At 38.6% G+C, this 57203-nt stretch overlaps 1 protein-coding gene across 1 annotated transcript; it reads right to left on the bottom strand.

The window, feature by feature from the left end:
- Window positions 1–864: 864 nt before the first annotated feature.
- Window positions 865–47453, bottom strand: MAP3K14 (mitogen-activated protein kinase kinase kinase 14). The gene is made up of 16 exons (XM_081343627.1): window positions 47371–47453; window positions 30857–31132; window positions 28988–29057; window positions 27494–27707; window positions 25443–26045; window positions 23418–23555; window positions 20492–20621; window positions 19229–19360; window positions 16134–16238; window positions 12475–12638; window positions 10213–10363; window positions 8746–9075; window positions 6594–6700; window positions 3391–3535; window positions 2304–2404; window positions 865–1807 (listed from the first exon to the last, which is right to left on the bottom strand). The coding sequence occupies exons 2-16, from the start codon at window positions 31110–31112 to the stop codon at window positions 1643–1645; spliced, it is 2811 nt and encodes a 936-aa protein (XP_081199753.1). The 5' UTR covers window positions 31113–31132; window positions 47371–47453; the 3' UTR covers window positions 865–1642.
- Between the last annotated feature and the right edge of the window lie 9750 nt (window positions 47454–57203).

Raw genomic sequence — 57203 nt, 5'->3', positions numbered from 1 at the left:
TGGATTGAAAAGATGCTGCCCTCCAGAATTTGCTTGGTGAAGAAGTATGCATGTTTGGAAAAAAGAAGTATGAAATCTTGAAAATTTAGTTGGAATTTAGTCACTGAAAATCAGGCTGGTCTATTGCTCTCAAACCCAAATGTTATTTTCTTTGAGAGAGAGGAATAAAAATCAGGCACGTTTTTAAATCCTCTCCACCCCATTTTTATTTGTGAATTGGACTTATCTTTTCTATATAACTTCAAAGTTCATTCAAAAGCAATTATGGGTGAACACACTTCAGATGTAATTCAGAACATGCCAGATGAGGTTTTGTGAATGAGGTATCTTTGCACCTATTCTTCTTACACCCCTAGTCCAATGATATTCATTTACGTGACCAGAGTTTTCTTCCCACAAAATCTACCACAGCATAATAAAATCAATCTGGTCAACTAAAAGCAAGACTAATAACACTACAAGGACTTGCCAAATCTATCTCAAGTTTAGATTTTTGCTTCAAACTATCGTTGCATAGATGGAATCTAATCTCTATGAGCATTTACACTGTAGTAAGCCTTGTTGCATTCAAAAGGGCTTATTTCTTATGTCATAAACAGTAATAGATTGATGTAATTCTCTCTCATTTACGATTATAAAAAAATTAAAAAATTAATGCCTTCTTGAAAAGTATGATTTGTTTAATCTTAAAAAACTATCTGTATTCAGACCGGTAGTTTAAAACTCCGATAAACATGTAATTCAGCTCTATAAAACAGATGTGTCCAATGTTTATTAATCTATCTAAGATATATATATATATATATATATATATATATATATATATATATATATATACACATAAACTTAGATACATTAACAGGAAGAAAATGAATTACTATATAGTTTCTATGTGAGTGATAAAATTATTGCTTCTGCAGAGATATGTTAGTTATTCACTCATCAAGGTAAAGGTAAAGGTTCCCCCGCACATGCGTGCTAGTTGCTTCCAACTCTAGGGGCCGGTGCTCATCTCAGTTTCAAAGCCGAAGAGCCAGCGCTTGTCCGAGGACGTCTCCGTGGTCATGTGGCCGGCATGACTAGACGCCAAAGGCACATGGAACACTGTTACCTTCCCAACATACGTGCTTTAGAACTGCTAGGTTGGCAAAAGCTGGGATGAGTAACAGGCGCTCACTCTGCTATGCGGCACTCGGGTTTCGACCCGCCAAACTGCCGACCTTCTGATCAACAAGCTCAGCGTCCTAACCCGAGCCACCACGTCCCTTATTCACTCATTACACACTGGCTATTATATTTGGAGGTCATACATTCCTCCGTGGAATTCAAAAGCTCAGACTGTAAAAAGGCAAGTTAAAAGATGACAAAAAAAATATCACTTTAATTAGGATAGTCCTTGATAGTGGGATAAAGGAATCACAGCAACTTATGTTCCTCCAAGCTTCTAAGGTTGATTTTGTTAAATGCAGCTCTACATAGAAGTTCATCTCACAACACCTTCCATAGGCACTGGATGAGGCAAACAAGCAAATAAGGAACCTATAATCTCCTTTAGCAGCCAGCTATCACCAACAACTTTCTGCTTTGATCCTTCTGCAAAGTCACATTTGTTGAATATAAGATGTGAGGAGGAAAAAAGGCCTTACAGCCGCTTCTCTAACTGACCATGTTTGACCCTCCACTTCCAGCCAGAACTGCAATCAGGAGCCAAAGTGCACTGAAGTTCAATGCCTGAATCAGGGACCTCCATATCACAAGGAACAGGATCACCTTCTTTTGTGAAGAAGCTGAATGCAGAGGCTGGTATCTAAGAAAACAAAACAAAATAAAAAAGCAAGTAAAGGAAACCCACTCTACTTACAGGTTCATATTATTGGCAATCCTAAATAATACCTGTATAAATCTGTCAAATCACTCTCTGAACCTACCAGCTCCTGTTTTGTGACCCTTGGCATGCCTCTGGACTTTTACAATACTTGGATTTAAGGATGAAATCATGTGCAGTGTTTAAATATAAGTGCATATCAAATAAAAAATATGAATAAATTGGCATTTAAAATCTTTCACAGTATTCTGCCCCTCCCCAAACTGGGCTAATTTTTCTAATTGGTGCAGGGCTATGGCATCCCAAAGCTTCAGACTGGATCAGAAACTGTAGTCCCACCCACTTCAATGATATCTAAGAGATAAAATTATTACTGCCATAGAAAAGTTGTTCACCTTGCAAAATTTAGATTTCTTTCACCGAAAGTTCTATTTTAATACATAGCCGAAAAAGACAGGCTCTCCAGCACAACACCTACCTGGCTGCTAATTCCAGTGGCAACATCTCCCACCTTAGTTCCACGGAATTCCCTGATGTGGAGGCTTTCCCCACTAAGTAAGCAGATCTCAATTTTCACCCCTGGAGAAAATAAAAGAGAGAAGAGAAAAAATAACTTTTTGTTCCAATTTTATTGCAAAGAACCTTATTCTGTAGAGATCAATAGCTCTCAATCTTCCTTCTACCCATCCCTGGACTAAACTTCCTTCATCAAACATATGATGCTCCTCAATATTCCAGATAATACTAGTGCAAAAATAGATCGTTAGGCTAATATTTCCAACACTGATGACTTTAAGGTATGTGGACTTCAACACACAGCATGCTGGCTGGGAAATCCTGAAACTTGAAGCCCAAACATGTTTAAAGTTGATAAGAGTGGGAAACATGGATTAAGACCATGGTTCTACAACCTTTTGGCTTCTCTGAGCTGCACTTAGCGAAGAGGAATTTTTAGGCCACACATACAAAATATATAATTTTATGTCAGACTTCCTTTATTTTTTTATTATCTTGTGGAGCTGCATTACTAGCTGTCCAGGGCCATATGCAGATCATGGTTTGGATACGCCTGATTCAGACCATCTAATCCAAACCCTGGTCAGTGTAAGAATCCAAATGAAAGCAACAGGATCTAAAGGAGCCCAAAACCACAAATATATTTTAAGCATCCAGCATTTCATTTTGTTGTTGCTGCCACTTTTTAAAAAAAATTCAGCTGAAGACACAGATTTTACAATCATTTTGAAAATAATGTAACATACACATAACTAGATTAATCTTTGAAATCTCACGGCACATTTAAGCTGTCTTTAATTCTTTAAAACAGCCAAAATCTTTACCATTTAGCTTCATCAAATAAACATTTTCCAGAACTTAGGTTAGATTGTTACTAGAAAAATCTAGTAAATAATGGGAAAGAATAGTTATTTTCCAGGGTGCTATATCCTATTGTTCTAGCTCATAATGCCATAATTCAAGTAGTAATACTGATTTTTAAAAAATCGTATTTGACAAACACCATCAAAAAAGTAATTTGTAGCTGTCATTCTATAACCATGTCTTACCGTTAACATAAGTGGGCATATCTGTATTCCTGCTACAATTCAGCCAGCCGTTCCAACTGGTGCTCTGTCCATCTGCTTGGCTGTTCCAGGAATGTACACCTGAACTCATGGTATCCTTCAGACTGTGGGACATTTTCAATGAGCCCTAAAGGATCAAAAAAGGAGGAACAATTGCATTTATTTATTTGGGGGGGGGCGCTTGGCTGTCATATGTATCTTTTTGTTACATTCTTTTTGCATTCTTTTCCTCAATCCGTATACCTGCCCCCCCTTTGCCGCGGCTCCTAAAACACAGAAACTACTCAAGAAATGCTAGAGTGTGCAAATCTGTACATGGCCTTGCATCTGACACCTAGTATATGGAGAAAAAGGTAAATATGAATATTTTCAAACATGAGAAGGAATGTATTTTGCATGCTAACATTGCTAAAGAAAAGCTATACATGAGAGACATAGAGACAAGCAGAGAGAGGAAGACAATTTTATTTTAGTATGCATGCGGTATAGAAATCTAATTATAAATAAATAAATAAATGTATGTTTTGGAATGGTTATGGATAATGGAACTTCTAACCAACTGTTTATGGAGTTGATAATATGTCCGAGTGCCATGAGGATGAAGGTTCGTTCTCCGAGCTTGTGGGTTGGTTTTTGAACATTTCGTTACCACGCTAGGTAACATCTTCAGCAGAATAATTTAGGTAACCTTCACCCTTATCCTACACCTGAGCTACAGATATTCGTCACTATTGAGTATACCAGGGGTAAGCAACCATGGCTCTTTTATGACTCGTGGACTTCAACTCCCAGAATTCTTGACCCAGCAGTGCACGGCTAGCTCAGAAATTCTGGGAGTTGAAGTTTATGAGTCATAAAAGAGCCAAGATTGTCTACCCCTGATCTATACCCTTTTATTATAGGATACTATTTATTATATTTTGTTATATTTAGATTCTGTTGGTTGTGACTCATGGAAGATCTTTACATTTTGGCTGAGAGTGAATAGCTGGCCAAAGTTCATCCAGTTGATTTCACAGTTGAATGAAGATTTGAATCTGATCTCCCTGTCCCTAGTCCAACAACATAAACACTACATTGTACTAATGTAACTAAACTGCAGCGAGTAGAAGTTATAGTTTTCCAGAAAAGCACAAAGCCCTGGGAATCATCTGAAGTGAATGGAAAAGAGATTGGAAAGAAATGCTGAAGACTTTTTCACCATACAGGTAGTCCTTGATTTATGATTATTCATTCATTCACTCATTTGAAGTTACAACACTGGAAAAAAATGACTTATGACTGTTCCCTGAAGTTATGGCCATTGCATTGTCCCATGGTCATGTGATCAAAATTTGGGTTCTTGGCAGCTTGCTCACACTTACAAACACAGGGGTACTTCAACTTACCCCACGTGCCTTTCTCTTGCCCATCTATCCTTTTGGCACAGCAGCATTCCTTGACAGTTGCGTCAAAGCTGGGGCTGAAGTAGCAGCCCAGGGCCTTCAGCAGTTGTAGCCAGCTGCTATTATCCACGAGGCCTTTTTTTTAGTCACAGAGCTGCAGCTGACACTCTTAGCTATCCAAAGACCACAGCACAAAGCACTAGTGGCCATCACTGACCTGCACCCTCCAGGCCCTGCTGCACCAGCTGACCTTTGCTATCTTCCTCCTGCTACTGACAAGACATGCCCGGCCTGACCCTTTACAAGACAGCTGCCGGCTGTACCGGGCCTTCTTCCTAAGGTCACTCATAACATTCTCCAAATAGTGTGCCTTGTGCTTGCAATGCTTCAGGAAGCCTTTGGAAATTTTCTAAGGTCTTCCAAAGCATTGCAAGAGACAGACGGATGGCTGCCTTTCTCCAACTAGGTACCCGTTTTCAAAGACCTTAGAAAAAGCTTTCTGAAGCATTGAGAGAACAGGATGCGCTATTTGGAGACTGGAATGCACAATTTAGAGACTGGAGCAATCAGCCTTGGAAAGAAGGCCTGCCACGGTCAGCAGCTTTCTTGTGAGGGCCCAAGGCAGTCATGCTTTGTCAGCAGCAGGAGCAAGAAATAAGTGAGGGTCAGCTAGGCTGATGAAGGGCAGGGCAGCAAGGGTGGCTGAGCTAGGGCTTTCTACTTTGCTGGCCAGGGCTTCCTGGGACCTCTGCCTTGTGCTGTGCTTGTAGCTGAGTGGGTTCTTACAGCCTCAGAGCCATGACATGCCAAGAAGACTGACCTGAACTGTATTATTTCTCTTTCCTCCTTCTTGTCACACTGTATTCTAGCACCCCCACGAACTTTTGTGCATCTGGTCTCCAGGGCTCAATCCCTCTGCCCTGCCCCCTACGTTCTTTCTTTCTTTCTTATTTATCAATATCACTCTCAAGAGTGACTCTGAGTTTACGGCTAAAAGCATGATAAGCACATAAAAACAGATCAGTAAAACGGGAGCCAAGTAAAAAGCAAAGATGAAATAAAAGTTAAAAGGTGGACGGAGAACACGCAAAGCAGTAACAATCCCCAGGGTTGTATGCCACTCTGATCCCACATGGGTTGGCATAGCCAGGTCTTCGTACCCTTCCAAAAGACCTGGAGAGTGGGGCTTGCCACCTCTTTATGAGGAGAAAATTCCAGAGGACTGAGGCAGTGGCAGAGAAGGCTCTCTTCTTAGACCCTGACAGGTGAAATGTCCTTCCTGTCTGACTGATGTGATGGGTGGGGAGGGGGGATGCTATGTATTTACTTGGGATTTTCTCCACTTTCTGCTATATTTGGAGTTATGATGGCCACCAGGACTGTCAGGATTGCCATTGCTAAGTAGTGCATTGCTTAGTGACAGAAATCTCGGTCCCAGTTGTGGGTTATAAGTCAAGGACTACTTGTTCCTTCTCTGACCCAGAAGATAGTGTGGGCAATTGAATATATTAGATCAATCACACATTTTATTATTTATTTCTTCTATTATTGGGTGTGCATTTCTCAATAGAATCTAGATTGGGATTCTATTCAAAAAACAGTTTTCCTTCATAGCATAAACAGGACACTTGAAGCAGAAACACACAGTAAAAGATACGAATGTACAAGGCATTCAGATATGCTCAAATTGTTCTTAATAGGAATTTAGGTACCTATTTAGATACAGTCCTTCTTGACTATTCTTACTTGGGCAATCTACTGCAATTGCAAAATAGCAACTGTTCATCCTCATGTAGTTACCTTTTCACTAGCATCCGATGGAAGGAAGCTATCCAAGCTGAAGCATGACAACATTTGTTCCTGTTCTTCCAGTGAAAAGGGTTGAGAGAGGCTGTTCAAAATCAGATCTGTGGAAAGGAGAATGGAATAAAATGAAGACACTGTCGGCATTAAAAGGTTCTACCTTCTGGGATTACTCTTAACTCAGACATGTCAAACACAAGGCCCGGGGGCCAGATCCGGGCCGCAAAATGGTTTCATGCGGCCCGCGAAGCCATCCTGGAAACAGTGAGGGAACGGCCCCCACTGCCTTGGCCCTGGCCAAGAGACCCTCCTCCTGCCAGAGACCCTCAGATCTGTCCCACTCCTGCCCAGGCCCCCGTAGGCACCCTTGATGCGAACGATGTAGAGCTGGCCACACCAACCCAGTAGGCCATATGCACTTTAGCCACGCCCACCCAGTAGACCACGCCCACCTGCCCCCCTAAGGGCAACCACAATGCTGATGCGGCCCTCAATGAAATTGAGTTTGACACCCCTGTCTTAACTGATCTGAACTATTTCTGGATTCATTATTAACACAAACAAGGACTCCATCATCTTTTCATTAACATTTCAATATATGATTATAGTTTTGATTTTGCTTCCAATAATAAATTAAATCAAGTTCCATGGATCTGTTCTTTTTATAAATGTGTATTGTATCTATACTAATTCATGTTTGCCAGCTATTATATTTAGTTTTAAACATATTACATGTATTTTTCATTTTAATTTCTTATATTAATTTCTCCTTCTCTAAAACACAGCTTTTTGCCTCAAAAGTTTAATCCAGTTAAAGCCTAAGCACTTTTACTATTTATTTTGTCTTTGGCATTTCCAAAATAATCTGCCAATGAAAGATTTTTTTAAAAAATTTATTTAGTTTATTTGTAAACAGAATATTTGTAACTCTGGAAAAAAAATGAACATGGATATAGCATTTTGCCCACTGGCATGTACTGAGGTAAAATCTGGTTCCTCTGAATCCTAAGAACAAGGTTCTTGAAGATGTTTGAAATAAGTATTTAGAACCTTAGGTGCTTCAAAATGATTTGGAAGAAGTGGTTTGGATTTCATGCAAGTATGAGAACAGCAGATTTCTATTTATTACAGCAACCACATTGAAACTTAAAAATACAAGACAATGTTTTAATGAAAAGTAAAAAGCAAAGTATGAAGTGCTTCTTCTAAATCATTTTTGAAACACTGAACTACCTTAATAATGAATCCCTTTCACAACTTAAATAAAGGAAGGGAAAATGGATTGCCAAGTTTATTGCCTCTAAAGACCTTTTTGTTTAAGCTAGTAACATTTTTTAACCAAGAATCTAACTCATGTTTTTCAAAGGATCCTTTCATTTCCTGATTCTTCTATTAAATTTGTATATTCCATATGCCTACTCTGTAAAATGCATACCATTAGAACAGGCATGTCAAACTGCCGGCCCACAGGCCGGATGTCTCACGCTGAAAACCGTGCCCACCCCATTGCCGGCAATGGGGAAAAAGTCCCAATACGTCGTGCGATGTCACGTGACATTGCGAGTTTGACATGCCTGCATTAGAATCTCCTTGCTATTTTCACACTCTAATATGCTCTGTTTCCTTCATGGATACCTGCTCCGTATTTGGCAGGTTCCTTTTATTCTGCTACTGTCATTACTATATAAATCTTATTAATGCTACGTTCAACATATCTTCCCTTTCCTTCCTTTAAACACACAAGTTTTATATGACTGGCCTCTTCAACTAAATTAAGTTAGGTAGAAATGCTATTTATAACATACAGTAGCATTCAGTAAAATCTTCTATGATGTTGACAACTCTACCAAAAGCTTGAAAAAAAAAGAGAGGTCAGGAAAATAGACTGGCAAACAAACAGCTTTAAATGATAAGAAAGCCAGTTTGGTCTACTCATTAAACATCCAGCTAGAAAACAGGAGACTGTGAGTTCTAGTCCCTTCTTAGCCATGAAAGCCAGCTTAGGCTGGTCACTCTCTCTCTCCTTCCTCCTCCTATTTTGGGAAAGTAGGAAGAGGAAGGAATATTTAGATATGTTTGCTACCTTGAGTTATTTATAAAAACAATAAAGGAATAATAAAGAAATCAATCAATCCTGATCCATGATTACCAAACTCCAGCTGCTGAAGGTCGTGGTCAATGCTGGGGGTCCCCCATTCTGTCATGTTGTATTTCCTAGTATTGATTGGAGCCAGGAAGGAGGATAGAAGGGAGTCACATGGTGGCAATAATTCCTTGCACAGGTCTGGGTGAATTAACTGCTTTCTCTCAATCAGATCATGACATGGCAGCGAAGGTCTAGGACTTCTAGACAACACTTTTTGGCTATCCGGGAGTTCAGGTATGGATAACAGTAGCTCTGGGAGAATAGCTTTCTGTGCCAACCGCAGGGATCTGGGTTCTCTGTATTCACCGTTCCAGGAACTCTTCACTCCTCCCACTACAAACCGAAAGCACAAATGGAAAAATCTCTAGTACAAACACCTCAGGAGAACTGGGACTCCTGTTCAACCACCAGTACGCATTTAACACAAGATAAGATGCCTTCAAAGTTTCAGATGATATATCTAGATCTTCTTAGTTATTCTAAGTTTCCATTACAAAGAGGGAAAATCTAAATACATTCTATAATAAATATATTCTATAAATATGTTCATAAAATGATGACTACTCTGGCATAGTTTTACTTTCTATGACAGAATAAAGTTTTATTATATTATAAATAAGCCAAAACCAGAAGGCAATAAATATTAAATTACTTTAGTTTTATTGTCAAAAGGCATAGCACACCCAGATGGAAATCAGGAGTGAGTTTAACTATTCATTTCAGTCCTGTATCACGAAGCTCAGAAAGACTCCTGGAGCTTACAATAATAAAAGCATACTGCTTTCTAAAATACCACCACAGCTGTTGCCCACAGGAACAACTGGGAAGGGTGTTCCACAAGGTGCAGACCACTATCATGAGCTAAAACCATTCAGAGCTTTTATAAGGTCAAGTGCAAGTCTTTGATTTGTAACTGGAAGCCTGCTGATAACCAGTCCTATGTTCACAGTACAGAAATTACTCAACTATGATGGTTCTTATTTGTCAGCTTGAAGGAAACTTTATCTTGACCTGCGTTATTAGCCAGCCATATATAAGGACTGCTTATTATAAGGACTGCTTTGAACCTTATCTAGCTCGAACCAGGTGCTAATTGTTAGTTGAGAAGATTCCTGTGCACAGTCTATTAGCAATAAAACAGTTAAATTGAACCTTCACATGTGAACCTGATTTTCATGCATGATACTAGTGAAGGCGGCCAAATTCACTTACAGACAATGCTTGCTCTGGGACATGCTGTGTACTTTTACTTCCTTCCAATTTACAGTACACAAGTTATTAACTAAAACCTGACTTCCATGTTTTCTCTTGTACAACTCAATGTGAAAATGATTCATGGAAGCGACATAAACAGAAATGTCAGGAAGAAATAAAAGAGCAAGACTTTGTCAGGGGATTGTGGGGACAAACGCAAGAAAGGAAGAAATCGCCGGTCCAGTGTGCGTGTTCAGACAGACAAAGCAATCTCACCTTGCTTAAGTGCTGCGCAGGTTTTCTTCCTTAGCTGTGCTGCAGAAGCCCGTTTTATAGGGTCTTTCTCAAGGCCAGAGGTAATGACCTGAACAGTATATGGGTGACAGGAGGGGGGGATTTCTCTCAGAGGGGGTGGTTCTTTGGCTATCTGCAATGCAAAGACATAGGAAAATGGATACTGATCCAAAGCAATCAGAAAACTACAGGCCTACAAGTAGCAATTATTTAACAATGACAACTACTACTGTAATATATGAAATAGAAATCAATTTCTCACTTTTTTGAAAACAAGGAATAGATAATACTATTTGACAGACAATTGCAATACAGGCCAAAACTCTCAATATTCTGGTACAAAAATATTAATGTGCACAGAAATTATACCAAGCACACACTGTAGACTGATAGGTTGCCTTGAAGGCAATATTCAAAAAGGACAAAATCGTGAAAGAATTTCAAATAGGGCCAGTGCCATCCAAAGATCATTTGATGTCTGAGATGGACAAAAATTTTGTTTCCTCACTGGACATTTGCACAGCTCTTAACTCATGGCCTACTATATTTCATCAGACTGAAGATAAAAATTAGAATCCTTTTAGCCCCCGAAGAAAAGATGAAATAATTATATTCTTTGAAAAAATGAAAGGTTTTACACTATATTATCAATTGTTTGAAATGATGTTCTTTTGCATTTAGAATAGCCAACTGTGACCTAAATAGTATTCTATACACCAGAATTTATGTAAGTAATAGAGACAACATACATCTAGCATCCACACCAAACTTCTCAAATAGAGGTCTTTGTGTAGGAGCTAATTCCTGAAACTATTCTATACTAAAGATTCAAAGAAAAATCTCTTGATTTGCATTTTCCTCATCATAGCCCTTCAGCTTCCAAACAATCATTTCTATATGCACTGAATACTGTGTTATGTTCCAGAACTTAATGAGCTGACTTTACGTTTGTGCTTTACCTTTCATTATATGGAAATCTATCACTGTTTTCATTAAAATTCAACTTCAGGTAAATGAGAATAGAACTGCAGTCTAAATGTCATCACCCATCCTTTCTTGCAGGTTCAGTGTAGACCTAAGTTGGCACATACTCATTTTCTAACAAATACCTTATTTACTTAAGAGAAAAATGACCTAAATTTAAAATGTTTCCCTCAGAATAAGGTACCCCATTTGCATATACCATTTTCTCTCACAAGTTCATCACAAAGAACTGTACACAAAAATATAAAATTAAATATGAGAATGAAAGGGAAAATAGAAAACAAGAAGAGAAGCAGATGGAGATGAGAGAAGGGAAGAGGTAACTAGATAGAAATAGAAGGAAAAGAAAAAAGTCCTATTTAAAAATCACAAGAAGCATTAAAATTTCCTCCAAACAACTTCTCTACAGAGTAATATAAAAATATTCAATATTCATTCAATTTATATAACATTTTAATCCTTTTCATTCCAACAGTTGTTTCTACTTACATGTAATTGACAGTAAAAATAGATCATGAAATAAATCAAAAAATTCAACACATCAATAAAACAGTTAGCAATTAAACTCTCACGCTGCAAAACCAAGTAACTAACATAGCATGACAATGTGTCACTCGGCATAGCTGGTACAACTTATGAATAATCCCAACCACCTATTCTCAAACATAATATGCTCATAGGTAGAATAATTTTGAAATCTTTACAAATTATTGAAGGTATTTGTTTGGATCTGAATAAGCTGTAGCCACAATCACATTACAATTCTTAACTGCTTTCTATCAGTAAACCTTCTGGAATATCAATCCTCCAGAATTATAGACAAAAATAATTTCAGAATGAATCAGAAACCCCTTTTTATACACTGTTGTTCATTCTGAACTTATCATTATGATAAGGACCTTACCATTTAACAAATATTGCTGAGTTTTTGGCTAAAAGGTGTGAGCAAATGGCTTTTGTTACCAAACTACTAGACAGAGACTGTATTTTTGGTGTAAACCACAAGTTCTGGAGATCTGAAAAATTGAAGTAATCCTGAGACGGGACCTATAACTTCTTAAAATCAATATAAAATAAGTGCATTGTTTTGAATGGTAAACTTTATGGATTTCAAGATATCCAACAAAAATATGTAATTACTAACAAAAGATATGTTTTTTAAATTGGTTGAGAACATTAAGCACTTCATGCCACAATCATCTGTTTTGTCTTTCAGATAAATGAACCAACATATTACCCATTTACTAATGTGTGACTTACTTTGAGGCACAGAGGATGATTATAATACTTGATCCAAGGATGATACCCATTCAGTAGGTGCAGCATCATACAGCAACTGCTCCAGATATCTATCTTGAAATCAAAGTGCTTCCCCATTACGATTTCAGGAGCCAAGTGGGTCTCAGTGCCTGGGACATAATCCCCTGGAAGTAGAATAGAGGAAATTAATTCTTTAGGGTCCTGCTGGGCCCTGTTCCACACAAGCCGCCATGCCAAGACCTTCTTAAATTAATAAAGGCTAGCCCAAGAGCCCTTCACTGTAGAAGACCAGACACCACACAAAAATATCAAACCAATTTGTATTGGAGTATTACAATAAAGAGGCAAGGCAAAGATACAGAAAACTTGAGTTCAGATTCATGCACTGGTAAAAAAAAAACTCTCTAGAGAGAAGTATCGCTTGGGAAATAGGAGTACCCAAAATGTTTTGAATTCACAAAGTTTCAAGTCTGAAAGAGATATTTTAAAGTCAAACAATCAGCAACTTCATTCTCAAAACATTTCTGGAACAGTTGGAAAAGCCTGCTCCAAACTTGAAATAGAGTATTTGTAACCTGAACAGCTTTATACTCCAAATCTGTTGCAAACTTCTCTTGGGAAAATTATACTGTAATCTCTAAAACTATCTTGCAATGTATAATAGCTTCAAACAAAGGAAGAGTGAAAAATGGTGATAAGATCAGGATATATTGTACTTATTTCATGCATTAACTTATCAATGAATAGTTTTCAACTCCCTTCACCAGAAAAACATAGCTACTTTAATAACTGTTGTTTTTTTTAAAAAACAAACAAACCATTCTCAGCCTTTTTTCCTAGTATTTTCCTGCAAGTGCAGGGTCTGCTTATTTTGAATCAACAGAGTGTTGATCCATTGGTTGCAACAGAAACAGACTAACTGGCTTGTTGTCCAAGCCTGACATTAGGGGCTGAGAGTGACTGGACTAAAATCATGCAACTGGCTTTTATGTCTAATCTGAGTCCCTCCCAGGCTCCTGGTTTCTAGCTTACTGTCTTAAACAGTAGACCCTTGTACTGTTAAATATATCAAATGGCTAATACTTTCTGCAATTCACCTCCTAAAAAAAGCATACAGATAATCCTCGACATAATGGAGCCTGCCATTACAGTGGAAGGTTGGGAGCCTCGCTTAACAAGTCCCCATCCCTGCTCTCCCCAACACATTTGTTAAATGTAGGTTGTTAAGTGGAGTATGGGGTACCTCAGTGGTGGGGAAAGACCCTAAAGGCCTAGTGCAGGCACAAGCCCACTTGCCTCCAGACTCTTAAGACGTCCCCCCACCCCTAGATACCCCATGCTCCACTTCCCATCCCTTGGAGTCCCCACAGCTCCTTGGGCCTCCTCCCCACCCTGCCCCTGTCACTGATTATTCATTTACATTTTCAAGATCTCCACAGTTCAAGGGGTTGAGGTAGGCTGCTCCATTGCTGGGCCACGTGGCAGAATTCCACAAGTGGTAGTCTTTTTGTGAGATGCTGGTGAAACTCTTGGCTTTCCTTTCCTTGCTAGCCCTAACCTTCCTTCCCCAGGTATTAGCATATGCTGCTAAAGTTGATGGGGGGTGGAGGGGGGAGAAAGCTAGGGCTTGAAAAATAATAGCATCTTTGCTTTTCTTTCCTCACTAGCCCTAGCCTTTCTTCCCAAGATATTACCAGCATCAGAGCAAAGAACATTTAATCTCCTAGGAAATATTGCCTAGGATTTTTGACATCATTTATATTTTAGTCTCCATTTTGAGGCATTTTTCTTTTTGGTCAAGTACCCGCAGTAGTTCAATTTGCATAATATACAGGTGAAACTCGAAAAATTAGAATATCATGCAAAAGTTCATTTATTTCAGTAATGCAACTTAAAAGGGGAAACTAATATATGAGATAGACTCATTACATGCAAGGCAAGATAGTTCAAGCCGTGATTTGTCATAATTGTGATGATTATGGCATACAGCTCATGAAAACCCCAAATCCACAATCTCAGAAAATTAGAATATTGTGAAAAGGTGCAATATTCTAGGCTCAAAGTGTCCCACTCTAATCAGCTAATTAAGCCATAACACCTGCAAAGGCTTCCTGAGCCTTTAAATGGTCTCTCAGTCTGGTTCAGTAGAAATCACAATCATGGGGAAGACTGCTGACCTGACAGTTGTGCAGAAAACCATCATTGACACCCTCCATAAGGAGGGAAAGCCTCAAAAGGTAATTGCAAAAGAAGTTGGATGTCCCAAAGTGCTGTATCAAGCACATTAATAGAAAGTTATGTGGAGGGGAAAAGTGTGGAAGAAAAAGGTGCACAAGCAGCCTGGAGAGGATTGTCAGAAAAAGGCCATTCAAAAGTGTTGGGGATTTTCACAAGGAGTGGACTGAGGCTGGAGTCAGTGCATCAAGAGCCACCACACAGAGACGGATCCTGGACATGGGCTTCAAATGTCGTATTCCTCGTCAGAAGCGTCTTACCTGGGCTAAAGAAAAACAGACCTGGTCTGTTGTTCAGTGGTCCAAAGACCTCTTTTCTGATGAGAGCAACTTTTGCATCTCATTTGGAAACCAAGGACCCGGAGTCTGGAGGAAGAATGGAGGCACACACTGCAAATGCTTGAAGTCTAGTGTGAAGTTTCCACAGTCTGTGTTGATTTGGGGAGCCATGTCATCTGCTGGTGTTGGTTCACTGTGCTTCATTAAGTCCAGGGTCAACGCAGCCGTCTACCAGGAGATTTTGGAGCACTTCATGCTTCCTTCCACAGACGAGCTTTATGGGGATGCTGACTTCATTTTCCAGCAGGACCTGGCACCTGCCCACACTGCCAAAAGCACCAAAACCTGGCTCAATGACTGTGGGATTACTGTGCTTGATTGGCCAGCAAACTCGCCTGACCTGAACCCCATAGAGAATCTATGGGGCATTGCCAAGAGAAAGATGAGAGACATGAGACCGAACAATGCAGAAGAGCTGAAGGCCGCTATTGAAGCATCCTGGTCTTCTGTAACACCTCAGCAGTGCCACAGGCTGATAGCTTCCATGCCACGCCGCATTGAGGCAGTAATTGCTGCAAAAGGGACCCAAACCAAGTACTGAGTACATATGCATACTTATACTTTTCAGAGGTTCGATATTGTTCTATGTACTCTCCTTGTTTTATTGATTGCATGTAATATTCTAATTTTCTGAGATTGTGGATTTGGGGTTTTCATGAGCTGTAAGCCATAATCATCACAATTATGACAAATCACGGCTTGAACTATCTTGCTTTGCAAGTAATGAGTCTATCTCATATATTAGTTTCCCCTTTTAAGTTGCATTACTGAAATAAATGAACTTTTGCACGATATTCCAATCTTTTGAGTTTCACCTGTATAAAATTGTCGGGTAGAGATTATGGACAGAGGTTAGCTTGTATGTTACCATGTAACTTTTTTAAAAATAGATAATGCCCTAAAAATTATGCCTAAAATATTGAGGCAGGGATAAAGATATATCTTCATGCCTGATGCTGGAAAATAGTGAGACAGACACCTCTAAGTTATTTATTTTCAGGGATGAGTCCAATATTTAGAACATAAAGGAAAGAGCAGTCCAATGCTCATACATGAATAGCCTCTTCAGAACCTGCCATAAATTACCTGTTCTTAAATATTTCCTTATGCCATCTGGATGGAGTTGAGCTGCATGACCAAAATCACAGAGAACAGCATGGCTTCTGTCACCAGATAAAAGGACATTGTCAGCTGCCAAAAGAAAAATTGCAAAGTTTTCAGGCCATCAGTATCTATATATAATATTGTAACAAGAGCACCTGGTTTTTCTCCTTAGGTGCTCACCTGACATTTTGACTTTATTACTGGAGACCAGAAGTGCAGATTTACTTGATTAAATATTCCTCCATAGAAATTCTAATACAAGAGAAATTTACCTCTCAGGCAGAAGCCTAAACAGGAGTCCCTTTCCCTCCTACTTAGTTTTTTATGTGAAAGGAGGCTGCCAGAACATTCACATAATCTTCTTTTTTTATATAGATATTTTATTGATTTTTAACTATAACAATTTCCAGTGTTGTCTTGGTTTATATTTTAACAAGAAAAAAGGACAGTAATAATTAACAGTCAATAATGATTAAATTTGATAATTCCATAATTAATATATTGATTAATAATAGATTTCTTTGATCTTCCCTTCTCCCATTTGTTTTTTCCTTCTTCAACCTTAGCCAAAATATAATTTTTAATATTTTCAATATATAAATGATTAGGTATAGGCATTTTTTATATTTATAGAAATAATAATAATCTCTCTATATAACATTTTTTCCCAGTTTATATTATTCTCATAACCATAATCTCATTAGTTCAGCATACATCCTATTTTTATAATTTTTGTTCGCTTAGATTCCCTTATATTCAATCCAATTCTTGTCAGTCATAATTTCTTCATATTAGTCATCTCACTGTCTAAGTTTTCCAATTTAGGTACATCATCCCAATATTTTATCTCATGCATTATAAAAATACTATAATTTTAATCTGTCTTATAGTATCCTTTTTAGTTTATATTTTACTTATATTTTAATAAAAGTTACATCAACCTACTATTTTAACATTTAATATATTATAAAACATACTATATTACTTAAATCTCATTATCCTTCTTGTTATAAAGCCCCTTTATGTTCAAACTTCTCTGTTCTTTTAGTCATATTCAAACAAATGTTTATTCACGTGATAGTCCATCTGGTAAGTCGAGTCAAATCTCTTGTATCTGTCTCTGATCTTCTTCTTTTGCCAAGTAATTTTCCAAGTTGATGTAATCTGCTTACCCAACAGTTCCTGTATTTTTACAGGAATACAAAAGATGAAGTAAGATAAATTCTTTCTGTCCCCCAAACTTTAATAGTTCTCCTAATAATTCCATTTTTCTTGTTGTATGCGTCAAATTGTATTTCTTTTCCTTTGTTATTTCATCAATTTGATCATACTCTTCTAGTTTGTAATCTGCTGTCTGATTTGTTTGTTCCTCTATTGTTATTTCCTGGGTATTTTTTAATTGTAGATTTAGATTGGAAATATGCTTATTTAAATCCTCAGAGTTGTTTCGAATTTTGTCATGGTTTGAATCTATTGTCATTTCTATTTATCCTAACATTACATATATCTCCTCCGGGAAAGTATTTATCTTGCCTTGAAGTATTGCTTCTGGAGGCCCTTGATTTTCCAGGCTAAGTCCTTCAGTAGAAAATATTGAATGTGGCATCCTGTAATTTTTTTGATACATATGTGATATCCATGTTGTCTCCCCCCTTCAAATAAACTTTCATCAATGTTTTAATTCAAGTCAATTTATCAGTCAAAATTACAAATTTCATATATTAAGCCACTTTACTGTAAATCCTGAAAATTCTCCTCTAAAAGATTAGCCCAAAAGTCAAAGTTTCCCGCCCCCCCATAAACAGTTCTTAAGTTTAAGCAACAGTCCAGGTGTTTTTCTTTTTTCCTTTCAAACACTTTTTAATCTTATAGCTGGCTCTTCCTTTGTTCCCAGCTGTCTTCAAGGTTATTTGCAATTCAAAGGAACTTATTCTTTGTTTCTGGGCATTCCGCCAATTTCTGAGTCCTTATTGTTAGTGTTCTATTCTTTGATTCTCCACTAGGTGTCAGTAACAGAGTAAGCGCCTGTTACTTGTCCCAGCTTCTGCCAACCTAGCAGTTCGAAAGCACATAAAAATGCAAGTAGAAAAATAGGGACCACTACGGTGGGAAGGTAACAGCGTTCCGTGCGCCTTTGGTGTCTAGTCATGCCGGCCACATGACCACGGAGACATCCTCGGACAAGCACTGGCTCTTCGGCTTTGAAACAGAGATGACCACCGGCCCCTAGAGTTGGAAACGACTAGCACGCATGTGCGGGGGAACCTTTACCTTTACCTTTAGATGTCAGCAGTTATTTCTTTTTTCAGTTTTTCCTTCCATCAAAAAGTTATTTTTGTTATATATTTTTATAATTCCATCAGAAATTTTTTATGGTATAATCTTGACAGTTTTTTAGTTCCTAGATTTGTCCAGACTGAAATATTTTAAATCAAATTTTAGTATATTTCTTTCAACCTTTTATGTTAATTCGCCGCTTCCATCTGTAAGGGAATGGGGATATAATCCCCTCCCTTCATTTTTGAAGGTTTTCTTGCTTTGGGGATCTTTCCAAGGATTTAAATAGTAGATAGAAGAAAGAAGATCAGTACTCTCACCAATTTCAAGCACGCTGTTCACCGATTTTTAAGTTTGTGCTCTGGGACTTCGGCTGCAAGCAGCTTGGGCTAGACACTGATTTCACGCTAGCCTTTCTCCTGTCAGGTTCGGACAGCTTTCCCCGGATCAAACAAAGCGATCGTCATCACTTTGTGATCGACAGGGCGCCCCTCCTTCACAGTCACCTCTCCGGGGCAACTTCGGACCCATCTAGGGTTCCCCAAGCAGGAAGAAACTAGCTGTGGGGAGCGGAGGGCCGATCTCACGCAGCCATGCACTGCAGATGCAAAAACCAGAAGCCCCACTCATAATCTTCTATTGAAAACTGAAGATAAAGACAAGTTGAATCATTCAATGGGAAGTACGTCAAGATATATCATCCCCACCACATCATCTCATATTTTCTGCAACTGCAGCAATTAATGCCATTTTGAGCAAATTCTCTGCTACTTGGGTTGGCTGTTTAATAATGATCTTACCTTTTACATCTCCATGGAGAACATTGTGGGCATGAAGGTATTCCAAGGCCTCCAGTGTTTGGCTGAGATAATCAAGAGCTCTGTCCTCAGGTAGGTATCCACACTGCTTAACTAGCTGGCCCAATGACCCACCTAGAAGGAAAAATTCCCATCTCTCACCAAGAAGTACATTAGCTGCTTCAGTCTACAGAAAAAATATCAAGCGGCATCATAGTCAAGAAATCTGCAATCATGGATCCTATAAAGGGTAACAATTTACAGAGAAGAAATGGCACCTACAATTTGGTAAGTCCAGGGCCACATGCAGCCCATGCACTGCAAGTTGGATACGTTAGCTTTTAGAGCTTCTCGATATGTAATCTAATACATATTTTTAGAATGGCTAAGCAGATGGCTATGGAGAAACAAGGAAAACTATGAAAACAAGAAATAAATATTCAGGATTTTTTTTCCTTCTGTTCAATTATGTCTGATTCTTGGAGACTACCTGAACAAGTCCTTGCAGTTTTCTTCGTAAGGATTTTCAGAAAGTGGTTTGCCAGTAACTTCCTGATGGGAGAAAGCAACTAGCCAAGGTCCGCCAGCTGGCTTTGTGCCAAAGAAAGAACTCCCGCTGTGAGTTCAACCACTGCATCAACAGGCTCTCACAAATATTCAGTTATCCTCTACTAAAAATAGAAAATACTTATCCCAAATTAAAAGAGACATTAACAGAAAAGTCAGGAAACAGTTGTGATCCTTGGCTTTTAGGAAATAAAATCTAATAGAGCACAAATCAACAGCTAGAGAAAAATAGACAATGTTTAAGGTCAGAAAAGGTATTCTGCTCCTCTGCTTAAAATTTTATAGCATTCTATATTCATGGAGTCATTAAAACCAAGGTGTTAAAATGTCATTATATTTTAAAGTGATGAACAAGTAAGGTCCAAATAATATTTAAAAAAGAAAAAAGGAAGCGTGTCTAACATTAGAGGAGGGTGGTGGTGGTCAGAAATAGGGTAGAAATAGGCTTTGAAGAAAAGTATTCTATCAAGTTTTAGTTCCATATCCCACAATGACCACATCAGGCAACATTTAATGGTTGCTTAAAGGTTGTAGAACCAATCCCAAAAGAACTTAAATTGATTAAATTAAAATCCTGCTTCACATCTAGTCACCCAATTTATTTTCAGATCAGGTTTTTGCCTCTGGAATAGTCTGTAATTCCTATTGTTTATGATTAGTAATATTGCTAGTATCTTTTTTCTGTTCTTGATCACTTACCTTCCATCAATTTCATGAAGATAGTAACCCACTGGCCTTCTTTCACTGCTCCATATAGTGGGAGGACTTTAGCATGTGTCACTTCAGCACATGTTGACACCTCTTCTGCACGAAAGTGTTCAACTTGTACCTAGAAAGAGAAGCATGAGGTAAAAAAGTTCAGACAATATTGGCCTTAAATAAAAAATAATGACTTTCACTACAATTAGAATAAACCAAAACCAACTAGTCCAGTATCTTGTTTCTTCAAATGAATTAAGGGTGAGCTGAATGAGGAAAAAAACTCAGAGCAAGGGAAGTTCAGGGCACATCTGAGATAGCAGAAGATGAGCAAGTTGGGTTATTTGGATTTCTTATCTATAAGGAAACTGAGAGGCAAACAGACCACTTGGTACCTATACCTACTTGACCTTTATTACAAAGGATCATGATTCTCACCTGCTTAAGTGAAGAACAGATGAGAATGATGGACAAAAAAAATTGAAATGGAAGAGACAGATCCTAACAAAATTTTATTAAAAAATGATGGTAACAAATAAATAGGATAGGTAAAAGAGAAGCTGGCAGAAAAAGAAGCAAAATCAAATTAACAATGAATTAAAAACAAATGTAATAGAGCATGGGAAAAGTTAATTATTGAAACAGGAGCTTGGTTTATACACACTGTTAAAGCAAATTTGTTTTTGCTATAATTTAGTGTAGCAAAGCAATCATGGTTTGTCTATCAAATTTCTCACTTAATTTCCCTCTATCTCTTCTTCCAGATTCTGAATATTTCAATTTTTTTTAGCAATAATAAGGAACTGGCACTGTTTCCTCATGTTATCAGATAACTTTCCATAAATTGTTTGCACAAAGAATAAGAATCCTCTCTGTGATCTCCCACAACTGTTAACACAAACTAAACAAGCTTACTTCTCTTCCTAGGGTAACCCTGTGCTGATTATTTTTTTTCCTTCCACTCAGTTGTAGAAAAAAGCAGTGTATTTAGAAGTCACTGCTGCAATGCCAACCACTTTTCTCTGGGTATTCCCATCCTTCTGAACTAGCGGCAGTAACAATACTTTTATATTACTAGCTGCGCTGCCTAAATGTTCTTCCCACCTGCTTATTCCCAGCGCTTGACAATTCTGTTGAGAAAATCCCTAATCCAAATGAAAAGACAAAGAGACAACCAGTATCAAGTTTAGTACATATATATTGCTCAGTTCATATTACACATGATAATACCCTATTTCATTGAATTTTATCAAAGAGACAAGCAGCAATTAGATACAGCAAATCAATATAGTAGTAAAATGACCGAGGATAGTTAACAGTTCCACACAGTATGCATTGTTTGTTCCAAGCTACTTTGTTGTCCTGATCTGCAGTAGAGAATGATGTGTCCACCACCAGTATTGAAGTAAAACTCATCGACATCTCCGTGAAAGGGAGCAATCTTACTCATCATCTTAGGCAACAAGATATATTTTATTGGTCCCACTGAAGCTGTGTTTTCAACATGGAAGTTACAGAAAGCAACACCAACAAAAAACAGAGATCCTGGCATAAGCAGAGGTCTTGATAAAGAAATGGATATATATATATATATATATATATATATATATATATATATATATATATATATCCAAGTGCCAAAAAGAGTAAGAAGGAGCTAAGGATGGGGAGAAAACAAGAACATACATCTCTGTGACCTGCTGAACAAATAAGACAAACAAGCAAGAATAAGCCAATATTGCTGTTTGATATAGTGACATGTTCTCATTGAAACAAGCTGGGATCTAAAAGCTAACGTCACATTGTGCCTTCAGTTCAAAATTAGGCTAAACATATCCTAGTAGATTTTTATATAAATGAAGCTATTCTTTTTCCAGCTTGTTTTTTCAACCTAGACATTAAAATACAGTCTGCCCAGATTTACAGATAAAAGCTAAAACAAGAGCTGATTATATAAAGACCGGTAAAACAAAAAATCTATAAAAGTGGATAACTGCTAAAGAGAAGGAAAATATTAGTCATTAACAGGCTAGTTGCTGCTAATTATTGGATCAGAGAATGAAACAAAGAACGAAAATTCAGAGCACAGAGGAAAAAAAGGAATTATAAATAACAGCCTCAAGACACATCAGAGAAGCTTCAGGCATCTGAGCTCCCCAACTTGTTAATTTAGCTTCCTCCCCCCCCCACCCTTAAACATAATACCAGCATTAAACATTAAGAGTGTGAAAGTGCATGACGTATTACAAGGAGGAAATCTAGACTGCTGCTGAAGATGCTACCAAACCACACTATGTCTCACAAAAAGGATTAGACATCTACAAATCAGCTCTAGCTAGTACCTTAAAGCTACAGCGTTAGTCTAATAAAACTACATAAAAGTTGAGACTTATGCTCTCCCACCATACTCTGTACTTAAATACAGAGATTGGTGGTATTTTTAAGACTAATATTTTAATTATATGGGCTGCTGTGGCTGGAGCCCACTTCACTGGATGAGGATGACTACATCTATATTGTAAAGGAAGGTAGCAAATCAAATTGCCAGGATTCAACGATCAAATTAAAGAAACTTCTATTATTAGCAATATCTGATCCTTTTACAAATTGTACAAATGATTTCTGCCATGCAAGAAAGCAGCTAAGATCGCCTCCACAGGCGATTTTGGCTGCTGCACAAGAGTGATCCTTCCCTGGCAGCCTGTTACACTCACAGCCAGCCAGATTCTGTGTTTGGTGTCACCATGGCGACGACCTCTGGCTTGACCTTGAGGATGTGACAAACAAGTTTCAGCAGAGTATCAGTGCTGCGACTGCTCCAGCCTTCAGCAGTTCCACTGAAAAGGGAAGCAACTTTCATTTCCTCTTCTTTGCTGCTGCTTTCCCTCCCCTGAAGGCAACAGATTTGCATAATGTGCTAATGTACCTTTTTGGCTGCGCACTGAAAGCCTGTCTGCTTGTCCTCCATTTTGTACACTTCTCCAAAAGTGCCTGTGCCAAGTAAACTTTGAGATTTGGTCCAGTGAACCTCTTCACGGTACTCATAATCGACTGCTTTGAGTTTCTGCAGATTAGCAACCAGGAAACAAAAGAGGAAAAGAGGCCTTGAAAAGAGGATGCCAAAATTATTGTCAAGAACAGGCGAAAAAAAAACATTTTGAGCTTGCCTTTTAAAGCCAAATTATCCTGCCATTAGTTCACATGTTTACTGATTCTTCTCTATCCTTGAGTCTTAGAAATTTACTATGAACAGAATTCCTTTTGTTTCATTTTTTGGAACTAACTACAACTCACATAATTATAGCTACTCTAGTTTAAATGCCCAAAATCTGCAGTGAGAAAGCCAGATGGTTACTTAATAATTTCTCCTGCCTCTAAAAAAGGAAAACAATAGCTATCTTTTGCTTCAAATTAAGTTTACATAATCCTAGAAAATAGCAAAATTTGGAAAAAGAATAAAGATGCATCACAAAATAAGATCCCTGGACAGGGAATGACAAAGTGACATGAATTCAGGAGTTACCCAGTTCTTTTAAAGGACAACAGGGGAGTGGATCTTCCACAGGAAGAAATACTCTCTATATCCCTTCCATCCTTGACTCTGTGAGAAACAGGATTTCTATGAGCAGATTGATGCAATAAAAAAATTATAATAAATGTTTGTCTTACATAGAAACATTTTTAATTATTCCAATTGTTTCTACAAATAATTTACTTTCAGAAAATAAAGTAAATAAAATAAAGCATTCATATGAAATGCTCTTTAAACATCATGACCATCAAAAATATACCAAGTTATGCCAGCATCATGTTCACAAAGTCTTAACAACACAGCAGAACAACAGTCTTCCTCATAGTATATACAATAGCAACCAGGATTCGAAGGTATTCTTACTGCCATGTTACTCACACATTATGGTTTCATGGGGTTATAGTTATGAATTTATGCAACGTTTTTCAACAGTACTGAAACTACTGATCACCTCCTTTTCTATTGGCAATAAATTTCATGAAAAAAAAATCACCACTGCTATGTCATCATATACCTCTTTCTGCATGTCCAGAATCTAGAACCAGTCTACCTATCCAAATTTCCAGCTTTATTATTGGGAGCCAAACATTAAGCTATAGTGTGTTGAATAAAAGTGCTCTAGTTCTCACATAAACCTTAAAAACAGCACTTGTATTTTAATACCAAAACCAAATGAAGCCATTGTGGCATGTTGTGTGAATCATCAGTGGCTGTGTTTAATACGGATTGTTCAGTAAGTCACAATAGGATGGATTTATATTTCCTAAGTGATAAACCAGGAGTTTATGAAAAACTGAAACTCTGTTTGCACATTATACTAAATCACAACCGAAAAACCAAGTTTAACATAAAATACAAACTCAGCAATTTCTTCTGGTATTGCTCAAATAAGTAGGATTGGAGGGATAGGATAAAATATTTTCATTTCAAAGGAGGATCCCACTACCTCATATGAATTCTTTCACTGAAAGTAACTTAAAATGCATTAAAATGAAATGCATTAAAATGAATTTTCACTCTAAGATCATAATAGCAATTCCTTTGTTATACAGCACAAGACATAAAAAATAGAGAACTGAATCTGTGCCCATTGTTTTTAAAAGCTCATTTTCTTTAGAAAGCTAGCCTATTGGAGAGGAAAACTGCAGTCTCACCTTTTCTTTCTATGCCAGATTTTTAGTAGTTTTCCCACTTATGGAAAATATAAAGATACAATGCCCCTGCTCCATGCGGGTTCAAATATTTTAATTCAAATGTTCTCTGTTGTTTAATACTTTTAAAGGCATGTTTTGTCTTTGACCAAGCTATTTATAGGAATATGGCTCCAGGTGATGATCCCTACCTTTACTTTGCAAAATACAGCACGACCTATGACCAAGTATGCAATTGGTACCTTGTTAACAGTTTTCAAAAGCTCACCTCTGTAAGCAACACTCCTTCATTTTCATTAATTTCCTGTAGGCACACTTTTGAACTTGATCCATCTTTCCAAGTCTTGGACAAAGAAGCTAGGTTTCTTGGTTCTCCAAGAATAACATTGCCCTTCAATGCATCTACTAGAAATTCATCCACAGAAAGATTATCTGAAGTGTTTTTTGCAGACTGATGACATTTGGAAAAGCTATGTGCCAGATTCAAGTCTGAAAGATAACATTCATCATCCACATTTGAAAGATCATCAAAAAGATAAGTCTTCAAAGGGCCATGTTTCAAAGCAGGAAGCAAATAGTTGCAGCCATACAAATAAGGAGGAAATTTGTTTGAAGGACAGGGATGCACAGTCTTCAATTGAGAGCCCAAATTATCTTGCGTATAGGATTTCCAAACATGACTCAAGCACTGAGCAGGGCTGATCAATTTGTGTAATTCTAGCTTTGCTTGGTTCTTTATCATGTGCAACTTGCTAGTAGATAAAACTTGGCTTGGTTTCTCAAAGGAACTGAAATCAGAACCGAAATCCTTACATAGTTCTGAATGCCATGAAGTGATATTGAAGAGGGTGCCCAAATGAGAGTCATCTTCCTGGAAGAAAAATGAACTAGTTAGCTACCCAGGAAAGCTACTAATAGGATTGCACTCTACACTCCACCAATACTTAAGGAAGCTATTTTCTCAATTTTCAGATTCCAATTAGTTAAAAGCAAAATAACTAAAAGCTGGGAACCACAGACATGAATTTCTAACATTTTGGAGGGATGGTTTTACATGAACTTTATTTATAAATAAATATGAACCAGTGATTTACAGGTAGCCCTGGACTCACTATTATTCATTTAACAGTTGTTCAATTTACAATAGCTTTGGAAAAAGTGACTTACGTCATTTGTATTTGCACTTATGACTGTGGGACTAATTGATCATAGTTTGGGCTCTTGGTTCTTTCTTTACCACTACTTGCAGTGTCCTACAGTGACACGATTTTGAGTGTTTTACCAATTTCTAGCAAAAATGCCCACAGGGGGAGCTAGATTAACTTAATGACCATGTGGTTCACTTAATGACTGCTGTAAAAATTATCATAAACTCACATCCAGCTCAACTTACAACTGCAACAACTTACAAGGGAAATTCCAGTGCCAACTGTGGTGATAAGTCAAGGACTATCTAGAATTTTAAATAAGTAATCCACTCTATTTTTGAATATTATTACAGAGAGTTCCACAATTTCTGGCTGGCTTTTATAATTATATACTGTTTGACCAACACTGGAACACTTTTTTGTAAGATGCCCTTCCTGCATTGGGTTTAGTCAATGCAGTATCACTATCAAAAAGCAACCAAGAGACATCTTTGAAACTCTTCTAAATCTGAAGAAAGGAAGGATGGTGGGAAATTGCTGGTTTGTCCCTAATTTGCTAAGACTCCCTAGGTGCTAAGAGGTAAGATGATTACTTGTCAGATGTACTAATAGGGTACAGAATGTGCTTCATGACAAGCAAATTTCTATAGTTAACAACTTATTGAATTAGGGAAAAGATGTCAGTGCTTTTGAAATAGAAGAGTGGAATAAAAGTTTCATAAATAAAAAATATTTATGTATTTATCCACTCTAGTGTGCTGGATGTCAATTCCAATAATGTCTGGGATTTATGGAAGTTAAAGTCCTAAATGTTTCAGAGATGGTAAATTATAAAAAAGTGGTCTAGAGTCATACTGCTAAGCAATCATTAGTGATCTCTGTCCTCTTTCGTACTGTCATTGTACACGTCATCTATTGTAGATAATAATTTTAAAAATTTTCCTTCCAAATTGTTCAGGATCTCATCTTATAAATACATTTTGCCACAGGATAGATATCATAAAGGTGAACAATGATATCTGAGCTGTTGCTCATTTGTGCATTGTTAATTCAATTACAAACACATATGTCTCTGAGAAAGAAAGCAGGCACTGCTGAGGTTAAGTTCCATTATAGCCATCATTAATACTATATTCAAGCATGATTTAAAGCAGTGTAGAATATATCCTACCTGCACAGGTATAGGTACACAGCTCTCCTGCTCCGGAGTCCTTGGCTTTCGAATTAGGGAGGCTGTTCTTTTTGATGTTTTAAGCGAGGACTTTCTTTTTCGCTGTTTCTTCCGGGATTTGCCACGATGTAAGGCCTTCCAGGAATCTGGAGCCATTTTTCCTTCAGTTGCATGAGCCACATTATTGGGGATTTGATCAAGGCTGCAAGACCGGCTGACAGAAAGTAGTATTGCAGATATATTTTAGCTTAACCCACAAAACCCACAATCATTTAGCAGGTCTGAAAGCCACACACTAAGATCCTGAGAACATTTGGAATAATCATAATAAATAAGTTCTCAAACTAAAGAATGAATACATTTGTGAAAAATGTATTCATTTAAAATTTAATTTTGTAATATCCTTCATCTTCAATTGCTAACAAAATACACCAATAAAGTTATACATCTACATAATTTTTAAATCATACATTGAAACACTATAAACATATTTTCTCAGATGTTTCCTCTTCAATAATATTTTAATATGAGAGTCAAAAGTAAGTCAAAGAGTTTTGCCTTATTAAAATGAAAGCAATGCCATGGCATACTAGACACCAGATTTATTTGCTCACAGCAATGTTGAAACATTCATGATATAAACTTTAGTGGTTTGACTTTCTGAATGATTGATATTTTGGAGTGATGAGGGAAAAAGGCAAACTTAAGACATAACACAAAAGAAAGGACTGTGAATAACAAGAAACAGAATATATGGGGACGGGGGCTGTCCAGGAAATATTTTATTCTGCTGGTATTATTGCTTCATGTCACAATCAAAATATTTAATTTTTTTCAAAATACAAAATCCAAGAAGGAGTTGAGCAATGGCTCCTTTTCATACATAATATTGATTCTTTCCCCATCTTTCCCTTCTTTTAAAACAACAATTCTAAACTTTTCACAATCACAAAAAAAATTACTTGAATGTTCCTTATAAAATTTAGCCTTGCTACTCCAGTTTTGCTGAAAATCTGCAAGACCACTCTGTAGTTATCCCATAGGAACTAAGACCTTATGCAAATTATGCTACATCTGCAATGGTATACAATGTGTCTTACCAGGAATTGCCAAGTCCTGACAATCTTCAAAGAACAATTTCAAAGATAGCATTTTAACAAATATTTTGTTACATAATGCAGAAAATTCTGAAGTATGAAATTTGGTAATTCTAGCACAATGGTTTGGATACCAGTCTAGGATAAAAAGTGGAATTAAGTGGAATATATGACCTCTGCTGAATGGGGGGCATGAATCAAAGCAAGACAGCAGTCATCAAAATATGATTGAAGAGCCCAGCCCTTGACTATTTTGTTGCCCCCCAGTGTGGATATGGATGGTAGAATACTCCTTCCAACATGGATTCAAAGGATTCTCCTCTTTTTATGCAAGTAAATTGGGGATAGGGAGCAGGTGAAGGTGTTGTGGTTTTGCATTTTATGAAGGAGAACTTACCTATATTGTTTTGTGTGAGCAATAAAAGGCCTCTCTGAATAGGTGGGACTGAACTCCTGGCTTATCTCACCTGAAGAAAGTTTTTAAAACAGAAGTCCAAACATGCCATAATGATGCAAGAAATATCAAAATCACAAACATTTATAGAACTTGGCTTCACTAAAGTGTGAGGCCATTTATTATTATTGTGTTCAATTTATACCCAGATTTCTGATCAAAGAATAGCAGTATTAGAGTTAAAATTTGATAAAATATCAAGAAAACATAAAGGAAGACTGCAAATGTATTTCAGAGAATTGAGAAGGGAAGGGAGTCAAATATTACATTAAAAGAGTCAAGCTAGAATCTAAAGAACAGCACAATTTGTTTCAAATACCCAATGGAAATCTAGACTTATATACCGTATATACTTGAGTATAAGCCGACTCGAGTATAAGCCGAGACCCCCAATTCCACCCCCAAAAACTGGAAAAAGTTATTGACTCGAGTATAAGCCGATCTGCCGTTCTGCAAGCCTCCGCCGCCGGCGGAGGCTGGATCCGCGCTCTGCAAGCCTCTGCCGCCAGCAGAGGCTCGATCCGCCATTTTGCAAGCCTGAATACACAGGAATACCCTGTGTGGCCGCGGCTCTCGGGGAAGCCCTGGCTGTCCGCTTCCTCGCTCCACGCTGCCATTCGGGGCCCGCGCGTTCCCCGGGCAAATCGCGGCGCCCAGCAGGCGAGGAAACACGCCCGCTCCAGTCGCCCCCCCCTTCCCTCAGGAGACGCGAAGCAAGTGACCGCCCGGAGCTTACCGAGGACTTGCTCGCGGCCGAGGCTTCGGTGCTTCCGGGATCGCGCGCACCTCTCCCAAGCCGCCGCCGTCCGGAGACCTGCCGAAGTTTGGGGAGGTTTGGGGAGGTGCACGCGGACCTCCCCAAACCTCCCCAAACTTCGGCAGGTCTCCGGACGGCGGTGGCTTGGGAGAGGTGCGCGCGATCCCGGAAGCACCAAAGCCTCGGCCGCGCACAAGTCCTTGGTAAGTTTTTTTGTTGACTGGAGTATAAGCCGAAGTGGAATTTTTCAGCCCAAAAAGTGGGCTGAAAAATTCGGCTTATACTCAAGTATATACGGTATACATATAATAGCACAGTCCTGGAGGAAATCTATTTGGTTTCTAGGAGTCAAAAACAAATTGATGGTAAATATCAATCAATTCAGACTACTTCTGAATTTAAGAGTGCTGATCAATTGAGAATAGGAGAACACATGGGTTTTTTTTAGATATGCCTAAATTATATTAAAATCCCAGTTTATCAGATCTTAATATAGTGGACTTCAGATGCAACACAATCTGTTCAGCATTGTACATGTAATGCCATGTTATGCATGCATTGAATTCCATTTGACATTAGTTGTTACAGAACAACTAAATTTGTATACAATGGTATAACACATGCATAAATTCCCTTTCAATATTTCATGAACATTCAGATATAGCAGATGCTCCTGTCCCCAGTGGTCTTTTAAGTCAAGGGTTTATTGTAATTCTATTCTAAGTATTTACTCTAAATCACTTACACTTTCAAAGTTAGAGGTTTCTACTAGAATTCAGACTCAGAATTACAGAGAGAGATGAAAATGCCAGGAGAAATGGAAAAGTGAATTAAGAGCAATTAATATTCAGAAAGCATTTCTCCCTTAATCATCATGGTATCCAACTGAATGTCCTTATTAAGACTAAAAATCTATTAGAAGGCTACCAATTGATCTTTCCAGAAGATAGTTATACTTACATAAACATTAACATTCTCTCTCTCTAACACACACATACACACTCACACCTTCAGCTCCTCCTCCTCCTTTCATTAATATATTATTTTCCACTTACATTCTGCCTGGGCAATGATGGAGATTGAGGCTAAGCTCCTTTCTCCGCTGTCTTCCTTGGCAGTTCCTTTAGCAATCACATCATTAAGGATCTTCCATGATCCATGAAACATCTTTTTATCTGGCTCCTCTATTTTGCAAACATTGCTTTTCTTTTCACTCACTACTTCTTCTGGCCCTTTGCCCATTAGGAGATCCTTTGGAGATCCAGTAGCTGGCTCTGTTTGGTCCTGGCAAGCTATTTCCATTACTGCCATCTCTTATTTTTGGTATGTTACTAAAAGACAAATCCCAGGAAAAGAAGCATTAAATGTTAATTTTTAAGAAGTTGTTCTGATAGAGCTTATGAATATTGATGATTACCTCTTTCTATACTGGACAATGAAAAGTATTTTTTCTTGAAGGAAGCATATTACCTTGTAGCAGAAAACAAATCACAATACCTAAGTAGCTACGTGGCTACTTAGGAATCCCAAATCATCTTTTAAAAACACCTTTCAAAATTCAAAGGAATTAAGAAGTTACATATTCTAAATGCCAACAGCAAACATTTTAGCAAATATCCTGCAATTATCACAAATGTTTTCTTTTCTTTTTAAAATAAGGGACCTTTTTATTTTATAAACTATACTTAAAAGTGTTAAACTACTTTGAGAATAAAATTTCCTTTAAAGACACAGCCTTACATACACCCATATTTTGCATCTCTATTGAAAATGTATTTATAATGCTTGTTCTTATCATTTATAATTCTAAAGCTGTCCAATTTCTCAGAGATAGACAATATACAAGCTGAAAACCGCAGAAAGAACAATTATCGGGCAATGGGAAGGTTTATTCAAATGCAGCAGACATAAGAACATCTCACAAAGGGAGATCATAAGCTGCCCTAACCCCAAACTTGGTGAAATAGTTAAGCCGTATTTAAAGAAAAGCAGGTTTGCAACTGGGTTAATCAAAGCATATGGGACTATGAGAAGAGCTTCCCAATCCAGGAAGAGATGCAATTGGTGTACAAGACAAATTTGTGAGAAGGCCTTCCTGGCTACAGCTATCACATGTTCTTTGACTAGGAATTTTGAGCAGGAGTGCAAGAAGAACTTCAAATTGTACATCAGTTTCATGTGGGGAGTGTAACCTTATTTAGAATTAGAGATACAAACTTCCCAGAACTGGAAGTTCATACCCACATCAGTATTTACTTTGTCTTGCTACGGTTGAGCTTAAATGCATTGCCCTACAATCTCCGAGCACTGATTCAAGTACTTTATGGTATGAGTTGGTTGTCCATACTCAAGATGCACATGATACTGAGCTATATAATCAGCATGCCAATTACACCTGACCCATACAACGGATAACCTCACACAGGAGCTTCATATATAGTAAATGTTAATTAGAAGGAATAAGAGCAGGGGTATCAAATTCAACGTCACTGAGGGCCGCATCAAAGGTTGTGGTTGATCTCGGGGTGTGTGGCTGGGATGGGCATGGCCAGCTCGATGTAGCTCATGTTGGGGGGGGAACCTATGGTGGCCCAGGTGGGGCTGAAGCGGATCCACTGTCTCCAACAGAGGAAGGTGAGACCATGGCGAGCACCATATCCTTGTCCACCAGAGGAGCCTTGTCATCCCTCTCAGGCCCCACAGAGGATCCCTGGCAGTACAGGGAGCCCTGGGCAGTGGAAGGCAAGTGCCCAGCCCAGCCTTCCCCAAGGGGGTGCCCGGCTGTGCTTACCTCCTCAAGGCTTCTGCTGCTTGGCTTGCTCTCTTTGGCCAGGTTGCTCATGGTGTGTGCAAAAAGGCAAAGGCTTCAGAATGGCCCACCCCCTCTCCATGTGAGGAGTCCCGGCTTTGTAACCAAAGCATCCTCAGCGATAGGATGGGAAACCACCAGGAGAGGTCAAGAGGAGGGGACAAGGGGATGGTGAAAGGGCAGCAGGGCTGCTCGTGGCCAAGTGCTAAGGCAGGACTTCCCTCAAATCCTCCCAATCTCTCATTATAATTTCCTTCCTACCTACCTACCTTCTTTTCTTCCTTCCTTTTCCCCTTTTCTTTTTCCTTCCCTCTTCGTTATCCTTTCCTTTTTCTTCCTTTCCTTCTTCCTTCCTTGCTCTCTTCCCCTTTCCTTTTTTTATTTCCTCTTTCCCTTTCTCCTTTCCTGTCCCTTCTTGAATGCTCAATTGCAAAAGGGAAACATTTCTCGAAGCCTTCTCAGAGCTCCTCTGTTTTTTTATATTGGTTTTCTTTACATAATCTTTAAAAGGGCTCTTCTGTGGGGATCCTGCCATGGTCTAATAATTCATACTGGAAATATAGCAAAAGAAAATGTTTTTCCCCACTCTGCTTTGTCCTGTTTTTCCCCCCACTGGAAATGGCTGTTTGCAACACACAAGGAAGGGATACTTTCCTAAGAGCTCACAATTCAAGAATACCAATGTTAACTTGAATTGCCAACAAAATCCTGTCTGTGACAAAACAGAACACAAAACTGCTTTCTCCTTTGAGCCCAAGTCTCAATGGATCCAGAATTGAAGAATTAGGTTTGCAGTGGAATGGAATTGGCTCTTAAGCAGTTGCTGTAGTCAGAAATGGCTCAGTCTTGGCTGGTCTTCCACAAACTCTCCTTTTTAGAGAAAGCAGCTTGCGCTGACATAGTGATACATTACAAGATTTTCTATTCTGCCCCTACCAAAATGGAAGCATCATTCTTATATTGACTGTGCTGGTTTTTCTTTTTCCTTATGTTTGCCCCCCCCCCTCAAAAAAGGGAAAAGCATTTCACAAAAATCTCTTATTTCTCTTTTTTACTGTTTTACCCATTTTATATTCAAACAAATCAGTTGTACATAAAATATATGTGTATAGTAGTTTTTGTCAGGACCCACCGCAAACCACGTCTTAGGAAGACAAAATTCTTGGAGTCAAATCTATTCCAAAAAGAATCTTTACTATGACATGCTTGGTTGTAGGAATACGAGACAGGACTTAATATTATTCCACAAAGTAGACCCTTATAAAGAGTTCCCGGTTTAACCCCCCTTAACCCCATTTGGTCAGTCCCCCATCCTTTATCTCGTATCATCCCTCTTGTGGGAAAAAGGAACTTAGGACCTTTCATGTTTATTGCTCTCTTCCGTGACACAAGCCAGATGCTAGCCCCCCCTTTTGTTTCCCCAGTTCAAAAGGCTTCTCCTTTCCTTTGAAATGCCTAATACCGGTTCAATACACATCCATTCCCTTCTCTTCGGGAGATGGCAGAATCCATGGAATAATGTTTGAAACATTCCATTTATGAATATGATATAAATGGATTCTGACAGTTTTACTGTGTAACATGAAGTGTAAGTTTACCTGACAATAGGTTATGAAATTAGGCATCTAAATTGGAACATACAATCTAAATTTCTGCAGAGTCCACTAATTAGAATTCCCTGCTATATAAATGCTTATATAATTATTACTTTTTGGAGTATTAAATAATTTGCATCCAAGTTGTTGCCAAGAACAAAGTATTCAGGGCCAAATAAATTTGTCTTTACATTTTTGCAGAGATGTGTTAAGTCAAAATAAAGAGAGCAACTTTTCAGAAAGATCACGCCCATTACAGAATCTCTTTCAAAAGATATTAAAAGTAACTGGGAACGACATTAAATGTCATGTATACATTTTTATACTATTTGATATTCACAAACACAAACATTTGAGTTTCAATTTTCTTTTTTTTGGTAGAATTTTCTTTTTTGAACTAATTAGGAAATCCTTGTGATAATTAAAAAGAAACATTAAAAACTGTTTTAATATAAAGAATTCAATCTTTTTTTTTTACTTAGACATATTATAAAATAATTAACTGGGAGGGCATGGCTTTTTAAGATGCAACTACAGCTAAATAGGCCTGCCTTAGTGCTCAGGCTCCAGTATCTTTCTATGGCCAGGATCCTCTTTCTGTTTTGCAAGGCTAGAAGTCAAGAAAGGAACTTTGCTTCTCTTTTGATCATGGCATCTTGAAATTTTCTGGAAGACAGAAATCTTGGACTTTAAACTCTGCTGGGGTAAGGCATGCAAGGTAAGGCCACCCAGGTGAGGTAGATGAGAAATTGTTTCCTGTACTTGAAGGAAGCAGATATCTCCAGAAATATTGGCTGGCTAGGAAGGGTGGGGTTGCATTTGAAACTCATTTAAGGGATTATAGGCCTAGCATATATACTTCATCCCCCTTTGGCTTTTCTCTATGAGAGAGAGACACCCGCCTCCCCCCCCACACACACAAAAACGTCTTCTATTTGTTTTAGGCTATTTTCCTCTAAAGCTGTTTTGTTTTTTAACTAGATGTTACACACCACATATAAATCTTGAGTCTTTTCCAAGCACTCCCATATTTTATGTGGCCCTCCTTCTGTCAATACAGCTGCCCACGCAGAGGGAAGGGCCTATCATTAAAAGATATGATAACCACAGTCTCAATTGTTTATTATTGGTCTGAGAATCACAGGCAATGAGCACATATACCATTTGCAGAAGAAAATATTGCTGAACTGATATAAGCATATGAGAAGAATCAACCTGGTGTAATAATTAAAGGCACCAAGCTAGAAATTGGGACTGTGAATTCTAGTCCTGCCTTAGGCGTGACTAAGGTGAATTTCTGGGAGAATTTGGGCCAATCATTCTTTTCAGCCCTAGAAAGAAAGCAATGGCAAACCACTAACCCTTACTCATCAGTACAAGCTGGGAATCCCTATATAACCCAGATTTCGTTGAGGAGCTTATAACTCTTACCTTCCTCTAGTCTCTGGAACTAAACAAGTCCTTTCTAATTAAGATCCCATCTTATCTTTTCTAACTAGGAACTTTTTATATTTTGATAGGACTCCTTCTCTAAAGTTACCTTTTTTTTAAAATTGGTCAAAATGGCTTGTTACCCAATACAGTACAAAACACAGCAGCAGGTAAAGCAAATATTCAGCTAGCTCACTTCAGACCCAGATTACAGAAGATCCTTGCCAAAAAGTACCTCCTCATCTTTATCCTAGAGCAAAAAGCCACCAAAGGAAAAATAAAATGGGTCTTGCTAGAAAAGGAACTTATGTGCCTTCCTATCTTTGCCACCACCCTGACTTTGTTAAACTTATTATTTCATGGATGCTACTCTTAAGTCTCCTTTTTTGCATTTGCTTGAGGTGGTTTGATTTTACATACAGTAGTTGCACTCTTGGCTTAGGGCTTGGTTTTGCTTGTTTCAGCAGCCAACCCTTTTCTTGTAAAGAACGCCCACGTTCTGGATCCCACACAAACAATGCTCTCTCAGTAGATTAAGTGACTTTTGTCTTCCCCAGCTTCAGGTGGCTGCTCAGAAAGCCTTTTCTAACATTTCAGAAGCCACAATTTTCAGTCACATCTTGCAGACACCTTTCCTTCTTAAAGAACAAGAGGATGTTGCATCTCAAAAAAGCAAAACCAATATGCGATATTGCCCCCAGTTAGGCTCATGGTCTCAAGGGATTTGTTTCAATTAGGTAACATATCAATGCTATTTTCATGAAGCAAAACAGGAAGGAGAAAATAATTTTTAACTGAATTCGTTTATGAAAGAACCATAAATGATGGGCTGTCTTGATTTCCATAAACCCAAAGTTGGTATCTGCAGCTTCCAGGCCTTCCTGGTTTTATCAATCATTTGAACATTCTGAAGTTCTCTATAAGCACGATCTGCGTTCACTGAGGGAAACATATGCTCCACATTTGCTTAGCATTACTATAATTCAAATCACGGACATGCTCCAAAAGTATAATGCCTTTCTAATTAGCCCAAACTGAAGGCAGAACATTTGCCTGTGTCAGGAATAAGCAACCCTGCTGGTCTATTCTGTTTCTGATATAGCTCAAAGGTCTCCCATAAGAGTGTTTTTAGATCAGTCCAAATGTAGTCCATGACAGTGTCACATTCTCTTTGTTGCATCATACTACATGCATTCTTCTCTAAAGTATTATGCATTTAATTCTTAAACTACTTTAAGATTAGCTTTAAAAATATTTCTCCAATATGCATTTTTGTTCACTTTTCCAAAAGGCATTATTTTATTTTTGTACTATTTTTTTGAGATGAAAAAAATAAACACAACCAGGTTGTTAATGCCTTTTTAACATAAAAAAAACCTAGCAGATCATTCCATTATCATCTTAAAAATAACAAATGGCAGGTATAGTACCTTTCACTTCTTAAGTATTGATCTAAAATAATTAGGAATCAGGATATGTATACTTAGAATTAAAGAATAAAATGTCTTTCAGCAATGTCAAAAATAACAGCAAATAGTTTACAATTTTACACACCTAATCTTTCATATGAAAATACAACCACAATTTACATTCTAAGCCTCCTTCCATGCTTACGTTTTAGGAATTCTACTTACAGTTGCTAATTTGATTGTGATGATATTTTGTATTTTCAAATATTGTTTTGAACTATACACATTAGTTATATGGAAACCAATGACTGGACAATAAAGGTAAAGGTTCCCCCGCACATGCGTGCTAGTTGTTTCCAACTCTAGGGGCCGGTGCTCATCTCCGCTTCAAAGCTGAAGAGCCAGCGCTTGTCCAAAGACATCTCCGTGGTCATGTGGCCGGCATGACTAGATGCCAAAGGCGCGCGGAACACTGTTACCTTCCCACCGTAGTGGTCCCTATTTTTCTACTTGCATTTTTACGTGCTTTCGAACAGCTAGGTTGGCAATACCAATGGATTATTTATGCCATTTTTATAGTATTGGTAATAGATAAATCCTTCAATACTAGAAATATAAATTTATGAACCCATTTATTCACTGTTGCCTGCATCACACACAAGTAACCCAAACCACTCATAAATAGTCTCAAGCAGAAACATAGCGTTAGTCATCTATAATAGGGGTCCCCAACCCGCAATATGTGGACTTGTACCGGGCTGTGGCATGCCAGCAACCAGTCAGCACAAACAAGCAAAGCCCCATCCGCGAGATGCAATCAGCATACAAAACTGCACCCCCTCCAATCAGCAGAAAAACGTCTCTCCACGTAACCGTCTCTGGTGCCCCAAAGGTTGGGGACCTTTGATCTCTAATACAAATACTCCATCAGACTGCCTTTCCCTAGGGAAAGGTCAGATAGGCTTCAAGGATTCTGGGGAAGGTCAGGGCTGTGTTATTTCCTGCAATGCAAGGATTCTAAGCGCGGCCTCCCTCTTAACTCCTCCCTCTAGCTAGAGATTCCACCATATCTGTGACTTATGAAAAAACTACTTATAGACATGGAAAATGTATGGACAATTACAATGAAATATGCTTGTCCTTTACTGATATTTATTGAGTTCACCCATCACCATGGGTTGAGGTATCTACATATGCAGTAACCCTGAGAGCCAAGTGATGGTGTGACTGCCCTCTTGCAGTGCCTAGAGACTGTGGGGCCTGGATGGGGCACAACAGGCTTCAGCTAAACCCTGGCAATACCAAGTGACTTTGAATGCATGGACCCCCAAAATCCGAGACTTTGATGTATTTAGTGCTGGATGGAGTGTCACTACTCCAGTCCACAACCTGGAGATTCTTCTTGACTTCTGACTCCTGCTCAAAGAGCAAGTGGCAATCACAGCAAGAGAACCTTTGGACAATTTCATGTTGTACATAAATTGTGGCCACTTCTGCGTTAGGAGTTCTTGTGCTCACTCATTCAAGCCTAGTCATCTCATGGTTGACTACTGCAATGCACTCTACATAGAGCAACCCTTGAAGAGTCTTTGAAAACTACACCTGGTGCAAAGTGCAGCAGCATGGGCAGTTATTGAGGTCCCAAAGCGCCCCATGTAACACCACTACTCCCTGAGTTGCACTGGCTGCCAATTTACTTCGGGATGCAACAAGGTGTAGATAATCACCTTTAAAGGCAGAGAAAGCATGCTGCAGGCCAAGGTGTTCCAGCTGGAATGGTCCAGGAGAAGAACCTTTTCTATTGTTGCTACTGTTTGGAATCTCATGTCCCCTGGAGTGAGGTTGGCTTCAACCCTCCTGATTTTCTGTTATTTTTGATATTGCTCAAAAACATTCTATCCCTTAATTCTAAGCATCTTCCTCTATTCTGATGATGACACCCAGCTTTTCATCTCCACCCCAAACCACCCTAGTGATGCCCTCGATGTGATGTCCCGTTGCCTGGAGGCGGTTCGGGTCTGGATGGGGAGGAACAGGCTTCGGCTCAATCCCGACAAGACTGAGTGGTTGTGCGTGCCGGCATCTCGGGAAATTCAGATTATTCCATCTCTAACTATGGGGGGGTGAGCTATTACCCCCCCCCCCGTAGATAGGGCTTGCAACTTGGGTATCCTCCTAGATTCACAGCTCTCCTTAGAAGATCATATAGGAGCTGTGACTAGGGGGGCCTTTGCCCAGGTTCGCCTGGTGCGCCAGTTGCGGCCCTATCTGGACCAGGATGCCTTGCGTACAGTCACTCATGTGCTCGTGACCTCTCGTTTAGATTACTGCAATGCTCTCTACATGGGGCTGCCCTTGAGGACCACTCGGAGGCTTCAGCTGGTGCAGAATGCGGCCGCGCGAGTGGTGTTGGGGGTTTCCCGATACTCCCATGTAACACCTCTACTCTGTGAGCTGCATTGGCTTCCGGTTGCCCTCCGGGTGAGATTCAAGGTGCTGGTGATGACCTATAAAGCCCTAAATGGCATGGGTCCGGATTACTTATGGGAGCACCTGCTGCCAGCATCAACTTCCCTTCGTCCAGTGCGCTCCCACAGAGAGGGCCTCCTCAGGTTGCTGTCGGTCAGAGAGTGTCGGCTGGCGACCCCCAGGGGGAGGGCATTCTCTGTGGGTGCGCCAGACCTATGTAACCGTTTACCGGTTGAGCTCCGGATGGCTCCTGACCTTCGCTCCTTCCGCCGTGACCTAAAAACTTATTTATTTGAACAAGCCGGCCTGGTCTGATGGGTTTGGGTTATTTTAATATTATTTTTTATTAATTTTTATTGTATTGGGCTTTAATATTTAATTCTATCTTAACTTTTGTACACTGTATTTTTACTGTATTTATTGCCCTGTACACCGCCCTGAGTCCTTCGGGAGAAGGGTGGTATAGAAATTAAATTATTATTATTATTATTATTATTATTATTATTATTATTATTATTATTATTATTATTATTATTAGCATAGCGGATTCCTAACTATTTTGTATGAGCCTTAAATTATCTGCAGAATTGCAAAAAATCAATATGACATTCTATTAAGTCTATGCTTATGTAAACAACCATGTTAACAAACCAGATTTAAAACAAAATCTTCCAGAAATCTTTTAAAGCAAATTCTGCCCAATGCAGTAAATTGATAATCTAGTTAACACAAAAGCTAAATACTTCAGAAAGCGTTTCAAGACCAGTCAAAGAATTTTCCTTTCGAATTCAGTTTTGAAATAGGTGAGGAAAATGTGTTTAAAAAGAACTATTTAAAAAATGCTCATGCTATTGACAGGATTCTTTGATCATATTAATGAGAAAGTACGTTATGTGCCTTGAACAATATTGGGGAGGCCCAGGCCATTCAAGAAACTACTGCAGAGAAGCCAGCACAGCTTAAGAGGTACCCAAGGAAGTTAATCCTCAGCTAAATGTATCCTATGACTCTACAGTTGCAAATATGCTCTAAAGGAACTTGGCAAGCCATAGAGCCAGACAGGATGAATCACCAGAGATAATTAGATATGTGAACTTTAAAATGCAGCCTGCACAGCCTTGCAGCAAATGCTACAGGCCAGTTCTCAACAAAGTTTAGTGCTTTCTCTGCACCCACGCTTTCATACACAGCCTTCTGCAACTCCTGCTGCTATTTAAATGTAACTTGAAAGAAAAAAAAAGTGAGCCACTAATGACTCATCCTACACCCAAAGCATCTACTACTACCCTGCTGTTAAGTCAAGGACTGGGAATGACTGTTGAACCTTATAAATGGGAAAATAGCCTTTTAATTTTTATAAACAAAATTAAAATCTCCAAAACAAAACCCAGGCCAAGTTTTACTGCAGATTTATTGCAAATACTGCGATAGAAGTACAATACTGGAAATGCTTTCAATACAAAATTGTCTTTTTAAAAAGAAACGTCAGCTGGAGCAGTATTGATTCAACTTGTGACACTAAGTGGATTTAACGTATATTCTTTTGCTCTGACATTGGATACTTTTTTCATTTTTAGATTTTACATTTAAATATACTTATGCAGAGTTCTGTAAAAGCCAGAAATTCACAGGGCAGAGCTGTCAGATACATAGACAATACATTTTGTTGAAACATCTAGGGAGAAAAGACAAGGGCTTTGCATTGCCCTGGGTAAGAGGAAATTTGCAACCCTAACAAAGACAAAAGCAATCAACTTTGTACGTCTTTATTGCCTTGGTATGTAATAAAGATACTTCTTTATGTGGGCGGAATGTCTGAGAACTTCTAAGCAAGATGAAAATCAAACTGAGGCTTTATCAAGGAGCTTAATACTAAGCTGCAGAAATTGTGAATTGGCATGAGACCATTTACTTTATGAACCATTACATTTTTTATGAACTTGCCTAAGCTTTATAATGAGCCCAAAGACTAATCTTTCTACTAGTCCACTAGTCACTGATCACATTAGAACCCATTAATCATAAATGGCTGATCCCATGTTGATGGAATTCAAATTAAATAACTGTGAAACTTTATCTCATCTAATATTATGTTGCTGGCTACTCTATGCTTCAGGATCTCATCAATTCCAAGCCAGCCCAATTTTCTCATTCCTCAAATCTATCCATTCTTCACATATTAGTTTTCAATTCAATATATAATTTATTTTTCAAATATTTGTTTTTGTAATATTTGTTCTTATTACAAATATCTATTTGTTCCTTCTTCCTCTTTTATAACATACTTCATAACTCAATCTTGGCACATTTAATTAAATTTTTTGTTTCTTCAGAGATACATACATCATTTGATATTGCTATGGTGACAATAGGAGGAAAAAGAAGTATCATCTATGTTCACTTAGAGTTATTTATAAAAATAATAACAGCTAGATAACAAAATTAATTAAATAATAATCATAATTCTCAGTTCACCTCTTATTTGGCAAAAGTGAGAAATTAATACTACACAAAATTATGGATGCTTTAGGACAGTGTATTCAATACTTCTGTTAGTAGACATTGTTTTTTCCTAAAATCTTAAAATTTTTCCTAAAATTAAGATGAAAATGTGTCCTTCTAATACCTCATATCTATTGATCTTCATAAAATAAAACAAACTACTGTCTTCATTTAAATCTTTCTCTTGTATTTCTATTACCAATGAAGCTTTTGATTCACGATTAAGTAAAAAGGCATATTTAATTCCTTTCTGAAGGATAGATTCTGAATCAATTGGAAGATCCAATCATGTTCAAAAAGAGCTGCACTAGATTACTTGTTCCCAGGATGTCACACCATGTGGGTGTGGCATCTGAGAACCTCTGGTTTGTTTACTTCTTCAAGAATACCAGTTTCATTCACAATATATAGTCTGAAAATTAGTATTTATATAAAAATCAGTTTTTTAGTATAGGATGAGGCTAGATTCAAGAGATCATGCTCTTTCCCTTCCGATTTTGCCATATTGCCTACAGATATGCACGTCACTCTTAACTATTCCTGATTTCTACTTCAAGGAACCTGCCTCCTTTAGTGTTATCCTTTTAGCCAGGAGTGCAACTTGTCTACCAAAGTTAGGCAGTTGCAAACGTAACTTCAGGTTCAACATTCTGATCTTGAATGTCTCTGATATTATTTAATAAACAAATTATTCTTCTGGCTGAGAACTATATTTACGAACAATGCCTGATGGAAGTCAGAAAAGGTACTGAAGATGTCCTGGAGGCTTTTGCTGTAAACTCTGCAACAGATACAGTTATAAAAGGCACAAATAGAGGAGTATCTGAATAATTATGCAGGATAATACAGATAGTTCTCAACTTACGACCATAACTGAGCCCAATATTTCTGTGACTAAGCAAGAGTTGTTAACTGAATTTTGTCCCATTTTACAACCTTGTTTTGTCACAGTTGCTATGTGAATCAGTGCAGTTGTTAAGTTAGCAACACAGATGTTAAGTGAATCTGGCTTCCCCATTGACTTTGCTTCTCATAAGATGATCACATAACCCTGGGTCACTGCAACTGTCATAAATATGAGTCATTTGCTAAGTGTCTGAATTTTGACCATGTAACCATGGGGATGCTGCAATGGTTATAGATGTGAAAAATGGTCTTAAGTCACTTTTTAGTGCCATTGTAACTTTGAATAGTTACTAAATGAACTGTTGTAAGTAGAGGACAACCTGTGCTACAACAACTAGACAGAAAAAATGTTTAATAAAAGCTAGTCTTACTTCAGTATAATTGAAGAACCATAAAACCAGAACTTCTATTGTTAATAAATAATATATACAGGATAAGGCCGCTACACTACAGCATACAGGAAAGGTGGATCTTTGATTAAACTGAGGAAAAGGTCAATTACCACAAAGGAAGAGGGGGATGTAATAGATGTCTCTTCTAGTCATAAGTGGTTTAATGCAACAAGTTTAAAATATTTTGAACCTCTAACATCAGCTCTTAGATGTGTACTGAATTCCAAGTCTAACTGAGCAGTGGGAAATCCCTCTGTTTTATTTAACATATAGAAAACATAAAGGTAAAGGTTTCCCCGCACATGCGTGCTAGTCGTTTCCAACTCTAGGGGCTGGTGCTCATCTCCGTTTCAAAGCCGAAGAGCCAGCGCTTGTCCGAGGATGTCTCCGTGGTCATGTGGCCGGCATGACTAGATGCCAAAGGCACACGGAACGCTGTTATCTTCCCACCGTAGTGCTCCCTATTTTTCTACTTGCATTTTTACATGCTTTCAAACTGCTAGGTTGGCAGAAGCTGGGAAAAGTAATAGGCGCTCACTCTGTTACGCGGCACTCGGGATTCGACCCGCCAAACTGCCAACCTTCTGATCGACAAGCTCAGTGTCCTAACCCACTGAGCCACCATGTCCCTATATAGAAAACCATATAAAATATAAAAAAGAAAACTGAATGGGCAACTAGAACCATACTAATAGTAGCCAAAAAATTGGTAGAAACTCCACAGACATCCTGACCATAAACTCTGGGTGGCTCACAAAAACAGTAATGCCAGTAACTATAAAATAATCTAACAAAAAAAAACAAAACAAACCCTGAGCCTTAATCATCCTATGAGGATGCCTGCATCAGGCTCGAATTAGGTAAAGGTAAAGGTTCCCCCGCACATGCGTGCTAGTCGTTTCCGACTCTAGGGGCCGGTGCTCATCTCCGTTTCAAAGCCGAAGAGCCAGCGCTTGTTACGCGGCACTTGGGATTCGACCCGCCAAACTGCCGACCTTCTGATCGACAAGCTCAGTGTCCTAACCCACTGAGCCACCGCATCCCTTCAGGCTCGAATTAGCTTCATTCTATTTCTTCTACTTTAGACTATCTTCCCAAAGGCTAAAAGGGTAGAGGTCACACCAAACTGCTGGAAGGAGAGTATTCCATAAGTTCTTAAAGAGGTTTATGGAAAATTTGAAGGGAGGAAGCTCTAGTTATCCTGGGAGAAAAAGTATGCTATTCAGGCTTATTTGGCTCTAACGTCTGTTAATTACGGTATATACACACACTTCCTTTTACACAACCCTAATGTTGTCTTCCAGCTATCTGGGCTGATTGTTTTATGTTTTTTTTCTTCCTTTCTATATTATACAACTTCCTTGAGATGGAATGAGAGTGAGTGGTCTTGGAAACATGGAAAGAGAAACAAGGTGTGCAAGCAATTAAAGTTTCTGTCCCTGACCACAGAACTTTGGTCTGTCCCTTTGTGGTTTTTGAGTGTTTACCACACATTTTCCATAACAGCATTACTTTCAACAATTATCTGGTTTTACAAAATTTTGTAAACAAACAGGTCACTGTATCTAACAAGAAATTTTTATATGCTTTCAAACTTTTTCTTCAAAATTAGCAAAACAAAATATCTGCATTTCTTTAAAAAAAAGTTATAAAGAAGTGGTAAAGGCAGAAAGGCAGGAAAGCATCATTCTGAACTCTACAAATGACAGTTCACCTATTCTTGGTTTTGTGGGATCTATTTCAAGATTAAATTTGCACGAGTGAATAGAAGAATGTATGGTTAAGAGGGTTAGAAAATTTCGTTCAGCAATTATAAATTAAACAAATGAACTCATTTTTTCTACAAATTAGATATTTTATTTTAGAATGATAAAAAAAATCTTTCAAACAATCATATCTCTGCAAGAGGAATAAATTCTGATTGATGAAAAAAGAGAAAGTAGAACAAGACATATTTATATAATAGTTCAATATTCAATAGTAATGTTTTTGTAAAGATGATGTATGGTTAAAACATAAGAAACTGCAGGACTGTGAGTTTTAGTCCTGCCTTAGATACAAAGCTAGTTGGATGATCCTGGGTCAACCCTCAACCCTAGGAAGAAGGTGGCAATGGCAAACACATCCTCATTATTGCCAAGGAAAGTACAGGGAATTGACTGTTAATGGGATATGAAGAAACACTGCTATTGTGGAGTCAGTATCACCAACTATAATCAACTTTGTAATCATTAACAGCCAATTTTTCTTTTTGTCATCAGGATCCTTTACCAGCCTGTAGATAACAGTTGGCTTTGGATAATAGCTAAGAACTAAGGTATTATGGCTGCATTTATTTTGTACTAAACCATTGCTTACTGAAGAAGCCACAAGTGGTTGAATTTTGGCAACACACTAATCAAATGATTATTATAGTTTGTCACGCTATGTGAACTAGGCCTGAATGTCCATGTGATGCCAATCAAAATATTATTTTTCTCTTCCAGAAAAATCAATTCTGAAGCTGAGAAAAAGAGAACAAGATTCTGTCATGGCTGCCTTCTGCAAGGCAGCCAGACTCAGCTTTCCTCTTTAAATATGAACCTACAGAAATTATCTCTTTTATACATAAAAGATATGTGAGCCTTGGTGGAGCAGTGGGCTAATGCCTCCTTAAGTAACACCAGCTGCCTGCAATTAGTGTAGGTTCGCATCCCACCAGGCTCAAGGTTGACTCAGCCTTCCATCCTTCCGAGGTAGGTAAAATGAGGACCCACATTGTTGGGGGCAATTAAGCTGACTTTGTAATAATGCCGCTTGGGGTGTGTGTGTGAAGGCCCTAATAAGCAGGCATATACATAGAATGAAGAATGATTTTCTAAGCTTGTAAGCCGCCCTGAGTCTTCGGAGAAGGGCGGGATATAAATGGAATAAAAATAAAAATAAAAATAAAAATAAAAATAAAGGAACCTGGGAATGTACCGTAAATGCAGTAAATAAATATGATGCCTCTGAAGTTTCAAGAGAATTGAAAGTTTCTACCATTGAATAGAAGTGTGTGTGTGTGTGTGTGTGTTTGCGCACAAACGCATATGAATGCACACAAATGTTTGGGGAAAGTTAGCCTAATGCACACTGGAGCAGAAAGACACATATTAGTAATTAGTTGTGCAGGTTTTGTTGCCACAGCTTGTTCTTTTACTCTTCTAGATGACACAGTAGAAAGACTACTTTTATAGTAAGTTTACAACTTTAGCCCTATGAGCATTATCCTTATAGTTTTTCAGATATTTGTACTCTTTGTACTCAAATGTATTCCCCATCCCGGCCTTTACTATAATGCATTCTTTTAACACATACAATGCACAGGCTCAGAGATTGCAAGATTCAAGAGCCTGACCCCAGACTAAGAGTAGGTGAGAATCTGAATCCTCTGGTTCCGCCAAAATGAGGCAGAGAACCTTCAGGGAGACATTTTTCTAGTTCGTAGTGCGACCACCAAAAGGCCACTACGCACATATGATTTTCCTGTATAAAACTGACAGAGAATGGGAAAATGAAAATGTTACGAATGAAATACTTTTAGAACTCCCATACAGTATAATCATGAATAGGTTTTTGTTTTGCGGGAAGGATCTTGCTAACTTAGATCAGATACAACTCAGTACAGAAAACTTGCGGGGGTGGAGGGCAGGCTACGGCATCGGGTTGCAGCAATTGCAACGTCTGGGGATTTAGGGAAAAAGGACCAAGCAAACAGCAAAACCTCTCGAAAGAAGCAGAAAGCAGGCTGATTCTCAGATGCTGTTAACTTCCCTTCGAATTTTAACTCCTCCTCCCGGGGCGCTCAGAAGCGCGGGATTCCGGACCGAAGTTAAACGGGACAGTGGAAAAGAAACTCTAGGGACAGTTCAGTGAAGTAGAAGACCAACCAAGAGACCGAAAAAGAAAGAATTGTTTGAAAAAGCCGTGTCGCTCCTCTCTGTCCAACTCAAGAGTCATTTCTGACAGCAGAAACAGGGATCCGCCAAAATCAGCCCTTTAAAAGGCGAATGGTGGCGCAGAGCAGAAACCCACCTGTCGGGGGAAGAAGAAAGAGAACCCACACGACCACCTGCAGCCTCCTCCGCAGTTCAGCTGAGACTGTGAAGAAAGTGAATGCCACGGAGAAGGGAAGAGGACAGCCGGTTACGCCCCCGCCTCGCCCGTCGCGCAATCACATCCTCTCATTGGCGTGAAAGCCCGCCTCTTACAGCTGCTCCCGCGCGGGGGAAGCTGAAGAAGAAAAGCATAAAAAACCAATCCCCAAATCTTCACAAGGAAGCCGGTCGGCCATTCGCTTCTAAGAGCAGTTACGTCATTCACATCTAATCTCTTGCGTGGTCTGTCCCTCAAAGTCCTTCTAATCCCGCCTCTTTTCAGTCTGGTTGCTGGAACTGTTCGTGATTTCTTTTAAATCGTTCGGGCTATAGAGAAATGCTAGCCTGTCTCCTGACTTTCTGATTTGGACGTTTTGGTCTTCTTCCTCCCTAAGCGGAAGTGAAAACTGACTGTACATAGAGAATATTAAAATGGCATGATGGGTCTATAACTTCCATGTTAGAAACATGCACGCAATGATTTTCTGTGTCACAGGCCCTGAAGGAGAAAACTAGAAGAGACAAAATAAGAGTATTGACATTTTGGAAATTTAATGTTGGAGAAAACTAAAAATGCCAAGGATAAATAAATAGATCCTGTAACCAAACAATTTTAGACTTCTTACTTGAAGCAGAAATAATCAGGCCCAAATTATATTTTGGACACATTACATTATGCTGAGAACAAAGGAAAGAAAAAGAATAAGACAATCAGAAGCAAAAGTCAATTACAGTAGCGATGCATGTGCTATTATAAAGTCTGAAGGGGCAAATTAGGGGTGGATCATCCAGGATATCTACCTGTGGGGTTGTTAAAAGTCAATAGGAAATAATCAAGAGCTTTGCCTAGTTGTGATCTATCATTAAATATCTATGCTCCTATTACAAATTATCATATAAAGAAAATCATTCTTTTCCACATTAGTAACGTGTGAAAAACAACCAATCATAGAGCTGCAGCAGGAATGGAGCAATTCTGTCTGCAAGATTCAAATCTATCATCACTTATTTGCTTTCTAAGCCCCAATGTGTCATAATGTATGAAGACTTCCCCCCCCCCCCAAGATACTGTAATGAAGGTATCTGCCAGTGAATTTCATGTACCCATGGACTGCATTAACTTATTTTGGCTATCTCCCTTTTTTTCTCCCCCCTCCCACCATAGGTTAAGGTTAGATTAGGGTTAGGTTATTGATTGATGGTTGATAGTTACCTCTGCAAATTTATGTACCCACAAGTTTTCCAGCTCATAGAACATAGAAAATAATAGAGTTGGAAAGGAACTTGGAGGTCTTCTAGTCCAACCGTCTGCTTGAGCAGGAAACCTTATATATCATTTTAGATAAATGGCTGTCCAGTCTCTTTTTGAAAACCTCCAGTGATGGAGCGCCCACAACTTCTGAAGCAAATTGTTCAATTGGCTGATTGCTTTCACCATTAGGAAATTTCTCCTTAGTTCTAGGTTGTTTCTTTGCTAGGTTAGTTTCCCTCCACTGTTTCTTGCCTTTGGGTACTTTGGAAAATAATTTAACCCCCACATATTGGAACATTGGTATCCCCTAGTCCTTCTTTTCATTAGACTTGCTTAGGTCCCAAACACGGGACAAATCTTATTTCCTGTTTCAGCCTAACCCAAGGCCATCTACAGGCAGTAGCCACAGCAGTGGCAGCTCATATTTGTGTAAATTCTTTTTTGGCTTGCTAACCTAAGCAAGTGCATTCTAAATACTTAACAAACATTTAACACATATCTCCCTTGCTTCTTGGCTAACAAAGAGAGAGAGAGAGCCTGTGGCCTAGGGGTTAAAACAACTGCTTAAGATGCAGTCGGCCCAGGTTTGAACCTCAGAAGGGTATGGCTGACTGATGAGAACAAATAAGATTGAAATGATCATATCTGTCTCCCTTTATTCTTTGTTAGCAAGCCAAAAAAATTTACACACACACACACACACACACACACACACACACACATGTTAAATGTTTGTTAAGCATTCAGAATACACTTGCTTAGTCCCAGACACGGGACAAATCTTATTTCCTGTTTCAGCCTAGCCCAAGGCCATCAACAGGCAGTAGCCACAGCAGTGGCAGCTCATATTTGTGTAAATTTTTTTTGGCTTGCTAACAAAGAATAAAGGGAGACCAATATGATTATTTCAAACAACAAACAAGCATATAAAACCCAAAGGTCTACTTAAACATCTTACTGCCCTGTAATCCCCATTCAAGGTACCTTTGAGAAACATTAGAATGGATTCTCTCCTATAAGATACATCTAAAGGGAGGCAGCTATTGGAAACTACATCTGAGAAGAAAATATCAATCCAATTCTGTGTGTGTCTCCCAGAGTTTATCAGGATTTCTGGAGGAATGCCACCAAAGTTCAGTGCTTTATCACATTTCACACTACCAGTGGCAGTGTCAATTTCTTTTATATAGAAGAGACAAGATTACTCAGAAAGCATTTAGTCTGATCACTGAAAAGTTGAAAGCACTTTCTTGATGAGAGTGGAGTGTCTTTTCATCCTTGGAGCTTTAGAGAGAGATATAACTCAAGAGGGTATTTGGCAGGAGTTATATTAGGTGTTTGTCATGCGGGTTATCTAGCTCCACCCAATTTCCTTAATAGGTTCCTAGCTTTTCTGCTAGATTTGCTGAAATTTAGTGATTCTATATATTGTTCCCACTTTTTATGTCGAACTGCATTCAAGCTGTGTAAGAATATCGGCGATCTCCAGATCACCACTGTAGTAAGGTCTGGTAGAGTCCTTCAGTTTCGTCATTCCATCCTGAGATATACTCTTTTCTAAATCCTCAAGGTATATGTCTTTTCACCTAGGCAATTATTGCTTTTGTGAATCTATGATAGTGCTGTTTTATCAAGATTTTTGGCAAATTCGGGCCAATTGGCTTTTTGAAAGTTCCATCTGGGTCTAGCAGTAGAGTGAATTAGGGGACATTGGAGTCCAATTTTTAGCAAGATAGGACAGTGTTGACTGTGTGGGAATATATCTGTAAGGTCCCAGTCCCTTACTTAAACTTGAGATACCATATCAATCTAATCAGCTAACCCAAGCGGAGATTTTTTGATCAAGCAGCACTTGATTTGATCAAATTAAGCAAATGGGTGACCAACAATTTGGACTCTGGCAGAGTTATGTCCAGAGGTGCCACGCCTTAAAAAGTTGGTAGCATTGCTTTATAAACTTTGTTAGCCAATAAAAATCAGACAGCAGAGCCATTACATCATAAAGAAGACATCAATCATTCCTGTACACTCCCTTACTCCCTCCTTCAGTATATCCCATCCATGTACATGTTTCCCACTCTGGTGCAAAAGCTGATTACAAAAAGCAAGAAAGCAACAGTTAGACTAAGCAATTTTCCTTTGTTCCAGAACCTTTCATATCCATTACTTTCCTTTTTATGGGGACTGGCTGCAAGTTTGGGCCTTCTGTGATGAAGCACAAGTCTGGATTGTTTTTAATTTCATACCACCAATTTAATTGTGCCTTTGTCTTTAGCACTGAAAATAAGCTAGACTTTGTTTGCTGCAGTTTGGGCCTTCTGGTTGTGGATAATAGTTCACCATGGTCATCAGTAGAGCAGTATTTCCAATTAACATGATGGCTATTGAAGTTCTCACATAGATTGTTGGATGTGGCCCATGTTCAGAACATGCTGTGGCCATGCTGTCAGAGGTAGTTTATAAATGTTCACTATTGTTAGATCACCTAGTTTTTGAAACTACTTCATGTATGTTGTTTGTAGAGGCTGACACCTAGCAGGCATTCTCTATATTCCTTTTAATATATGTAGCCACACCATAGCTGTGGTGGTAGGTGGCTCCCAACAGGTCATAGCCATGAATCTTGCATTTGCTGAGTTGCTGTTCTTTGTTTTCTATGTGCCTTTCTTGGAAGATAGCCATATGTTACTGTCCAGTAACAGTTTGGAAACATATTGACTCTTCGATCTGCTGAGCCTTTTGACGTTGATTTGGCAACTTCAAATATTCCCAGTCTCTCTTGTCATTCGGGCCCGAAAAGGTCCATTTTTTGTACTCATTTTCATTGCCAGGTATTTTGAGAGCCAGGAAAGTCTACAGAGTAGTCTGGCTGCCAACAGACGATCAGCACAGGTTTATCTAGTTCCTTAAGAGACAATTACAGAATGAAGGGGGACAAAACTGAAAAAAAAGTGGAAGAATATGTCCACCTCTCCCAGAAGTGGCCAATAAGCACCAGAATTTCCTAAAGGATATGGAGAAGTATAAGAGATTTATTCGCCATGACTGTGATTAGATGTTGTTGATTTGAAACAGAAAAAATACTTTAAAATCAGTACCGCTAGGGACAACCTAAGGCTGTTTCAGTGAAGATCTACAGATGCGATTAAAACTATACAAGATGTGGAAACATCATCAGAAAAAAAAGATGCTGCTAGGGCTTAGATGCAGTGTGGCAATTTAATGACTAGTTCACAGGCTGATAAAGAATCAGATTGCAGGGTAAACAGACAGCTGCAAAATTTTCCATTCTGGTATCTGCAAAAAAGGTGTACCTCCATCTTAATTCACCGAGAAGTCATTAAGTACCTTTCTGCCCTAAGATATTTTAGAGAATAAATTAGTTCTGCATGAGTAATAAATCAATTGCTAAAATTCCTGTAAACCTATTGCTTCCTGCTCAATAAATCATGCTCTATAAGAAACTTAATAATAATAATAATAATAATAATAATAATAATAATAATAATAATAATAATAATAATAATAATAAGTTGGAAGGGACCTTGTAGGTCATCTAGTCCAACCCCCTGCTCACGCAGGAAACCTTATACCATTCAGGCAAATGAGTGTCCAGTCTCTTCTTAAAAACCTCCAGTGTTGGAGCATTCACCACCTCTGGAGGCAGGTTGTTCCACTGGTTAATTGTTCTAACTGTCAGGAAGTTTCTCCTAGGTTGCTTCTCTCCTTGACTCGTTTCCATCCGTTGCTTCTTGTCCTGCTTTCAGGTGCTTTGGAGAATAGCTTGACTCCCTCTTCTTTGTGGTAGCCCCTGAGATATTGGAACACTGCTATCATGTCACCCCTCACTCTTCTCTTTGTTAAACTACACATACCCAATTCCAGCAACCATTCCCAATATGTTTTAGCCTCCAGCCCCCTAATCATCTTTGTTGCTCTTCTCTGTACCCTTTCTAGAGTCTCGACATCTTTTTTACATCGTGGTGATCAAAACTGGATGGAGTATTCCAGGTGTGGCCTTACCAAAGCATTGTAAAGTGGTATTAGTTGTCTTCCGGGTGAGGTTCAAGGTCTTGGTCATGATCTTTAAGTCCTTACATGGTATGGGTCCGGGTTACCTCAGGGACCACCTGCTGCCGGCGTCAACTTCCCTCCGCCCAGTACGTGCCCACAGAGAGGGCCTCCTCAGGGTGCCTCCGGTCAGGGAATGCCGACTGGTGGCCCCCAGGGGGAGGGCCTTCTCTGTGGGCGCTCCGGCATTATGGAACCAACTGCCGGTTGAGCTCCGGATGGCATCAGACCTCCGAACCTTCCGCCGCGGGCTGAAGACCCACTTATTTGAATTAGCTGGTCTGGCCTGATGGGGGATTATGGGTTTTTAAATTGGTGTTTTTTACTATTTTATTATTGTTTTTTAACTGGGCACTGGTTTAATTTCCTTTTAACTTTTGTATCGTTATTTATATATGCCCTGTGAACCGCCCTGAGTCCCTAGGGAGAAGGGCGGTATAGAAATCAAATAAAACTAAACTAAACTAAACTTGATCTTGATTCTATCCCTCTGTTAATGCAGCATAGCACTGTGTTGGCTTTTTTTGGCCGCTGCAGCACACTGCTGGCTCATATTGAGGAGATTGTCTACTAGGACTCCGAGATCCCTCTCACAGTTACTACTATTGAGCAAGGTACCACCTATACTATACCTGTGCATTTGATTTTTCCTGCCTAAATGTAGAACCTTACTTTTTTCACCATTGAATTTCATTTTGTTAGATAGTGCCCAGTGTTCGAGTCTGTCCAGATCCTTCTGTATCTTAAGCCTATCTTCTGGAGTATTGGCTATTCCTGCCAGCTTGGTGCCGTCTGCAAATTTGATGAGTTCCCCATCTATCCCCTCATCCAAATCGTTAATGAAGATATTGAAGAGCACTGGGCCCAGAACAGAGCCCTGGGGCACCCCACTACACACTTCCTTCCATGTAGATGCGGTTCCATTGAGGACCACACACTGAGTACGGCCTGTCAGCCAGCTACGAATCCATCTGGTGGTGATGCTATCTAACCCACATTTTTCTATCTTATCAACTAGTAGGTTGTGATCTACTTTATCAAATGCCTTACTGAAGTCCAAGTAAATTTATTTATTTATTTATTTATTTATTTATGGGACTTATATGCCGCCCTATCTCCCGAAGGACTCAGGGCGGCTAACAACAATAAAAAAACAACAATACAAAAATTAAAAAAGAATTAAATAACAGCTCCAAAATAAATTGATTACACAGTTAAAAATTAAAACATATTTAAAAACCCCATCATCAATCCAGGTCAGCCTGATGGAAGAAAAAAGTTTTGAGGTCACAGCGAAAGGACCGGAGGTCCGGGGCCATCCAAAGCTCAAGGAGGAGTTGGTTCCAAAGGGCTGGTGCTCCCACAGAGAAGGCCCTCCCCCTGGGGGTCGCCAGCCAACATTGTCTGGCCGACGGCACCCTGAGGAGGCCCTCTCTGTGTGAGCGCACTGGGCGATGGGAAGTCGTCCCTGGTAGCAGACGGTCCTGCAAATATCCTGGGCCTAAGCCATGTAGGGCTTTAAAGGTAAGTACCAGCACGTTATATATACAGCATTCCTCTGGTCCACTAGTTTTGTCACTTGGTCAAAGAATGTAATAACATTTGTCTGGCATGATCTGTTTTTGACAAACCCATGTTGGCTTTTAGTGATGACTTTGTTTGCATCAAGGTGTTCGCTGATTTGTTGTTTGATTATCTTTTCCAAATCTTCGCAGGTATTGAGGTCAGGCTGATAGGTCTGTAGTTTCCTGGTTCTATTTTTTCCCCTTTTTTGAAGATGGGAACTACATCAGCTCTCTTCCAGTCCTCTGGTAGTTCCCCAGTGCTCCAGGATCTATGAAAAATATAGTTCAGTGGTTCTGAGATCACATCTGCCAGTTCCTTGAGAACTTTGGGGTGTAATCCATCTGGTCCTGGTGATTTGGACTCGTCTAGGCTGGTCAGGTGTTCACTTACCATTTTTTTGCCTATGTTAACTTGCGTTTCTATTCTGTTTTTTATGGCACTGGTTTTGGTAGGTTACTTACACCAGCCAAAGCATTATTATGGAGCCTTCCCCTTTGAGGGGCATCTATACAAGCCACTTTCTTTTGTCAGCATTGCATCACAAACTCTACTCATTTTGTGCATATATACAACATCATGATGCACATACAAAAGGGGTGGGGCTTGTCACATCATTGCTTTAGACATTCTGCCCCCAAATGCTGCAGTCTGTTCTGTTTGCAAACTCCCTGGGGCTCTAGAACTAACACATTTCCGATCCAAATTGTTTCTCAACAGGTTCTCTTATTTCAGTTGTTATAATAATACATTAAGACAGCCCAGTGTTTGAGGAGCGGCACACATTGCGTCAGTTATCAAGCATGAGAACAAAGAAAAATGGAGCCTTGCTCTTATGGGGAAAAGTGAAACTGAGCCTAGGGTGCAGACTTTGTTAAGTATATGCAAATCTGCATATATAACACAGACACACATTCATTGCAGTTTAGCTGAAACTTCCCCACCCTTCATTTTAAGAAAGTAATCTACAATGAGGTCATACAGTTTGCAACTCAGGCTGTTATATGAACCCAGACAACTGAGCTAATTTAGTAAAGAGTTAATTAACTATGAGCTATATACTATATACTATATATTATATGCTATAGAAAGATAGCAATAAAGTCCTAAGGACACAGTCTCCTGAATTGAACTTGACTCGTGTTGACTCAGTTTTCTTAGCAACAATACCAAAGTACTTTGCCATTGCCTTCTTCCAGCATATTTTTCCATTTTCCAAGCTAGCCTACAATCCTGGGTTTCCCTGCAGGAATTCCATTCAAGCACGATGTGGACCTGACCAAATTCAGTTGAGATAAGCCAAGGTCAACGGGATGCTCCCACCTAGCTGGAGCAAAGAAAGAAATAGGAATAGAATAGAATAGCAAACCATTTCTTCTGCCTACCCAGAAATGGAAAAATATTGGTGGTGGTTTGTTATTGTATTGGGCAAGAAGTTATTGTCTTTCAACAATTCCAATTAATTGTTTGGGGAAAATGGTTGATCAGTAATATTAACATCATATCATGAAATTATATATTATGTTATATATTATATATTATTATGTTATATAATATTACATCTGTAATTATAGCAAGATGATTGTAAGCAGAAATAATGAAATAGCCACAGTAGAAGATTGGATTATAAAACTGACAGAGCATGAGGAAGTGGCAAAGCACCAGTTTAGCCAGAGAAAAAGCAATAAAGAAGTTTTTAAAAGCCATAAATATATGGACTTTTTGATGAAAGAATAAAAAACTGAATTGAAGATATATGCTTCTGGGGATTTTAAAGATCAAAAAGGAAGAGAAAGAATAAAATGGCTGTTGCCTGATAGAAGGGCAGAAGTAATCAATTTGTTTTTATTTTATTTTTCTTATTCTCTATATTTTAGAAAAGATTTAGAAAAATTATATCTTAATTTTTTCAAAATTTTGTATTGAAGAATTCTAATAAAAATAGAATATACACTTATATTTTACAATGCTAATAAACTTTTTTTAAATAAATGGTCACTCTTCATAATTCTTAAGAGCAATTACAAGCAGATAAATATGTTCTGTAAAATAAAATATATAAAATAATTAAATAAATTACACTGAGATAAAAAGGTTCTAGTCTGCACCAACACATGCTGCAGTCATTTTTATTACCAACTCAATGTGTAAACTGTGTTTAGTGGACCTACTAGTAAGTATTTTGAAGTTACAAGCCTGTGTTCTAAGTATGCTGGAGGGTTGGCAACAGACAAACTATTAGTAAAAAAACCTTTCCTCAGTAGTTGAAAACCTATTTTTAAAAAATACAATCCAATCTATATTTGTTGTTAGCTCATTGGGTGTCTTTTTAGCCTTTCTAGAATACATTCATGTATGTTTTTTTTTAATCTTCATAAATAAATTCTCCGAAATGTATCACTTCAAAATAAACTGCATTAGCTCTACTTCAGAAAAATAATTGGAACACAAACTGACTGAGTCATCTCCCAACAGACTACAAGTATGAAAGCAACTTAAAGTTGTGGGGCTCAGACTTGTTAAATATCAGGAAATGACTGTCCTAACATCACTTGATTTCTTTCCAGTACTGGCACAGTTGTTTTTAATTAGTTTGAGTTTAATTTAAATGTATTTTAAAAAATAAAAGCTAATTTTGCATGCCTCAGGAAAAAAAGAGGGAAAGGGAATAATAACAGATAAAATTATTGCTGAAGTAAAATTAATACAATGAAATAATGCTGGAATAATTGCTTTACTTTCATTAAGGAGCCTTCGTATGTTCCAGAAAGCTTGTGCTATTTATGAAGATGATTTCTGACATGTGAAAGCCATTAGAGTTCTCCCTTTAGGAGATCATATAATGACTTTTGGACACAGGCCAAGTTGAAGTACTATTCACCAGT

Source organism: Vipera berus (assembly GCF_964194415.1).
Source record: "Vipera berus genome assembly, chromosome: Z".
Classification (NCBI taxonomy): domain Eukaryota; kingdom Metazoa; phylum Chordata; class Lepidosauria; order Squamata; family Viperidae; genus Vipera; species Vipera berus.
The sequence above is the reverse complement of the archived record's forward strand: the minus strand, read 5'-3'. Positions and strand labels throughout refer to the sequence as shown.

Coding starts and splice junctions, on each gene's coding strand:
- MAP3K14 (XM_081343627.1), bottom strand. CDS start 31,112: ATGGCAGTAATGGAAATAGCTTGCCAGGACCAAACAGAGCCAGCTACT. Junction 20,622..23,417: donor TTCAGTGCGCAGCCAAAAAG/GTACATTAGCAC, acceptor TTCTCTTTCTAG/GTACAAGTTGAACACTTTCG. Junction 10,364..12,474: donor ATCATCCTCTGTGCCTCAAA/GTAAGTCACACA, acceptor TTTGCATTGCAG/ATAGCCAAAGAACCACCCCC.